The 60,820-nt window shown below is 44.4% G+C and overlaps 1 protein-coding gene across 3 annotated transcripts; it reads right to left on the bottom strand.

The window, feature by feature from the left end:
* Positions 1-15,222: 15,222 nt before the first annotated feature.
* On the bottom strand, positions 15,223-55,455 carry LOC142710703 (brefeldin A-inhibited guanine nucleotide-exchange protein 2-like). Of its 3 annotated transcripts, none has more exons than XM_075848570.1 (34): positions 55,327-55,455; positions 54,568-54,739; positions 51,749-51,910; positions 51,512-51,639; positions 51,252-51,385; positions 49,581-49,815; positions 49,398-49,497; positions 48,614-48,753; positions 47,582-47,690; positions 47,272-47,470; positions 47,074-47,185; positions 46,097-46,302; positions 45,913-45,997; positions 45,659-45,830; positions 43,249-43,400; positions 43,049-43,177; positions 40,127-40,285; positions 39,910-40,051; positions 39,734-39,833; positions 37,028-37,068; positions 36,778-36,947; positions 33,778-33,929; positions 33,529-33,701; positions 33,288-33,448; positions 33,001-33,131; positions 32,349-32,478; positions 20,377-20,512; positions 20,056-20,194; positions 19,926-19,980; positions 19,717-19,831; positions 19,319-19,458; positions 16,483-16,651; positions 15,483-15,621; positions 15,223-15,364 (listed from the first exon to the last, which is right to left on the bottom strand). In XM_075848570.1, exons 1-34 carry the CDS (start codon positions 55,363-55,365, stop codon positions 15,238-15,240), a joined length of 4,653 nt encoding a protein of 1,550 aa, XP_075704685.1. In that variant the 5' UTR covers positions 55,366-55,455; the 3' UTR covers positions 15,223-15,237. The 3 variants fall into 3 exon arrangements, with proteins under 3 accessions (XP_075704685.1, XP_075704686.1, XP_075704687.1); XM_075848571.1 differs by having other exon boundaries at positions 51,755-51,910; XM_075848572.1 differs by lacking the exon at positions 15,223-15,364 and having other exon boundaries at positions 15,499-15,621; positions 19,319-19,355.
* Positions 55,456-60,820: the final 5,365 nt, after the last annotated feature.

Below are 60,820 nucleotides of genomic sequence, written 5' to 3'. Positions count from 1 at the left end.
ACTAACACTACAGTCCACAGCTTATAATAATACAGAGATATAAGAGGAGACACTAACACTACAGTCCACAGCTTATAATAATACAGATATAAGAGGAGACACTAACACTACAGACCACAGCTTATAATAATACAGAGATATAAGAGGAGACACTAACACTACAGTCCACAGCTTATAATAATACAGAGATATAAGAGGAGACACTAACACTACAGTCCACAGCTTATAATAATACAGAGATATAAGAGGAGACATTAACACTACAGTCCACAGCTTATAATAATACAGAGATATAAGAGGAGACACTAACACTACAGACCACAGCTTATAATAATACAGATATATAAGAGGAGTCACTAACACTACAGTCCACAGCTTATAATAATACAGAGATATAAGAGGAGACACTAACACTACAGTCCACAGCTTATAATAATACAGAGATATAAGAGGAGTCACTAACACTACAGACCACAGCTTATAATAATACAGAGATATAAGAGGAGACACTAACACTACAGTCCACAGCTTATAATAATACAGAGATATAAGAGGAGTCACTAACACTACAGTCCACAGCTTATAATAATACAGAGATATAAGAGGAGACACTAACACTACAGACCACAGCTTATAATAATACAGATATAAGAGGAGTCACTAACACTACAGTTCACAGCTTATAATAATACAGATATAAGAGGAGACACTAACACTACAGTCCACAGCTTATAATAATACAGATATATAAGAGGAGTCACTAACACTACAGTCCACAGCTTATAATAATACAGATATAAGAGGAGACACTAACACTACAGTCCACAGCTTATAATAATACAGATATAAGAGGAGACACTAACACTACAGTCCACAGCTTATAATAATACAGAGATATAAGAGGAGACACTAACATTACAGTCCACAGCTTATAATAATACAGATATAAGAGGAGTCACTAACACTACAGTCCACAGCTTATAATAATACAGATATAAGAGGAGACACTAACACTACAGTCCACAGCTTATAATAATACAGATATAAGAGGAGACACTAACACTACAGTCCACAGCTTATAATAATACAGAGATATAAGAGGAGACACTAACACTACAGTCCACAGCTTATAATACAGAGATAAGAGGAGACACTAACACTACAGACCACAGCTTATAATAATACAGAGATATAAGAGGAGACACTAACACTACAGTCCACAGCTTATAATACAGAGATATAAGAGGAGTCACTAACACTACAGTCCACAGCTTATAATAATACAGATATAAGAGGAGTCACTAACACTACAGTCCACAGCTTATAATAATACAGAGATATAAGAGGAGACACTAACACTACAGTCCACAGCTTATAATAATACAGATATAAGAGGAGACACTAACACTACAGTCCACAGCCTATAATAATACAGATATAAGAGGAGTCACTAACACTACAGACCACAGCTTATAATAATACAGAGATATAAGAGGAGTCACTAACACTACAGTCCACAGCTTATTATAATACAGAGATATAAGAGGAGACACTAACACTACAGTCCACAGCTTATAATAATACAGATATAAGAGGAGTCACTAACACTACAGTCCACAGCTTATAATAATACAGATATAAGAGGAGACACTAACACTACAGTCCACAGCTTATAATAATACAGAGATATAAGAGGAGTCACTAACACTACAGTCCACAGCTTATAATAATACAGGGATATAAGAGGAGACACTAACACTACAGACCACAGCTTATAATAATACAGATATAAGAGGAGTCACTAACACTACAGTCCACAGCTTATAATAATACAGAGATATAAGAGGAGACACTAACACTACAGTCCACAGCCTATAATAATACAGATATAAGAGGAGTCACTAACACTACAGTCCACAGCTTATAATAATACAGATATAAGAGGAGACACTAACACTACAGTCCACAGCTTATAATAATACAGATATAAGAGGAGTCACTAACACTACAGTCCACAGCTTATAATAATACAGAGATATAAGAGGAGTCACTAACACTACAGTCCACAGCTTATAATAATACAGATATAAGAGGAGACACTAACACTACAGTCCACAGCTTATAATAATACAGATATAAGAGGAGACACTAACACTACAGTCCACAGCTTATAATAATACAGATATAAGAGGAGACACTAACACTACAGTCCACAGCTTATAATAATACAGAGATATAAGAGGAGTCACTAACACTACAGTCCACAGCTTATAATAATACAGAGATATAAGAGGAGACACTAACACTACAGTCCACAGCTTATAATAATACAGAGATATAAGAGGAGACACTAACACTACAGTCCACAGCCTATAATAATACAGATATAAGAGGAGTCACTAACACTACAGTCCACAGCTTATAATAATACAGATATAAGAGGAGTCACTAACACTACAGACCACAGCTTATAATAATACAGATATAAGAGGAGACACTAACACTACAGTCCACAGCTTATAATAATACAGAGATATAAGAGGAGTCACTAACACTACAGTCCACAGCTTATAATAATACAGAGATATAAGAGGAGACACTAACACTACAGTCCACAGCTTATAATAATACAGAGATATAAGAGGAGACACTAACACTACAGTCCACAGCCTATAATAATACAGATATAAGAGGAGTCACTAACACTACAGTCCACAGCCTATAATAATACAGATATAAGAGGAGACACTAACACTACAGACCACAGCTTATAATAATACAGATATAAGAGGAGACACTAACACTACAGTCCACAGCTTATAATAATACAGAGATATAAGAGGAGACACTAACACTACAGTCCACAGCTTATAATAATACAGAGATATAAGAGGAGACACTAACACTACAGTCCACAGCTTATAATAATACAGAGATATAAGAGGAGTCACTAACACTACAGACCACAGCTTATAATAATACAGATATAAGAGGAGACACTAACACTACAGTCCACAGCTTATAATAATACAGATATAAGAGGAGACACTAACACTACAGTCCACAGCTTATAATAATACAGAGATATAAGAGGAGTCACTAACACTACAGTCCACAGCTTATAATAATACAGATATAAGAGGAGACACTAACACTACAGTCCACAGCTTATAATAATACAGAGATATAAGAGGAGACACTAACACTACAGACCACAGCTTATAATAATACAGAGATATAAGAGGAGACACTAACACTACAGACCACAGCTTATAATAATACAGATATAAGAGGAGACACTAACACTACAGTCCACAGCTTATAATAATACAGATATAAGAGGAGTCACTAACACTACAGACCACAGCTTATAATAATACAGATATATAAGAGGAGTCACTAACACTACAGTCCACAGCTTATAATAATACAGATATAAGAGGAGACACTAACACTACAGTCCACAGCTTATAATAATACAGATATATAAGAGGAGACACTAACACTACAGTCCACAGCTTATAATAATACAGAGATATAAGAGGAGACACTAACACTACAGACCACAGCTTATAATAATACAGATATAAGAGGAGTCACTAACACTACAGACCACAGCTTATAATAATACAGATATAAGAGGAGTCACTAACACTACAGTCCACAGCTTATAATAATACAGATATAAGAGGAGACACTAACACTACAGTCCACAGCTTATAATAATACAGAGATATAAGAGGAGACACTAACACTACAGTCCACAGCTTATAATAATACAGATATAAGAGGAGACACTAACACTACAGTCCACAGCTTATAATAATACAGAGATAAGAGGAGACACTAACACTACAGTCCACAGCTTATAATAATACAGAGATATAAGAGGAGACACTAACACTACAGTCCACAGCTTATAATAATACAGATATAAGAGGAGACACTAACACTACAGTCCACAGCTTATAATAATACAGAGATATAAGAGGAGACACTAACACTACAGACCACAGCTTATAATAATACAGATATAAGAGGAGACATTAACACTACAGTCCACAGCTTATAATAATACAGAGATATAAGAGGAGACACTAACACTACAGTCCACAGCTTATAATAATACAGATATAAGAGGAGACACTAACACTACAGTCCACAGCTTATAATAATACAGATATAAGAGGAGACACTAACACTACAGTCCACAGCTTATAATAATACAGAGATATAAGAGGAGACACTAACACTACAGTCCACAGCTTATAATAATACAGATATAAGAGGAGTCACTAACACTACAGTCCACAGCTTATAATAATACAGATATAAGAGGAGACACTAACACTACAGTCCACAGCTTATAATAATACAGAGATATAAGAGGAGACACTAACACTACAGACCACAGCTTATAATAATACAGATATAAGAGGAGACACTAACACTACAGTCCACAGCTTATAATAATACAGAGATATAAGAGGAGACACTAACACTACAGTCCACAGCTTATAATAATACAGATATAAGAGGAGACACTAACACTACAGTCCACAGCTTATAATAATACAGAGATATAAGAGGAGACACTAACACTACAGTCCACAGCTTATAATAATACAGATATAAGAGGAGTCACTAACACTACAGTCCACAGCTTATAATAATACAGATATAAGAGGAGACACTAACACTACAGTCCACAGCTTATAATAATACAGAGATATAAGAGGAGACACTAACACTACAGACCACAGCTTATAATAATACAGATATAAGAGGAGACACTAACACTACAGTCCACAGCTTATAATAATACAGAGATATAAGAGGAGACACTAACACTACAGTCCACAGCTTATAATAATACAGATATATAAGAGGAGTCACTAACACTACAGTCCACAGCTTATAATAATACAGATATATAAGAGGAGACACTAACACTACAGACCACAGCTTATAATAATACAGATATATAAGGGGAGACACTAACACTACAGTCCACAGCTTATAATAATACAGAGATATAAGAGGAGACACTAACACTACAGTCCACAGCTTATAATAATACAGAGATATAAGAGGAGACACTAACACTACAGTCCACAGCTTATAATACAGAGATAAGAGGAGTCACTAACACTACAGTCCACAGCTTATAATAATACAGATATAAGAGGAGACACTAACACTACAGACCACAGCTTATAATAATACAGATATAAGAGGAGACACTAACACTACAGTCCACAGCTTATAATAATACAGATATAAGAGGAGACACTAACACTACAGTCCACAGCTTATAATAATACAGATATAAGAGGAGACACTAACACTACAGACCACAGCTTATAATAATACAGATATAAGAGGAGTCACTAACACTACAGTCCACAGCTTATAATAATACAGATATAAGAGGAGACACTAACACTACAGTCCACAGCTTATAATAATACAGAGATATAAGAGGAGACACTAACACTACAGACCACAGCTTATAATAATACAGATATAAGAGGAGTCACTAACACTACAGTCCACAGCTTATAATAATACAGATATAAGAGGAGACACTAACACTACAGTCCACAGCTTATAATAATACAGAGATAAGAGGAGACACTAACACTACAGTCCACAGCTTATAATAATACAGATATAAGAGGAGACACTAACACTACAGTCCACAGCTTATAATAATACAGAGATATAAGAGGAGACACTAACACTACAGACCACAGCTTATAATAATACAGATATAAGAGGAGTCACTAACACTACAGTCCACAGCTTATAATAATACAGATATAAGAGGAGACACTAACACTACAGTCCACAGCTTATAATAATACAGATATAAGAGGAGACACTAACACTACAGTCCACAGCTTATAATAATACAGAGATATAAGAGGAGTCACTAACACTACAGTCCACAGCTTATAATAATACAGATATAAGAGGAGACACTAACACTACAGTCCACAGCTTATAATAATACAGATATAAGAGGAGACACTAACACTACAGTCCACAGCTTATAATAATACAGATATATAAGAGGAGACACTAACACTACAGTCCACAGCTTATAATAATACAGATATAAGAGGAGACACTAACACTACAGACCACAGCTTATAATAATACAGATATAAGAGGAGACACTAACACTACAGTCCACAGCTTATAATAATACAGATATAAGAGGAGACACTAACACTACAGTCCACAGCTTATAATAATACAGAGATATAAGAGGAGACACTAACACTACAGTCCACAGCTTATAATAATACAGATATAAGAGGAGACACTAACACTACAGTCCACAGCTTATAATAATACAGAGATATAAGAGGAGACACTAACACTACAGACCACAGCTTATAATAATACAGATATAAGAGGAGTCACTAACACTACAGTCCACAGCTTATAATAATACAGAGATATAAGAGGAGACACTAACACTACAGTCCACAGCTTATAATAATACAGAGATATAAGAGGAGTCACTAACACTACAGTCCACAGCTTATAATAATACAGATATAAGAGGAGACACTAACACTACAGTCCACAGCTTATAATAATACAGATATAAGAGGAGACACTAACACTACAGTCCACAGCTTATAATAATACAGAGATATAAGAGGAGTCACTAACACTACAGTCCACAGCTTATAATAATACAGATATAAGAGGAGACACTAACACTACAGACCACAGCTTATAATAATACAGAGATATAAGAGGAGTCACTAACACTACAGTCCACAGCTTATAATAATACAGATATAAGAGGAGACACTAACACTACAGTCCACAGCCTATAATAATACAGATATAAGAGGAGACACTAACACTACAGTCCACAGCTTATAATAATACAGAGATATAAGAGGAGACACTAACACTACAGTCCACAGCTTATAATAATACAGAGATATAAGAGGAGACACTAACATTACAGTCCACAGCTTATAATAATACAGAGATATAAGAGGAGTCACTAACACTACAGTCCACAGCTTATAATAATACAGATATAAGAGGAGTCACTAACACTACAGTCCACAGCTTATAATAATACAGATATAAGAGGAGTCACTAACACTACAGTCCACAGCTTATAATAATACAGATATAAGAGGAGACACTAACACTACAGTCCACAGCTTATAATAATACAGAGATAAGAGGAGACACTAACACTACAGTCCACAGCTTATAATAATACAGAGATACAAGAGGAGTCACTAACACTACAGTCCACAGCTTATAATAATACAGAGATATAAGAGGAGTCACTAACACTACAGTCCACAGCTTATAATAATACAGATATATAAGAGGAGAAACTAACACTACAGTCCACAGCTTATAATAATACAGAGATATAAGAGGAGTCACTAACACTACAGTCCACAGCTTATAATAATACAGATATAAGAGACACTAACACTACAGTCCACAGCTTATAATAATACAGAGATATAAGAGGAGACACTAACACTACAGTCCACAGCTTATAATAATACAGAGATATAAGAGGAGACACTAACACTACAGTCCACAGCTTATAATAATACAGAGATATAAGAGGAGTCACTAACACTACAGTCCACAGCTTATAATAATACAGAGATAGAAGAGGAGACACTAACACTACAGTCCACAGCTTATAATAATACAGAGATATAAGAGGAGTCACTAACACTACAGTCCACAGCTTATAATAATACAGAGATAGAAGAGGAGACACTAACACTACAGACCACAGCTTATAATAATACAGATATAAGAGGAGACACTAACACTACAGTCCACAGCCTATAATAATACAGAGATATAAGAGGAGTCACTAACACTACAGTCCACAGCTTATAATAATACAGATATAAGAGGAGTCACTAACACTACAGTCCACAGCTTATAATAATACAGAGATAAGAGGAGACACTAACACTACAGTCCACAGCTTATAATAATACAGAGATATAAGAGGAGTCACTAACACTACAGACCACAGCTTATAATAATACAGAGATATAAGAGGAGACACTAACACTACAGACCACAGCTTATAATAATACAGATATAAGAGGAGACACTAACACTACAGACCACAGCTTATAATAATACAGATATAAGAGGAGACACTAACACTACAGTCCACAGCTTATAATAATACAGAGATATAAGAGGAGTCACTAACACTACAGTCCACAGCTTATAATAATACAGAGATATAAGAGGAGACACTAACACTACAGTCCACAGCTTATAATAATACAGAGATATAAGAGGAGTCACTAACACTACAGTCCACAGCTTATAATAATACAGAGATATAAGAGGAGACACTAACACTACAGTCCACAGCTTATAATAATACAGAGATATAAGAGGAGACACTAACACTACAGTCCACAGCTTATAATAATACAGATATAAGAGGAGTCACTAACACTACAGTCCACAGCCTATAATAATACAGATATAAGAGGAGACACTAACACTACAGACCACAGCTTATAATAATACAGATATAAGAGGAGACACTAACACTACAGTCCACAGCCTATAATAATACAGATATAAGAGGAGTCACTAACACTACAGTCCACAGCTTATAATAATACAGAGATATAAGAGGAGACACTAACACTACAGACCACAGCGTATAATAATACAGAGATATAAGAGGAGACACTAACACTACAGTCCACAGCTTATAATAATACAGATATAAGAGGAGTCACTAACACTACAGACCACAGCTTATAATAATACAGATATAAGAGGAGACACTAACACTACAGTCCACAGCTTATAATAATACAGATATAAGAGGAGACACTAACACTACAGTCCACAGCTTATAATAATACAGATATAAGAGGAGTCACTAACACTACAGTCCACAGCTTATAATAATACAGATATAAGAGGAGTCACTAACACTACAGACCACAGCTTATAATAATACAGATATAAGAGGAGACACTAACACTACAGACCACAGCTTATAATAATACAGATATAACAGGAGACACTAACACTACAGTCCACAGCTTATAATAATACAGATATAAGAGGAGACACTAACACTACAGTCCACAGCTTATAATAATACAGAGATATAAGAGGAGACACTAACACTACAGTCCACAGCTTATAATAATACAGATATAAGAGGAGTCACTAACACCACAGTCCACAGCTTATAATAATACAGATATAAGAGGAGACACTAACACTACAGTCCACAGCTTATAATAATACAGATATAAGAGGAGACACTAACACTACAGTCCACAGCTTATAATAATACAGATATAAGAGGAGTCACTAACACTACAGTCCACAGCTTATAATAATACAGAGATATAAGAGGAGACACTAACACTACAGACCACAGCTTATAATAATACAGAGATATAAGAGGAGACACTAACACTACAGACCACAGCTTATAATAATACAGATATAAGAGGAGTCACTAACACTACAGTCCACAGCTTATAATAATACAGATATAAGAGGAGACACTAACACTACAGTCCACAGCTTATAATAATACAGATATAAGAGGAGACACTAACACTACAGACCACAGCTTATAATAATACAGAGATATAAGAGGAGACACTAACACTACAGTCCACAGCTTATAATAATACAGAGATATAAGAGGAGACACTAACACCACAGTCCACAGCATATAATAATACAGATATAAGAGGAGACACTAACACTACAGTCCACAGCTTATAATAATACAGAGATATAAGAGGAGTCACTAACACTACAGTCCACAGCTTATAATAATACAGATATAAGAGGAGTCACTAACACTACAGTCCACAGCTTATAATAATACAGAGATATAAGAGGAGACACTAACACTACAGTCCACAGCTTCTAATAATACAGATATAAGAGGAGACACTAACACTACAGTCCACAGCTTATAATAATACAGATATAAGAGGAGACACTAACACTACAGACCACAGCTTATAATAATACAGAGATATAAGAGGAGTCACTAACACTACAGTCCACAGCTTATAATAATACAGATATAAGAGGAGTCACTAACACTACAGTCCACAGCTTATAATAATACAGAGATATAAGAGGAGACACTAACACTACAGTCCACAGCTTATAATAATACAGATATAAGAGGAGACACTAACACTACAGACCACAGCATATAATAATACAGAGATATAAGAGGAGACACTAACACTACAGTCCACAGCTTATAATAATACAGATATAAGAGGAGTCACTAACACTACAGACCACAGCCTATAATAATACAGATATAAGAGGAGACACTAACACTACAGTCCACAGCTTATAATAATACAGAGATATAAGAGGAGACACTAACACTACAGTCCACAGCTTATAATAATACAGAGATATAAGAGGAGACACTAACACTACAGTCCACAGCCTATAATAATACAGAGATATAAGAGGAGACACTAACACTACAGTCCACAGCTTATAATAATACAGAGATATAAGAGGAGACACTAACACTACAGACCACAGCTTATAATAATACAGAGATATAAGAGGAGACACTAACACTACAGTCCACAGCTTATAATAATACAGAGATATAAGAGGAGACACTAACACTACAGTCCACAGCTTATAATAATACAGATATAAGAGGAGACACTAACACTACAGTCCACAGCTTATAATAATACAGATATAAGAGGAGACACTAACACTACAGTCCACAGCTTATAATAATACAGAGATATAAGAGGAGTCACTAACACTACAGTCCACAGCTTATAATAATACAGATATATAAGGGGAGACACTAACACTACAGTCCACAGCTTATAATAATACAGATATAAGAGGAGACACTAACACTACAGTCCACAGCTTATAATAATACAGAGATATAAGAGGAGTCACTAACACTACAGTCCACAGCTTATAATAATACAGATATAAGAGGAGTCACTAACACTACAGTCCACAGCTTATAATAATACAGATATAAGAGGAGACACTAACACTACAGTCCACAGCTTATAATAATACAGATATAAGAGGAGACACTAACACTACAGTCCACAGCTTATAATAATACAGATATAAGAGGAGACACTAACACTACAGTCCACAGCTTATAATAATACAGATATAAGAGGAGACACTAACACTACAGTCCACAGCTTATAATAATACAGATATAAGAGGAGACACTAACACTACAGTCCACAGCTTATAATAATACAGAGATATAAGAGGAGACACTAACACTACAGTCCACAGCTTATTATAATACAGAGATATAAGAGGAGACACTAACACTACAGTCCACAGCTTATAATAATACAGATATAAGAGGAGTCACTAACACTACAGTCCACAGCTTATAATAATACAGATATAAGAGGAGTCACTAACACTACAGACCACAGCTTATAATAATACAGAGATATAAGAGGAGACACTAACACTACAGTCCACAGCTTATAATAATACAGATATAAGAGGAGTCACTAACACTACAGTCCACAGCTTATAATAATACAGATATAAGAGGAGACACTAACACTACAGTCCACAGCTTATAATAATACAGATATAAGAGGAGTCACTAACACTACAGTCCACAGCTTATAATAATACAGATATAAGAGGAGTCACTAACACTACAGACCACAGCTTATAATAATACAGAGATATAAGAGGAGTCACTAACACTACAGTCCACAGCTTATAATAATACAGAGATATAAGAGGAGACACTAACACTACAGTCCACAGCTTATAATAATACAGATATAAGAGGAGACACTAACACTACAGTCCACAGCTTATAATAATACAGATATAAGAGGAGACACTAACACTACAGTCCACAGCTTATAATAATACAGAGATATAAGAGGAGTCACTAACACTACAGTCCACAGCTTATAATAATACAGATATAAGAGGAGTCACTAACACTACAGTCCACAGCTTATAATAATACAGATATAAGAGGAGACACTAACACTACAGTCCACAGCTTATAATAATACAGATATAAGAGGAGACACTAACACTACAGTCCACAGCTTATAATAATACAGATATAAGAGGAGACACTAACACTACAGTCCACAGCTTATAATAATACAGATATAAGAGGAGACACTAACACTACAGTCCACAGCTTATAATAATACAGATATAAGAGGAGACACTAACACTACAGTCCACAGCTTATAATAATACAGATATAAGAGGAGACACTAACACTACAGACCACAGCTTATAATAATACAGATATAAGAGGAGTCACTAACACTACAGTCCACAGCTTATAATAATACAGATATAAGAGGAGTCACTAACACTACAGTCCACAGCTTATAATAATACAGAGATATAAGAGGAGACACTAACACTACAGTCCACAGCTTATAATAATACAGATATAAGAGGAGTCACTAACACTACAGTCCACAGCTTATAATAATACAGATATAAGAGGAGACACTAACACTACAGTCCACAGCTTATAATAATACAGAGATATAAGAGGAGTCACTAACACTACAGACCACAGCTTATAATAATACAGAGATATAAGAGGAGACACTAACACTACAGACCACAGCTTATAATAATACAGATATAAGAGGAGTCACTAACACTACAGTCCACAGCTTATAATAATACAGAGATATAAGAGGAGTCACTAACACTACAGACCACAGCTTATAATAATACAGATATAAGAGGAGACACTAACACTACAGACCACAGCTTATAATAATACAGAGATATAAGAGGAGACACTAACACTACAGTCCACAGCTTATAATAATACAGATATATAAGAGGAGACACTAACACTACAGTCCACAGCTTATAATAATACAGAGATATAAGAGGAGACACTAACACTACAGTTCACAGCTTATAATAATACAGATATAAGAGGAGTCACTAACACTACAGTCCACAGCTTATAATAATACAGATATAAGAGGAGACACTAACACTACAGTCCACAGCTTATAATAATACAGATATAAGAGGAGACACTAACACTACAGACCACAGCTTATAATAATACAGATATAAGAGGAGACACTAACACTACAGTCCACAGCTTATAATAATACAGAGATATAAGAGGAGGCACTAACACTACAGACCACAGCTTATAATAATACAGATATATAAGAGGAGACACTAACACTACAGACCACAGCTTATAATAATACAGATATAAGAGGAGACACTAACACTACAGTCCACAGCTTATAATAATACAGATATAAGAGGAGACACTAACACTACAGACCACAGCTTATAATAATACAGAGATATAAGAGGAGACACTAACACTACAGTCCACAGCTTATAATAATACAGATATAAGAGGAGACACTAACACTACAGTCCACAGCTTATAATAATACAGATATAAGAGGAGACACTAACACTACAGACCACAGCTTATAATAATACAGATATAAGAGGAGTCACTAACACTACAGTCCACAGCTTATAATAATACAGAGATATAAGAGGAGACACTAACACTACAGTTCACAGCTTATAATAATACAGATATAAGAGGAGACACTAACACTACAGTCCACAGCTTATAATAATACAGATATAAGAGGAGTCACTAACACTACAGTCCACAGCTTATAATAATACAGAGATATAAGAGGAGACACTAACACTACAGTTCACAGCTTATAATAATACAGATATAAGAGGAGTCACTAACACTACAGTCCACAGCTTATAATAATACAGAGATATAAGAGGAGTCACTAACACTACAGTCCACAGCTTATAATAATACAGAGATATAAGAGGAGACACTAACACTACAGTCCACAGCTTATAATAATACAGATATAAGAGGAGACACTAACACTACAGTCCACAGCTTATAATAATACAGAGATATAAGAGGAGTCACTAACACTACAGACCACAGCTTATAATAATACAGATATATAAGAGGAGTCACTAACACTACAGACCACAGCGTATAATAATACAGAGATATAAGAGGAGTCACTAACACTACAGACCACAGCGTATAATAATACAGAGATATAAGAGGAGTCACTAACACTACAGTCCACAGCTTATAATAATACAGATATAAGAGGAGACACTAACACTACAGACCACAGCTTATAATAATACAGAGATATAAGAGGAGACACTAACACCACAGTCCACAGCTTATAATAATACAGATATAAGAGGAGACACTAACACTACAGTCCACAGCTTATAATAATACAGAGATATAAGAGGAGACACTAACACCACAGTCCACAGCTTATAATAATACAGATATAAGAGGAGTCACTAACACTACAGACCACAGCTTATAATAATACAGATATAAGAGGAGACACTAACACTACAGACCACAGCTTATAATAATACAGAGATATAAGAGGAGACACTAACACTACAGTCCACAGCTTATAATAATACAGAGATATAAGAGGAGTCACTAACACTACAGTCCACAGCTTATAATAATACAGATATAAGAGGAGACACTAACACTACAGACCACAGCTTATAATAATACAGATATAAGAGGAGACACTAACACTACAGTCCACAGCTTATAATAATACAGATATAAGAGGAGACACTAACACTACAGTCCACAGCTTATAATAATACAGATATAAGAGGAGTCACTAACACTACAGTCCACAGCCTATAATAATACAGATATATAAGAGGAGACACTAACACTACAGTCCACAGCTTATAATAATACAGAGATATAAGAGGAGACACTAACACCACAGTCCACAGCTTATAATAATACAGATGAGTGATCGTAAACGTGGGATGAATGACCGCATTATAGACATTTAGGATTCTGACCATCAGTCTCGTGACATTTTTACATTTGTTGAACGGGTCACTCAGGCAGATTATTACAGTATAAGTGGTGGGGTCTGGAAGCGTCGCTGATCTTGACAGATTGTCAGTTATTAATTGGTTTCGTTCTGTCATCCGGCAGACAATCAGTGCTGCGTCCTCACCGCCTGTTATCTCGGGTGTATGGCTTTCTTGGTTGCTCATGTGATGGGTTTTTAGAGTTTGTATTATGAGAGGAGGATATAAAGGGGAGCTCATCACTATTGAAGGGGGTGATGACATTATAGATCAGCATACCTTCTCATCACTAACTTTAAGAGTTTTGGTCAGGAGTAACAGCAGCAGATTGGTCCAAGCCTCTCGATGGCTCTCAGAATTGACAGTTATAAAATAAGCCAGGGCCTCACTGCACACACTGTAACGACAGAGAGAGAAAGACATGAGCAGACAGAGCGACATCCACCGCGGCCTCTAGTTGGGCTTCTCCTCTGGTTGGGGACGATGGGACATTTGGGTTGTCAGAGGTCTCTTACTTTAGAAGCCGCTGCTCTATGTCCTCCCAGGAGTCTTTGCGACGCTTGTCTGTGTACATGCGGAATAGGATCCGTAAGCAGCAGGCCAGGCTGCTGGTCTCTTGCTTCAGTAGATTGGGTTTGGATTTTCCTTTGAATCCTATTGCACAGAAAGTGAACACTAATTATATTACATGGCAGAGGTCTCTACTCCGCTGCCGTGAAGCTCCACACCTCTGACCTGCCATCACCAAGAAACAGTATCTCGAGGAGTGCAAGCGGCCATTGTGACATCCGGTGTCTGCACTGACTGAACAGGGTGAAACCATTACAGCGGCTCCAGAATCTAATTTACAGGCTGCAGCTACATGCATTCCTCTGTGTGACAGAAGCTAGCTACTTCCTCCATCACTGACGACACCAATGAGCTAAGCTTCTCAGTATTCCCTGTACATAGACTGGTGAAAAACAAATAAACAAACCATGGTGGCTTTCTAGGAGATAACGGAGGTGAAGGCTTTGCTCTGCCCGACACATCGCAAATAGACATTTGGTCACCGATACCAAATCATATTTCTCCATCTACTGACAGAGAATCAAAAAAGCATGTCAGCACATGGGGTGGGATGGGAAGGTTCAACCACTGATTTAGTGCCAGGGAGAACAGAGGGAGGGAAGCACTTCGTGACAGAGAAAGCAGTCCCATAAGAGGGAATATTGCTGACCTTGGTAGGTGTCAGCCAGCTACTTCCTGTCCTAGAAACGACCAAAGCAAAATCAACTGAGAATGAGTTGGTGGTACAGCAGCCAGTGACTGCAGGAGCTCAGATACATGGCTCCATACCAGAGCTTTACCTAGGGACTAACCACAGCAACCAAGGACTAACATTCATAATCACTCATCAGTAAAACCCTTAGAACAAAAAAAACGGTTTAAAATGGCTAAATCCGGGACTATCCGATACATTCCAGACCATCAGATGCCGGAGTCACGTCCTGCCTCAGTCTTGTGCCGTCATACCTGCCCGCCACAGCGCCGTCCTCTGCTCGTTATTAGAATTAAAGGCTTTAGCAAAGGAGTGGGATTCCTGAAGACAATCCAGCAGCTTAAAAAGATGCGGCGTAGACATGAACTTATACATTCCCTGGTCCTCGCATCCGGTGCGGAAGTCCTCATCCAGTGTGTCCCTCTGTAGAGAAAACATGCTCTAAGTACAGACGGACCCCTCTAGTATAACACTTCTATATACATCCTGACCCCGGACCCCTCTAGTATAACACTTCTATATACATCCTGACCCCGGACCCCTCTAGTATAACACGTCTATATACATCCTGACCCCGGACCCCTCTAGTATAACACGTCTATATACATCCTGACCCCGGACCCCTCTAGTATAACACTTCTATACACATCCTGACCCCGGACCCCTCTAGTATAACACTTCTATATACATCCTGACCCCGGACCCCTCTAGTATAACACGTCTATATACATCCTGACCCCGGACCCCTCTAGTATAACACTTCTATATACATCCTGACCCCGGACCCCTCTAGTATAACACGTCTATATACATCCTGACCCCGGACCCCTCTAGTATAACACGTCTATATACATCCTGACCCCGGACCCCTCTAGTATAACACGTCTATATACATCCTGACCCCGGACCCCTCTAGTATAACACGTCTATATACATCCTGACCCCGGACCCCTCTAGTATAACACGTCTATATACATCCTGACCCCGGACCCCTCTAGTATAACACTTCTATATACATCCTGACCCCGGACCCCTCTAGTATAACACGTCTATATACATCCTGACCCCGGACCCCTCTAGTATAACACTTCTATACACATCCTGACCCCGGACCCCTCTAGTATAACACTTCTATACACATCCTGACCCCGGACCCCTCTAGTATAACACTTCTATATACATCCTGACCCCGGACCCCTCTAGTATAACACTTCTATATACATCCTGACCCCGGACCCCTCTAGTATAACACGTCTATACACATCCCGACCCCGGACCCCTCTAGTATAACACTTCTATATACATCCTGACCCCGGACCCCTCTAGTATAACACTTCTATATACATCCTGACCCCGGACCCCTCTAGTATAACACGTCTATATACATCCTGACCCCGGACCCCTCTAGTATAACACTTCTATATACATCCTGACCCCGGACCCCTCTAGTATAACACTTCTATATACATCCTGACTCCGGACCCCTCTAGTATAACACGTCTATATACATCCTGACCCCGGACCCCTCTAGTATAACACTTCTATATACATCCTGACTCCGGACCCCTCTAGTATAACACTTCTATATACATCCTGACCCCGGACCCCTCTAGTATAACACGTCTATACACATCCCGACCCCGGACCCCTCTAGTATAACACTTCTATATACATCCTGACCCCGGACCCCTCTAGTATAACACGTCTATATACATCCTGACCCCGGACCCCTCTAGTATAACACTTCTATATACATCCTGACCCCGGACCCCTCTAGTATAACACTTCTATATACATCCTGACCCCGGACCCCTCTAGTATAACACGTCTATATACATCCTGACCCCAGACCCCTCTAGTATAACACTTCTATATACATCCTGACCCCCGGACCCCTCTAGTATAACACGTCTATATACATCCTGACCCCGGACCCCTCTAGTATAACACTTCTATATACATCCTGACCCCGGACCCCTCTAGTATAACACTTCTATATACATCCTGACCCCGGACCCCTCTAGTATAACACTTCTATATACATCCTGACCCCCGGACCCCTCTAGTATAACACGTCTATATACATCCTGACCCCGGACCCCTCTAGTATAACACGTCTATATACATCCTGACCCCGGACCCCTCTAGTATAACACGTCTATATACATCCTGACCCCAGACCCCTCTAGTATAACACGTCTATATACATCCTGACCCCGGACCCCTCTAGTATAACACGTCTATATACATCCTGACCCCGGACCCCTCTAGTATAACACGTCTATATACATCCTGACCCCAGACCCCTCTAGTATAACACTTCTATATACATCCTGACCCCGGACCCCTCTAGTATAACACTTCTATACACATCCTGACCCCGGACCCCTCTAGTATAACACGTCTATATACATCCTGACCCCGGACCCCTCTAGTATAACACGTCTATATACATCCTGACCCCGGACCCCTCTAGTATAACATGTCTATATACATCCTGACCCCGGACCCCTCTAGTATAACACTTCTATATACATCCTGACCCCGGACCCCTCTAGTATAACACTTCTATATACATCCTGACCCCGGACCCCTCTAGTATAACACTTCTATATACATCCTGACCCCGGACCCCTCTAGTATAACACTTCTATATACATCCTGACCCCGGACCCCTCTAGTATAACACTTCTATATACATCCTGACCCCGGACCCCTCTAGTATAACACTTCTATATACATCCTGACCCCGGACCCCTCTAGTATAACACTTCTATATACATCCTGACCCCGGACCCCTCTAGTATAACACTTCTATATACATCCTGACCCCGGACCCCTCTAGTATAACACTTCTATATACATCCTGACCCCGGACCCCTCTAGTATAACACGTCTATATACATCCTGACCCCGGACCCCTCTAGTATAACACTTCTATATACATCCTGACCCCGGACCCCTCTAGTATAACACTTCTATATACATCCTGACCCCGGACCCCTCTAGTATAACACGTCTATATACATCCTGACCCCGGACCCCTCTAGTATAACACTTCTATATACATCCTATATACAGGGGTCTGACCTGTGCCGCAGCGAGGTGTTCGGCATCCTCTTTCTTGCTGGTAGTTGGAAAAAAGACAATATTATCGATGGTCTGGATGAGTTCCAGCTGCACAACACACTTCATGAGGAGCCCAGCAAATAACTTCTGGTCAGCAAGTCCTGAGCAAAGACACAAGATGACACTCAGTAGGCAGAAAAGATACTAGAGGGGGGGAAGTTCAGCGTCACACATTGCACTGCACGTTACCCCGGAGGGGAGAGGAGGACTGTGCACTGCACGTTACACTAGAGGAGAGGAGGACTGTGCACTGCACGTTACACCGGAGGAGAGGAGGACTGTGCACTGCACGTTACCCCGGAGGGGAGGAGGACTGTGCAGAGTATAGTGGAGGAAGAGGGGGACGAGGGGAGACTCACTCTCGCTGGGCTTTCCCCTCCAGTTTTCCTCAGTGGTATTGGACAGCTGGCTGTGAGCCCTCTCTGAGAGATTCCGGTCCTGACTACTCATTGATTGACGATCTAGATCAATATCCTGTGAGGTAAACAAAACAAAACAATGGAAAAAAACACCATCATAAAGTCTGACCCTCCGCAATAGGAACTGGGAGACATTGCATTACACTCACATAGCGCTTCTCCGAGGAATAGTCTTCAATCCCAGACGGTCGCCAAGTTAATAATCTGGAGAAGAAGAATGACTGATAAATGGACGTCACATCCCTCCAGCACAATGTGCAGAGACCGGGCAACACTTACACACTCGGGATGGTGGTCCTAAAGATATCCAACATGCAGTTACACGTCTGGTCCCACACCTCGGGACTGAACTTCTCTCCGTTCAGTATGACCAGGTTCTCCAGACAGTTGGTGCCAGACCTCGCCAGCTGCTCATTATCTGCATAGGACAGACAGGGAACCAATTAACATCTCCGTAAGAGACAAGCGGCACAGCCCAACCATTATCCCCCACACCCTGTACCCGGCGTGCAAGAGCAACCGACTGGCCACCTCTGCCGGTGGAGTGATCTCCCGCTATATGTACGTGCGGTATATACAAGGCACCAGAGCGGTACACACCTTGTTTTACACACCAGTGGAGCTGGGTAAAGATATCCGAAAGCAGAACACTGTTCAGGGCCTCATAGAATTGGGTGAAGACGTCGCAAATTGCGTAGAGGGCGTGGTTACAGGTTGTGGTCATCCATTCTGATTTCTAAAAAAAAACAAAACTATTTGCATGAATTACACTCATCATAAAGAACGTATTATAACAGAGCAGATACAGCGCATACACATATATCATATAGAGGAGATACAGAACACACTCAGTTATATCATATAGAGGAGATACAGCGCACACAGATATATCATATAGAGGAGATACAGCACACACTCAGATATATCATATAGAGGAGATACAGCGCACACTCAGTTATATCATATAGAGGAGATACAGCGCACACTCAGTTATATCATATAGAGGAGATACAGAACACACTCAGTTATATCATATAGAGGAGATACAGAACACACTCAGTTATATCATATAGAGGAGATACAGAACACACTCAGATATATCATATAGAGGAGATACAGCGCATACACATATATCATATAGAGGAGATACAGAGCACACTCAGTTATATCATATAGAGGAGATACAGAGCACACAGATATATCATATAGAGGAGATACAGCGCACACTCAGTTATATCATATAGAGGAGATACAGCGCACACAGTTATATCATATAGAGGAGATACAGCGCACACTCAGTTATATCATATAGAGGAGATACAGCGCACACAGTTATATCATATAGAGGAGATACAGAACACACTCCGTTATATCATATAGAGGAGATACAGCGCACACAGATATATCATATAGAGGAGATACAGCACACACTCAGTTATATCATATAGAGGAGATACAGCGCATACACATATATCATATAGAGGAGATACAGAGCACACTCAGTTATATCATATAGAGGAGATACAGCGCATACAGATATATCATATAGAGGAGATACAGCACACACTCAGTTATATCATATAGAGGAGATACAGAACACACTCAGTTATATCATATAGAGGAGATACAGCGCACACTCAGTTATATCATATAGAGGAGATACAGCGCACACTCAGTTATATCATATAGAGGAGATACAGCGCACACTCAGTTATATCATATAGAGGAGATACAGCGCACACAGATATATCATATAGAGGAGATACAGCGCACACTCAGTTATATCATATAGAGGAGATACAGCGCACACTCAGATATATCATATAGAGGAGATACAGAACACACTCAGTTATATCATATAGAGGAGATACAGAACACACTCAGTTATATCATATAGAGGAGATACAGAACACTCAGTTATATCATATAGAGGAGATACAGCGCACACTCAGTTATATCATATAGAGGAGATACAGCGCACACTCAGTTATATCATATAGAGGAGATACAGAACACACTCAGTTATATCATATAGAGGAGATACAGCGCATACACATATATCATATAGAGGAGATACAGCGCACACTCAGTTATATCATATAGAGGAGATACAGAACACACTCAGTTATATCATATAGAGGAGATACAGAGCACACTCAGTTATATCATATAGAGGAGATACAGCGCACACTCAGTTATATCATATAGAGGAGATACAGCGCACACTCAGTTATATCATATAGAGGAGATACAGCGCACACTCAGTTATATCATATAGAGGAGATACAGCGCACACTCAGTTATATCATATAGAGGAGATACAGCGCACACTCAGATATATCATATAGAGGAGATACAGCGCACACTCAGTTATATCATATAGAGGAGATACAGCGCACACTCAGTTATATCATATAGAGGAGATACAGCGCACACTCAGATATATCATATAGAGGAGATACAGCGCACACTCAGTTATATCATATAGAGGAGATACAGCGCACACTCAGTTATATCATATAGAGGAGATACAGAACACACTCCGTTATATCATATAGAGGAGATACAGCGCACACTCCGTTATATCATATAGAGGAGATACAGCGCACACTCAGTTATATCATATAGAGGAGATACAGAACACACTCAGTTATATCATATAGAGGAGATACAGAACACACTCAGTTATATCATATAGAGGAGATACAGCGCATACAGATATATCATATAGAGGAGATACAGCACACACTCAGTTATATCATATAGAGCAGATACAGCGCATACACATATATCATATAGAGGAGATACAGCGCACACTCAGTTATATCATATAGAGGAGATACAGAACACACTCAGTTATATCATATAGAGGAGATACAGAACACACTCAGTTATATCATATAGAGGAGATACAGAACACACTCAGTTATATCATATAGAGGAGATACAGAGCATACACATATATCATATAGAGGAGATACAGCGCACACTCAGTTATATCATATAGAGGAGATACAGAACACACTCAGTTATATCATATAGAGGAGATACAGCGCACACTCAGTTATATCATATAGAGGAGATACAGAGCATACACATATATCATATAGAGGAGATACAGCGCACACTCAGTTATATCATATAGAGGAGATACAGAACACACTCAGTTATATCATATAGAGGAGATACAGCGCACACTCAGTTATATCATATAGAGGAGATACAGCGCACACTCAGTTATATCATATAGAGGAGATACAGCGCACACAGATATATCATATAGAGGAGATACAGAGCACACTCAGTTATATCATATAGAGCAGATACAGAACACACAGATATATCATATAGAGGAGATACAGCGCACACTCCGTTATATCATATAGAGGAGATACAGAACACACTCAGATATATCATATAGAGGAGATACAGCGCACACAGATATATCATATAGAGGAGATACAGAGCACACTCAGTTATATCATATAGAGCAGATACAGAACACACAGATATATCATATAGAGGAGATACAGCGCACACTCCGTTATATCATATAGAGGAGATACAGAACACACTCAGTTATATCATATAGAGGAGATACAGCGCACACTCAGTTATATCATATAGAGGAGATACAGCGCACACAGATATATCATATAGAGGAGATACAGCGCACACTCAGTTATATCATATAGAGGAGATACAGCGCACACTCAGTTATATCATATAGAGGAGATACAGCGCACACTCAGTTATATCATATAGAGGAGATACAGCGCACACTCAGTTATATCATATAGAGGAGATACAGAGCACACTCAGTTATATCATATAGAGGAGATACAGAACACACTCAGTTATATCATATAGAGGGGATACAGCACACTCAGTTATATCATATAGAGGAGATACAGCGCACACTCAGTTATATCATATAGAGGAGATACAGCGCACACTCAGTTATATCATATAGAGGAGATACAGCGCACACAGATATATCATATAGAGGAGATACAGAGCACACTCAGTTATATCATATAGAGGAGATACAGAACACACTCCGTTATATCATATAGAGGAGATACAGAGCACACTCAGTTATATCATATAGAGGAGATACAGCGCACACAGATATATCATATAGAGGAGATACAGAACACTCCGTTATATCATATAGAGGAGATACAGAGCACACTCAGTTATATCATATAGAGGAGATACAGAACACTCCGTTATATCATATAGAGGAGATACAGCGCACACTCAGATATATCATATAGAGGAGATACAGAACACTCCGTTATATCATATAGAGGAGATACAGAGCACACTCAGTTATATCATATAGAGGAGATACAGCACACACTCAGTTATATCATATAGAGGAGATACAGCGCACACTCAGTTATATCATATAGAGGAGATACAGCGCACACTCAGTTATATCATATAGAGGAGATACAGCGCACACAGATATATCATATAGAGGAGATACAGAACACTCCGTTATATCATATAGAGGAGATACAGAGCACACTCAGTTATATCATATAGAGGAGATACAGAACACTCCGTTATATCATATAGAGGAGATACAGCGCACACTCAGATATATCATATAGAGGAGATACAGAACACTCCGTTATATCATATAGAGGAGATACAGAGCACACTCAGTTATATCATATAGAGGAGATACAGCGCACACTCAGTTATATCATATAGAGGAGATACAGCGCACACTCAGTTATATCATATAGAGGAGATACAGCGCACACTCAGTTATATCATATAGAGGAGATACAGCGCACACAGATATATCATATAGAGGAGATACAGAACACTCCGTTATATCATATAGAGGAGATACAGAACACACTCAGTTATATCATATAGAGGAGATACAGCGCACACTCAGTTATATCATATAGAGGAGATACAGCGCACACTCAGTTATATCATATAGAGGAGATACAGCGCACACTCAGTTATATCATATAGAGGAGATACAGAACACACTCAGTTATATCATATAGAGGAGATACAGAGCACACTCCGTTATATCATATAGAGGAGATACAGCGCACACAGTTATATCATATAGAGGAGATACAGCGCACACTCAGTTATATCATATAGAGGAGATACAGAACACACTCAGTTATATCATATAGAGGAGATACAGAACACACTCAGTTATATCATATAGAGGAGATACAGAACACACTCAGTTATATCATATAGAGGAGATACAGAACACACTCAGTTATATCATATAGAGGAGATACAGCGCATACACATATATCATATAGAGGAGATACAGCGCACACTCAGTTATATCATATAGAGGAGATACAGAGCACACTCAGTTATATCATATAGAGGAGATACAGAACACACTCAGTTATATCATATAGAGGAGATACAGAACACACTCAGTTATATCATATAGAGGAGATACAGAACACACTCAGTTATATCATATAGAGGAGATACAGCGCATACACATATATCATATAGAGGAGATACAGCGCACACTCAGTTATATCATATAGAGGAGATACAGAGCACACTCAGTTATATCATATAGAGGAGATACAGCGCACACTCAGTTATATCATATAGAGGAGATACAGAACACACTCAGTTATATCATATAGAGGAGATACAGAACACACTCAGTTATATCATATAGAGGAGATACAGAACACACTCAGTTATATCATATAGAGGAGATACAGCGCACACTCAGTTATATCATATAGAGGAGATACAGCGCACACAGTTATATCATATAGAGGAGATACAGCGCACACTCAGTTATATCATATAGAGGAGATACAGAACACACTCAGTTATATCATATAGAGGAGATACAGAACACACTCAGTTATATCATATAGAGGTGATACAGCGCACACTCCGTTATATCATATAGAGGAGATACAGAGCACACTCGGTTATATCATATAGAGGAGATACAGAACACACTCAGTTATATCATATAGAGGAGATACAGCGCACACTCAGTTATATCATATAGAGGAGATACAGCGCACACAGATATATCATATAGAGGAGATACAGCGCACACTCAGTTATATCATATAGAGGAGATACAGAGCACACTCAGTTATATCATATAGAGGAGATACAGAACACACTCAGTTATATCATATAGAGGAGATACAGAGCACACTCAGTTATATCATATAGAGGAGATACAGAGCACACTCAGTTATATCATATAGAGGAGATACAGAGCACACTCGGTTATATCATATAGAGGAGATACAGAACACACTCAGTTATATCATATAGAGGAGATACAGCGCACACTCAGTTATATCATATAGAGGAGATACAGCGCACACAGATATATCATATAGAGGAGATACAGCGCACACTCAGTTATATCATATAGAGGAGATACAGAGCACACTCAGTTATATCATATAGAGGAGATACAGCGCACACTCAGTTATATCATATAGAGGAGATACAGAACACACTCAGTTATATCATATAGAGGAGATACAGCGCACACAGATATATCATATAGAGGAGATACAGCGCACACTCAGTTATATCATATAGAGGAGATACAGAACACACTCAGTTATATCATATAGAGGAGATACAGCGCACACTCAGTTATATCATATAGAGGAGATACAGCGCACACTCAGTTATATCATATAGAGGAGATACAGAGCACACTCAGTTATATCATATAGAGGAGATACAGCGCACACTCAGTTATATCATATAGAGGAGATACAGCGCACACAGATATATCATATAGAGGAGATACAGCGCACACTCAGTTATATCATATAGAGGAGATACAGCGCACACAGATATATCATATAGAGGAGATACAGAGCACACTCAGTTATATCATATAGAGGAGATACAGAACACACTCAGTTATATCATATAGAGGAGATACAGCGCACACTCAGTTATATCATATAGAGGAGATACAGCGCATACACATATATCATATAGAGGAGATACAGCGCACACTCAGTTATATCATATAGAGGAGATACAGCGCACACTCAGTTATATCATATAGAGGAGATACAGCGCACACTCAGTTATATCATATAGAGGAGATACAGCGCACACTCAGTTATATCATATAGAGGAGATACAGAACACACTCAGTTATATCATATAGAGGAGATACAGAGCACACTCAGTTATATCATATAGAGGAGATACAGAACACACTCAGTTATATCATATAGAGGAGATACAGCGCACACTCAGTTATATCATATAGAGGAGATACAGCGCACACTCAGTTATATCATATAGAGGAGATACAGCGCACACTCAGTTATATCATATAGAGGAGATACAGCGCACACAGATATATCATATAGAGGAGATACAGCGCACACTCAGTTATATCATATAGAGGAGATACAGCGCACACTCAGATATATCATATAGAGGAGATACAGAACACACTCAGTTATATCATATAGAGGAGATACAGAGCACACTCAGTTATATCATATAGAGGAGATACAGCGCACACTCAGTTATATCATATAGAGGAGATACAGAACACACTCAGTTATATCATATAGAGGAGATACAGAACACTCAGTTATATCATATAGAGGAGATACAGCGCACACTCAGTTATATCATATAGAGGAGATACAGCGCACACTCAGTTATATCATATAGAGGAGATACAGCGCACACTCAGTTATATCATATAGAGCAGATACAGAACACACTCCGTTATATCATATAGAGGAGATACAGAACACACTCCGTTATATCATATAGAGGAGATACAGAACACACTCAGTTATATCATATAGAGGAGATACAGAACACACTCCGTTATATCATATAGAGGAGATACAGCGCACACTCAGTTATATCATATAGAGGAGATACAGCGCACACTCAGTTATATCATATAGAGCAGATACAGAACACACTCAGTTATATCATATAGAGGAGATACAGAGCACACTCAGTTATATCATATAGAGGAGATACAGCGCACACTCAGTTATATCATATAGAGGAGATACAGAACACACTCAGTTATATCATATAGAGGAGATACAGCGCACACTCAGTTATATCATATAGAGGAGATACAGCGCATACACATATATCATATAGAGGAGATACAGCGCACACTCAGTTATATCATATAGAGGAGATACAGCGCACACTCAGTTATATCATATAGAGGAGATACAGAACACACTCAGTTATATCATATAGAGGAGATACAGCGCACACTCCGTTATATCATATAGAGGAGATACAGCGCACACTCAGTTATATCATATAGAGGAGATACAGAACACACTCAGTTATATCATATAGAGGAGATACAGAACACACTCAGTTATATCATATAGAGGAGATACAGAGCATACAGATATATCATATAGAGGAGATACAGCGCACACTCAGTTATATCATATAGAGGAGATACAGAGCACACTCAGTTATATCATATAGAGGAGATACAGCGCACACTCAGTTATATCATATAGAGGAGATACAGCGCATACACATATATCATATAGAGGAGATACAGCGCACACTCAGTTATATCATATAGAGGAGATACAGCGCACACTCAGTTATATCATATAGAGGAGATACAGAACACACTCAGTTATATCATATAGAGGAGATACAGAGCATACAGATATATCATATAGAGGAGATACAGAGCACACTCCGTTATATCATATAGAGGAGATACAGCGCACACTCAGTTATATCATATAGAGGAGATACAGAACACACTCAGTTATATCATATAGAGGAGATACAGAGCATACAGATATATCATATAGAGGAGATATAGAGCACACTCAGTTATATCATATAGAGGAGATACAGAACACACTCCGTTATATCATATAGAGGAGATACAGAGCACACTCAGTTATATCATATAGAGGAGATACAGAACACACTCCGTTATATCATATAGAGGAGATACAGAGCACACTCAGTTATATCATATAGAGGAGATACAGAACACACTCAGTTATATCATATAGAGGAGATACAGCGCACACAGATATATCATATAGAGGAGATACAGCGCACACTCAGTTATATCATATAGAGGAGATACAGCGCACACTCCGTTATATCATATAGAGGAGATACAGAACACACTCAGTTATATCATATAGAGGAGATACAGAGCACACTCAGTTATATCATATAGAGGAGATACAGCGCACACTCAGTTATATCATATAGAGGAGATACAGCGCACACTCAGTTATATCATATAGAGGAGATACAGAACACACTCAGTTATATCATATAGAGGAGATACAGAGCACACTCAGTTATATCATATAGAGGAGATACAGAACACACTCAGTTATATCATATAGAGGAGATACAGCGCACACTCAGTTATATCATATAGAGGAGATACAGCGCACACTCAGTTATATCATATAGAGGAGATACAGCGCACACTCAGTTATATCATATAGAGGAGATACAGAACACTCAGTTATATCATATAGAGGAGATACAGCGCACACTCAGTTATATCATATAGAGGAGATACAGCGCACACTCAGTTATATCATATAGAGGAGATACAGAGCACACTCAGTTATATCATATAGAGGAGATACAGCGCACACTCAGTTATATCATATAGAGGAGATACAGAACACACTCAGTTATATCATATAGAGGAGATACAGAACACACTCAGTTATATCATATAGAGGAGATACAGCGCACACAGTTATATCATATAGAGGAGATACAGAACACACTCAGTTATATCATATAGAGGAGATACAGAACACACTCAGTTATATCATATAGAGGAGATACAGCGCACACAGTTATATCACATAGAGGAGATACAGCGCACACTCAGTTATATCATATAGAGGAGATACAGCGCACACTCAGTTATATCATATAGAGGAGATACAGCGCACACTCAGTTATATCATATAGAGGAGATACAGAACACACTCAGTTATATCATATAGAGGAGATACAGCGCACACTCAGTTATATCATATAGAGGAGATACAGAGCACACTCAGTTATATCATATAGAGGAGATACAGAACACACTCAGTTATATCATATAGAGCAGATACAGCGCACACTCAGTTATATCATATAGAGGAGATACAGCGCACACTCAGTTATATCATATAGAGCAGATACAGAACACACAGATATATCATATAGAGGAGATACAGCGCACACAGATATATCATATAGAGGTGATACAGCGCACACTCAGTTATATCATATAGAGGAGATACAGCGCACACTCAGTTATATCATATAGAGGAGATACAGCGCACACAGATATATCATATAGAGGAGATACAGCGCACACTCAGTTATATCATATAGAGGAGATACAGAGCACACTCAGTTATATCATATAAAACACACTCAGTTATATCATATAGAGGAGATACAGCGCACACTCAGTTATATCATATAGAGGAGATACAGAACACACTCCGTTATATCATATAGAGGAGATACAGAACACACTCAGTTATATCATATAGAGGAGATACAGAACACACTCCGTTATATCATATAGAGCAGATACAGAACACACAGATATATCATATAGAGGAGATACAGCGCACACTCAGTTATATCATATAGAGGAGATACAGAGCACACTCAGTTATATCATATAGAGGAGATACAGAGCACACTCAGTTATATCATATAGAGGAGATACAGAACACACTCAGTTATATCATATAGAGGAGATACAGAACACTCAGTTATATCATATAGAGGAGATACAGCGCACACTCAGTTATATCATATAGAGGAGATACAGCGCACACTCAGTTATATCATATAGAGGAGATACAGAACACACTCAGTTATATCATATAGAGGAGATACAGAACACTCAGTTATATCATATAGAGGAGATACAGCGCACACAGATATATCATATAGAGGAGATACAGAACACTCAGTTATATCATATAGAGGAGATACAGAACACACTCAGTTATATCATATAGAGGAGATACAGCGCACACTCAGTTATATCATATAGAGGAGATACAGAACACACTCAGTTATATCATATAGAGGAGATACAGCGCACACTCAGTTATATCATATAGAGGAGATACAGAACACACTCCGTTATATCATATAGAGGAGATACAGCGCACACAGATATATCATATAGAGGAGATACAGCGCATACACATATATCATATAGAGGAGATACAGCGCACACTCAGTTATATCATATAGAGGAGATACAGCGCACACTCCGTTATATCATATAGAGGAGATACAGAGCATACAGATATATCATATAGAGGAGATACAGCGCACACTCAGTTATATCATATAGAGGAGATACAGCGCACACAGATATATCATATAGAGGAGATACAGCGCACACTCAGTTATATCATATAGAGGAGATACAGAGCACACTCAGTTATATCATATAGAGGAGATACAGAACACACTCCGTTATATCATATAGAGGAGATACAGCGCACACTCAGTTATATCATATAGAGGAGATACAGAGCACACTCCGTTATATCATATAGAGGAGATACAGAGCACACTCCGTTATATCATATAGAGGAGATACAGCGCACACTCAGTTATATCATATAGAGGAGATACAGCACACACTCAGTTATATCATATAGAGCAGATACAGAACACACAGATATATCATATAGAGGAGATACAGCGCACACTCAGTTATATCATATAGAGGAGATACAGCGCACACTCAGTTATATCATATAGAGGAGATACAGAGCACACTCCGTTATATCATATAGAGGAGATACAGAACACACTCCGTTATATCATATAGAGGAGATACAGCGCACACTCAGTTATATCATATAGAGGAGATACAGAGCACACTCCGTTATATCATATAGAGGAGATACAGAGCACACTCCGTTATATCATATAGAGGAGATACAGCGCACACTCAGTTATATCATATAGAGGAGATACAGCACACACTCAGTTATATCATATAGAGCAGATACAGAACACACAGATATATCATATAGAGGAGATACAGCGCACACTCAGTTATATCATATAGAGGAGATACAGAGCACACTCAGTTATATCATATAGAGGAGATACAGAACACACTCAGTTATATCATATAGAGGAGATACAGAGCACACTCAGTTATATCATATAGAGGAGATACAGCGCACACTCAGTTATATCATATAGAGGAGATACAGCGCACACTCAGTTATATCATATAGAGGAGATACAGCGCACACTCAGTTATATCATATAGAGGAGATACAGAACACACTCAGTTATATCATATAGAGGGGATACAGAACACACTCAGTTATATCATATAGAGGAGATACAGCGCACACTCAGTTATATCATATAGAGGAGATACAGCGCACACTCAGTTATATCATATAGAGGAGATACAGCGCACACTCAGTTATATCATATAGAGGACACTTTTCGTGCTCCCTGTGCAGGTGATCAGATTTGGGATGTCTTTTTCTCACCTCTGTTTGCTGTTCTGGGAGTTTCATATTGTCAAATATTCGGAACACGATGCGGAACAGGTCATGCCACCAATGGTTTTCAAAGGTGTGCCCATAACTTTTCATAATCTCAAACATGACGGTGAGGCCTCTGCAAAGTATTTAAGAAAAGTAAAGACGCCTAAAGAGACAGTGCTGAGCGCTGCATGAAGAGAAAGCTTACAGCGGAGACACGACTCTGGGATTACTGCTCATCCCCCTCCACGACATGCACGATATGAAGGTCTGGACCACACAAGGGACAACTTCTGTAAGATTACTGGTCATTAACTTCCCTCACAACCAAACCATTGTGCCAAAACTGCACTTGTTCCCAGTAGCCGATTCCTCGGGAAGCAGAGATGGAGGCGGCTTATGGCCGCGGGGGCTCCCTCTGGAGAGATAATGGTCACAGCCGAGAGTCCCTCTCTGAATCGCGGTTCTGTTTGGGCTAAAGAGTTTTGTTTGTTTTTTTCACACTGACCCTGCTGCATATATCCCCGTCCTCCACTCCTGTGCAAATCATGAGGGAGAAGGAGCAAGATATTGGGGTTCACTGGCGACATTCATGCCGGGGTTTCTGGTTTGGTTTAGGGATAGAACCCCTTAGCCCTAAGAAGCCGTCACATATTACCTTGTTCGTACATCCAGTTTACATCTGTTGATGATGCAGGAAAGCTCAAATAGAATAGGAAACCAGCCACGAACCCAGACCCTGTCCCCGGGGGCCACATTCATGTCATCGCTGGTGTACTCCCTCAGTGCCTGCAACAGATCAAGTCCCAATCATCATTAACTGGATGAGGTTCTTGGCAGACTGACCAGAACGACGTACAGAAATGATCTACGAATTCAATGATAGGAATGCTGGGTATAAGTGGGCGGCCGGCGTGAGGGGGAGAACGACAGACCACCACCCACCTGAGGCTTCTCCGAGACATACTTTGCACAATAACGGATGAGTCTAATGGCCTCCATGCTGGTGTCTGGGAAAGCTGAGTTACAGGCAAACTCTGACAGGCATTTAACAGCATCCTGGAAAGAGTCAATGGCTGCCGGGAAATGGTGCTGGAACACGTTGGCTGAGGAGAGAGAAGCGGTTACCAGTCACGGCCGTGCTGCAGATCTGGATCTATACAAGACGAGCGCTCGCTCTACTCACTGACGATGTGGCTCACGGTCTGGAAGGTCAGCTCCACCAGGTTTCCATTCGTGTCAGAAGCCGCCTGATAAAAAACTGCAAATATGTTTTTCCATCCAGAGCGGATGTTGCCAGCCTGCATGTTCACCATCTGTGCCAGGCAGCGGATCACCATGTCCCGTATAGTGGGAGACCTAGAAGACGAGGAGAGTAAAGATTCCACCTACAGCACCGCCGCCGCCGTCTCAATGACGCACCTTAAGCCATTACCTGTTTTTCTTCATAATGTGCTCAAAAGGACGCAAGAAATCCTTCTGGAAGCGAAAATTGGCCAGCTCGTCCTTCTCTAGAAACTTCATGGATAACTGTCTGAGAGAATCCACAGCAAATATGGCCACATCTTCATTAGGGTTACAGCCGACCTGTCAGAGGGACACAACATGGAGCTCACCTGAGACTATTCACTGGAGTCCAACAAACCGGCACCCATAATATAATGGAAAAGGTTCCACAAATCCCATCAAGTTCTCCACTCCGTGTATGTAAACAATATGGCGTCACCAGGTATCATGTGGCTGCAACCTCCGAGACCATTGGATCTGAGCACTCAACACTATCGCCGACTCCAGACGCTCACACAGCGACATTGGGGTTACATGAGGTCTAGTGAGGTCAAATGAGGTCTAGTGAGGTCAAATGAGGTCTAGTGAGGTCAAATGAGGTCTAGTGAGGTCAAATGAGGTCTAGTGAGGTCAAATGAGGTCTAGTGAGGTCAAATGAGGTCTAGTGAGGTCAAATGAGGTCTAGTGAGGTCAAATGAGGTCTAGTGAGGTCAAATGAGGTCTAGTGAGGTCAAATGAGGTCTAGTGAGGTCAAATGAGGTCTAGTGAGGTCAAATGAGGTCTAGTGAGGTCTAGTGAGGTCTAGTGAGGTCAAATGAGGTCTAGTGAGGTCAAATGAGGTCTAGTGAGGTCAAATGAGGTCTAGTGAGGTCTAGTGAGGTCAAATGAGGTCTAGTGAGGTCAAATGAGGTCTAGTGAGGTCAAATGAGGTCTAGTGAGGTCAAATGAGGTCTAGTGAGGTCTAGTGAGGTCAAATGAGGTCTAGTGAGGTCAAATGAGGTCTAGTGAGGTCTAGTGAGGTCACATGAGGTCACATGCTCCAGATGCTCACACAGCGACATTCGGGTCACATGAGGTCTAGTGAGGTCACATGAGGTCTAGTGAGGTCACATGAGGTCTAGTGAGGTCACATGAGGTCTAGTGAGGTCACATGAGGTCTAGTGAGGTCACATGAGGTCCATTGAGGTCACATGAGGTCTAGTGAGGTCTAGGGGGGTCACGTGAGGTCTAGTGAGGTCTAGTGAGGTCACGTGAGGTCTAGTGAGGTCACATGAGGTCTAGTGAGGTCACATGAGGTCTAGTGAGGTCACATGAGGTCTAGTGAGGTCACATGAGGTCTAGTGAGGTCACATGAGGTCTAGTGAGGTCACATGAGGTCTAGTGAGGTCACATGAGGTCTAGTGAGGTCACATGAGGTCTAGTGAGGTCACATGAGGTCTAGTGAGGTCACATGAGGTCTAGTGAGGTCACATGAGGTCTAGTGAGGTCACATGAGGTCTAGTGAGGTCACATGAGGTCTAGTGAGGTCACATGAGGTCTAGTGAGGTCACATGAGGTCTAGTGAGGTCACATGAGGTCACATGAGGTCTAGTGAGGTCACATGAGGTCTAGTGAGGTCACATGAGGTCTAGTGAGGTCACATGAGGTCTAGTGAGGTCACATGAGGTCTAGTGAGGTCACATGAGGTCTAGTGAGGTCACATGAGGTCTAGTGAGGTCACATGAGGTCTAGTGAGGTCACATGCTCCTGATGCTCACACAGCGACATTCGGGTTACATGAGGTCTAGTGAGGTCACATGAGGTCACATGAGGTCACATGAGGTCACATGAGGTCACATGAGGTCACATGAGGTCACATGAGGTCACATGAGGTCACATGAGGTCACATGAGGTCTAGTGAGGTCACATGAGGTCTAGTGAGGTCACATGAGGTCTAGTGAGGTCACATGAGGTCTTGTGAGGTCACATGAGGTCTTGTGAGGTCACATGAGGTCTTGTGAGGTCACATGCTCCAGACGCTCACACAGCGACATTCGGGTTACATGAGGTCTAGTGAGGTCACATGAGGTCTAGTGAGGTCACATGAGGTCTAGTGAGGTCTAGTGAGGTCACGTGAGGTCACATGGTCTAGTGAGGTCACATGGTCTAGTGAGGTCACATGGTCTAGTGAGGTCACATGGTCTAGTGAGGTCACATGGTCTAGTGAGGTCACATGAGGTCTAGTGAGGTCACATGAGGTCTAGTGAGGTCACATGAGGTCTAGTGAGGTCACATGAGGTCTAGTGAGGTCACATGCTCCAGACGCTCACACAGCGACATTGGGGTTACATGAGGTCACATGCTCCAGAAACTCACACAGCGACATTGGGGTTACATGAGGTCACATGCTCCAGATGCACGTGCCGCCATATTGCTTAAATACGGTGGATCAAAATCATCATACACTAGAAGGGGCTTTTTCGTTAAACATTCAGGGGGGGGGGGGGACTTTAAAAATCACTTTCAGGAGACCACACGACTGACCACAACACTGAATAAAGTCTTTGAGAGACAGAGCAGGAGGTTTAGAGCTCGTCCCTCTCTTCTCCTCGGGTTTATTGGGGGACATAGCACCATTGGGTAGAGGCCGCCTCTAGTAGACAGACAGGACAGTGTTGACTATGAAGAATTGTATTTGTGTCCCCAAGATAAGAATAATGAAGATTTCATAGGAGACAAAGAACGAGTCGCATGAGAGTGGGAAGAAAACAAAATGACCCCCCCCCCCCACAGGATTAAAGGGCAAATGATCCTTTATCCACTGGTTTAGTGATCGCTGTTAGATCAGCCCGACTGCTGGGATCCGTGGCCACCATTCTCCCACAACCCCGCTGCCAAGAGGCATTGAATGGAGCACAGGACGTGCGTCAAAGCCATTGGCTCCTATTGACTGCAGGCGGGGTGGGGAGCGCGCTCATTGTTTGCCTCCTCACTGACTGGAAGGTCCTAGGTAAGACCGCAGGAGGAAGCCCGGACCTGGCTTATATCTTCATAAAGCAAGCGCAGAACGGATACTGAAAAGTGAGAGGACGGGGTCCACCAGCCATAGCCATAACCCCCTCCTCCCCCATAACACCAAAAGGTTCACAGAGCAGCAACTAAGAGTCACCTTGTTGAAATGTTCGCCAATCACTTGCCATATCCGTGACCACTGCAGCCGGATGCGGTTCATGTTGTAGTAGGAGATCTCCACGATCTTCTGCAGGCTGAACATGCGAGGCTGGTGGACGGAGGCCAGTTCATCCAGAGACACCGCACACAACCAGCGCACAAAGTCAACTGGAAAAGAAAGCGCAGGAGGGAAGTGACCGCCAACCGAGCCGGACCCCAGGAGCTTCACACGTAGGAGTCGCACCTACCTATAGCGTATCCATCCAGACGCGTGGAGCCGGTGAAGATCCTGTACAAAGAAATCCTGTTAAGGCTACAGAAACCCAGCGCATAGTCCAATAATTATACAACCGATCATCCCACAGATCCGCCAACCAGCAGCCCGGAGCGACTAAGGCTTCCCATAAATAGACCCCGGCTAACCCATAAAAGCCTGACCACTGATCATTATATATCCTCACCGATCTACAGTAACAACACCACCGCTCTGAGCTGCAGCCGGACCACTGATCATTATATATCCTCACCGATCTACAGTAACAACACCACCGCTCTGTGAGCTGCAGCCTGACCACTGATCATTATATATCCTCACCGATCTACAGTAACGACACCACCGCTCTGTGAGCTGCAGCCTGACCACTGATCATTATATATCCTCACCGATCTACAGTAACAACACCACCGCTCTGAGCTGCAGCCTGACCACTGATCATTATATATCCTCACCGATCTACAGTAACGACACCACCGCTCTGTGAGCTGCAGCCTGACCACTGATCATTATATATCCTCACCGATCTACAGTAACAACACCACCGCTCTGAGCTGCAGCCGGACCACTGATCATTATATATCCTCACCGATCTACTGCAACAACACCACCGCTCTGAGCTGCAGCCGGACCACTGATCATTATATATCCTCACCGATCTACAGTAACGACACCACTGCTCTGTGAGCTGCAGCCGGACCACTGATCATTATATATCCTCACCGATCTACAGTAACGACACCACCGCTCTGTGAGCTGCAGCCTGACCACTGATCATTATATATCCTCACCGATCTACAGTAACGACACCACCGCTCTGTGAGCTGCAGCCTGACCACTGATCATTATATATCCTCACCGATCTACAGTAACGACACCACCGCTCTGTGAGCTGCAGCCGGACCACTGATCATTATATATCCTCACCGATCTACAGTAACGACACCACCGCTCTGTGAGCTGCAGCCGGACCACTGATCATTATATATCCTCACCGATCTACTGCAACAACAACGCTCTGTGAGCTGCAGCCTGACCACTGATCATTATATATCCTCACCGATCTACAGTAACGACACCACCGCTCTGTGAGCTGCAGCCGGACCACTGATCATTATATATCCTCACCGATCTACAGTAACGACACCACCGCTCTGTGAGCTGCAGCCGGACCACTGATCATTATATATCCTCACCGATCTACAGTAACGACACCACCGCTCTGTGAGCTGCAGCCTGACCACTGATCATTATATATCCTCACCGATCTACTGTAACAACAACGCTCTGTGAGCTGCAGCCTGACCACTGATCATTATATATCCTCACCGATCTACAGTAACGACACCACCGTTCTGTGAGCTGCAGCCTGACCACTGATCATTATATATCCTCACCGATCTACTGTAACAACAACGCTCTGTGAGCTGCAGCCTGACCACTGATCATTATATATCCTCACCGATCTACAGTAACGACACCAACGCTCTATGAGCTGCAGCCGGACCACTGATCATTATATATCCTCACCGATCTACAGTAACGACACCACCGCTCTGTGAGCTGCAGCCGGACCACTGATCATTATATATCCTCACCGATCTACAGTAACGACACCACCGCTCTGTGAGCTGCAGCCTGACCACTGATCATTATATATCCTCACCGATCTACAGTAACGACACCACCGCTCTGTGAGCTGCAGCCGAACCACTGATCATTATATATCCTCACCGATCTACTGCAACAACAACGCTCTGTGAGCTGCAGCCTGACCACTGATCATTATATATCCTCACCGATCTACAGTAACGACACCACCGCTCTGTGAGCTGCAGCCGGACCACTGATCATTATATATCCTCACCGATCTACAGTAACGACACCACCGCTCTGTGAGCTGCAGCCTGACCACTGATCATTATATATCCTCACCGATCTACTGCAACAACAACGCTCTGTGAGCTGCAGCCTGACAACTGGTACTGATCATTATATATCCTCACCGATCTACAGTAACGACACCACCGCTCTGTGAGCTGCAGCCGGACCACTGATCATTATATATCCTCACCGATCTACAGTAACGACACCACCGCTCTGTGAGCTGCAGCCGGACCACTGATAATTATATATCCTCACCGATCTACAGTAACGACACCACCGCTCTGTGAGCTGCAGCCTGACCACTGATCATTATATATCCTCACCGATCTACAGTAACGACACCACCGCTCTGTGAGCTGCAGCCGGACCACTGATCATTATATATCCTCACCGATCTACTGCAACAACAACGCTCTGTGAGCTGCAGCCTGACCACTGATCATTATATATCCTCACCGATCTACAGTAACGACACCAACGCTCTGTGAGCTGCAGCCTGACCACTGATCATTATATATCCTCACCGATCTACAGTAACGACACCACCGCTCTGTGAGCTGCAGCCTGACCACTGATCATTATATATCCTCACCGATCTAGAGTAACGACACCACCGCTCTGTGAGCTGCAGCCTGACCACTGATCATTATATATCCTCACCGATCTACTGCAACAACAACGCTCTGTGAGCTGCAGCCTGACCACTGATCATTATATATCCTCACCGATCTACAGTAACGACACCACCGCTCTGTGAGCTGCAGCCTGACCACTGATCATTATATATCCTCACCGATCTACTGCAACAACAACGCTCTGTGAGCTGGTCTCTCCGACAGACTCCTGGATGCTGGCCATTTGTTTCCTGTCAACCCCTCCGCTGACCAATGTGCCTGCAGAAGAGCAAGTATGAGAATGACAGAACGTCAGGACCCCCAACCCCAGCCGGGACCCTAGAAAGAAACTCACCGAGGCCCATGGACTCCTCGCCTCCGCTGGTGGAGCTCCTGACAACGCCGTCCCGGTCCCGGCCACTTCCTGAGATGTAGCGCGTCTTGACTCCCGTACCAATGAGCTGGGCCAGTTCTAACTGACTGATGCACTTCAGAACCTACGACACAGGACGTCTCTGAACACAAGTATACAGAGGGGCAGAGCGGTGAGGGCTTCAGGGGGCACCACGTACCTCATGCCAGGAGTTGCCCAGGTAGTTGCCATCAGTGTGGGCCACGGTGATGAGAGTCTTGATGGTATCGATGTTCTTCTGCTTCATTTCCGTGATGCTGGAGCTGGCGGTCAGCAGAGAGAAGCGAGCCAGGGCCTGGACATACGCATCTCTTTCCAGCTTCCCGGAGAAAAGGTAAGAAAGTCAGTTACTGATGAACGGTCCAGTACTGGCTGCCCACCGACAGCCACCAGGCAGCGCACAGAGCCCGGCCACAACTGAACCGCGTACATGAGAAGAGAACCAGAGACTGGAGAGGGGGCATCAATACCGACAGCCACCAGGCAGCGCACAGAGCCCGGCCACAACTGAACCGCGTACATGAGAAGAGAACCAGAGACTGGAGAGGGGGCATCAATACCGACAACCACCAGGCAGCGCACAGAGCCCGGCCACAACTGAACCGCGTACAGGAGAAGAGAACCAGAGACTGGAGAGGGGTCATCAACACTGACAGCCACCAGGCAGCGCACAGAGCCCGGCCACAACTGAACCGCGTACATGAGAAGAGAACCAGAGACTGGAGAGGGGGCATCAATACCGACAACCACCAGGCAGCGCACAGAGCCCGGCCACAACTGAACCGCGTACAGGAGAAGAGAACCAGAGACTGGAGAGGGGTCATCAACACTGACAGCCACCAGGCAGCGCACAGAGCCCGGCCACAACTGAACCGCGTACATGAGAAGAGAACCAGAGACTGGAGAGGGGGCATCAATACCGACAGCCACCAGGCAGCGCACAGAGCCCGGCCACAACTGAACCGCGTACAGGAGAAGAGAACCAGAGACTGGAGAGGGGGCATCAATACCGACAGCCACCAGGCAGCGCACAGAGCCCGGCCACAACTGAACCGCGTACATGAGAAGAGAACCAGAGACTGGAGAGGGGGCATCAATACCGACAGCCACCAGGCAGCGCACAGAGCCCGGCCACAACTGAACCGCGTACAGGAGAAGAGAACCAGAGACTGGAGAGGGGGCATCAATACCGACAGCCACCAGGCAGCGCACAGAGCCCGGCCACAACTGAACCGCGTACATGAGAAGAGAACCAGAGACTGGAGAGGGGGCATCAATACCGACAGCCACCAGGCAGCGCACAGAGCCCGGCCACAACTGAACCGCGTACAGGAGAAGAGAACCAGAGACTGGAGAGGGGGCATCAATACCGACAGCCACCAGGCAGCGCACAGAGCCCGGCCACAACTGAACCGCGTACATGAGAAGAGAACCAGAGACTGGAGAGGGGGCATCAATACCGACAACCACCAGGCAGCGCACAGAGCCCGGCCACAACTGAACCGCGTACAGGAGAAGAGAACCAGAGACTGGAGAGGGGGCATCAACACTGACAGCCACCAGGCAGCGCACAGAGCCCGGCCACAACTGAACCGTGTACATGAGAAGAGAACCAGAGACTGGAGAGGGGGCATCAATACCGACAGCCACCAGGCAGCGCACAGAGCCCGGCCACAACTGAACCGCGTACAGGAGAAGAGAACCAGAGACTGGAGAGGGGGCATCAATACCGACAGCCACCAGGCAGCGCACAGAGCCCGGCCACAACTGAACCGCGTACATGAGAAGAGAACCAGAGACTGGAGAGGGGGCATCAATACCGACAGCCACCAGGCAGCGCACAGAGCCCGGCCACAACTGAACCGCGTACAGGAGAAGAGAACCAGAGACTGGAGAGGGGGCATCAATACCGACAGCCACCAGGCAGCGCACAGAGCCCGGCCACAACTGAACCGCGTACATGAGAAGAGAACCAGAGACTGGAGAGGGGGCATCAATACCGACAGCCACCAGGCAGCGCACAGAGCCCGGCCACAACTGAACCGCGTACAGGAGAAGAGAACCAGAGACTGGAGAGGGGGCATCAATACCGACAGCCACCAGGCAGCGCACAGAGCCCGGCCACAACTGAACCGCGTACATGAGAAGAGAACCAGAGACTGGAGAGGGGGCATCAATACCGACAGCCACCAGGCAGCGCACAGAGCCCGGCCACAACTGAACCGCGTACATGAGAAGAGAACCAGAGACTGGAGAGGGGGCATCAATACCGACAGCCACCAGGCAGCGCACAGAGCCCGGCCACAACTGAACCGCGTACATGAGAAGAGAACCAGAGACTGGAGAGGGGGCATCAATACCGACAGCCACCAGGCAGCGCACAGAGCCCGGCCACAACTGAACCGCGTACATGAGAAGAGAACCAGAGACTGGAGAGGGGGCATCAATACCGACAGCCACCAGGCAGCGCACAGAGCCCGGCCACAACTGAACCGCGTACATGAGAAGAGAACCAGAGACTGGAGAGGGGGCATCAATACCGACAGCCACCAGGCAGCGCACAGAGCCCGGCCACAACTGAACCGCGTACATGAGAAGAGAACCAGAGACTGGAGAGGGGGCATCAATACCGACAGCCACCAGGCAGCGCACAGAGCCCGGCCACAACTGAACCGCGTACATGAGAAGAGAACCAGAGACTGGAGAGGGGGCATCAATACCGACAGCCACCAGGCAGCGCACAGAGCCCGGCCACAACTGAACCGCGTACATGAGAAGAGAACCAGAGACTGGAGAGGGGGCATCAATACCGACAGCCACCATCAGCGCACAGAGCCCGGCCACAACTGAACCGCGTACATGAGAAGAGAACCAGAGACTGGAGAGGGGGCATCAATACCGACAGCCACCATCAGCGCACAGAGCCCGGCCACAACTGAAACGCGTACATGAGAAGAGAACCAGAGACTGGAGAGGGGGCATCAATACCGACAGCCACCAGGCAGCGCACAGAGCCCGGCCACAACTGAACCGCGTACATGAGAAGAGAACCAGAGACTGGAGAGGGGGCATCAATACTGACCTGCATGCCAAAGATACAGGAGATCCTGATGGCACAGCGGATGCCCTCCAGACACAGATTAGTCACCTCATTATCATCGCAGTCCTGGAGGCCGATGCTGTACGCAGCCAGGAGGGGGGTCCACACCAGCTGTAGAGACACCCACAGATCAGGCCGAGAAGTCTCCCCCTGCTCAGCACTCACTCAGGACACCCACTTACCTTAAACATGGGCCGCACATGCTCCAGGTGGGTGGCACTGGTGAATGGCGCCTTGGCATGGCTCACAGCTTCCATAAGAGCCTTGGCGGTTTTTGCCATCTGTTCCATTTCCATGTTATATAACAACCGACGCTCCTTCTCACTAGCCACACCTGAGCATCAACACAGACAACGGGGCAAAGTGACGTCATCGTGATCCCAATCACAGCCCCACCCCCATATATGTGAGAGGTTGTCACAGCCCCGCCCCGTTACTGACATCACTGATATATAATATAATTACACTGTGATCAGACATGAGATCCACACATCTTATATACAGTAACAGCTATTCATCTATTACTACTGACAACCAGCCTGTATATCATGTGTGAGAGGTTGTCACAGCCCCGCCCCCTGTTACTGACATCACTGATATATAATATAATTACACTGTGATCAGACATGAGATCCACACATCTTATATACAGTCACAGCTATTCATCTATTACTACTGACAACCAGCCTGTATATCATGTGTGAGAGGTTGTCACAGCCCCGCCCCCTGTTACTGACATCACTGATATATAATATAATTACACTGTGATCAGACATGAGATCCACACATCTTATATACAGTCACAGCTATTCATCTATTACTACTGACAACCAGCCTGTATATCATGTGTGAGAGGTTGTCACAGCCCCGCCCCCTGTTACTGACATCACTGATATATAATATAATTACACTGTGATCAGACATGAGATCCACACATCTTATATACAGTAACAGCTATTCATCTATTACTACTGACAACCGGCCTGTATATCATGAGAGGTTGTCACAGCCCCGCCCCCTGTTACTGACATCACTGATATATAATTACATTGTGATCAGACATGAGATCCACACATCTTATACACAGTAACAGCTATTCATCTATTACTACTGACAACCAGCCTGTATATCATGTGTGATAGGTTGTCACAGCCCCGCCCCCTGTTACTGACATCACTGATATATAATATAATTACATGTGATCAGACATGAGATCCACACATCTTATATACAGTAACAGCTATTCATCTATTACTACTGACAACCAGCCCGTATATCATGTGTGAGAGGTTGTCACAGCCCCGCCCCCTGTTACTGACATCACTGATATATAATATAATTACACTGTGATCAGACATGAGATCCGCACATCTTATATACAGTAACAGCTATTCATCTATTACTACTGACAACCAGCCGGTACATCATGTGTGAGAGGTTGTCACAGCCCCGCCCCCTGTTACTGACATCACTGATATATAATATAATTACATGTGATCAGACATGAGATCCACACATCTTATATACAGTCACAGCTATTCATCTATTACTACTGACAACCAGCCTGTATATCATGTGTGAGAGGTTGTCACAGCCCCGCCCCCTGTTACTGACATCACTGATATATAATATAATTACACTGTGATCAGACATGAGATCCACACATCTTATATACAGTCACAGCTATTCATCTATTACTACTGACAACCGGCCTGTATATCATGTGTGAGAGGTTGTCACAGCTCCGCCCCCTGTTACTGACATCACTGATATATAATATAATTACACTGTGATCAGACATGAGATCCACACATCTTATATACAGTAACAGCTATTCATCTATTACTACTGACAACCAGCCTGTATATCATGTGTGAGAGGTTGTCACAGCCCCGCCCCCTGTTACTGACATCACTGATATATAATATAATTACATGTGATCAGACATGAGATCCACACATCTTATATAGTCACAGCTATTCATCTATTATACTGACAACCAGCCTGTATATCATATGTGAGAGGTTGTCACAGCCCCGCCCACTGTTACTGACATCACTGATATATAATATAATTACATTGTGATCAGACATGAGATCCACACATCTTATATACAGTAACAGCTATTCATCTATTACTACTGACAACCAGCCTGTATATCATGTGTGAGAGGTTGTCACAGCCCCGCCCCCTGTTACTGACATCACTGATATATAATATAATTACACTGTGATCAGACATGAGATCCACACATCTTATATACAGTCACAGCTATTCATCTATTACTACTGACAACCAGCCTGTATATCATGTGTGAGAGGTTGTCACAGCCCCGCCCCCTGTTACTGACATCACTGATATATAATATAATTACACTGTGATCAGACATGAGATCCACACATCTTATATACAGTCACAGCTATTCATCCATCACTACTGACAACCAGCCTGTATATCATGTGAGAGAGGTTGTCACAGCCCCGCCCCCTGTTACTGACATCACTGATATAGAATATAATTACATGTGATCAGACATGACCGAGGTTGTCACAGCTCCGCCCCCTGTTACGGATATATGTATTAATCACTAACTTGGTTTGGTAGATTTGTTTGCTATCGTATGTTCCTTTGTCTCCTTCATCGCAATCTTCTTATCTTCAATCTTATCAAAAATGGCAGAGAGATATTCCTCTGGCAGGTCCTTGCTATCGTTTATACCTCGGTTCATTTTAATATATTGCTCCTTCGTCATTTTATTCTTCACCTGTAACAGTAAACAAACGATTGTCAGCTCAGTGGTCAAACCAGTGACACGGCGTCCACAGAGTCCTGCACATGAACCTCACCTGGGGACTGTGCAGATCTGTGGTCAGCATTATAATGGAATAGGCCAGGACATAGGCCGTGTCAGCACTGGCGAACAGCGTCTGCCTGCAAGGAGAAAACGTGCATGAAAGTGCCGAACAGCAGCAGAGCTCTCACAGCAGTACAGCACGTAACTGTGTCTTCTGTACATTCATGAGACTCTACCCCTGATTACACTCCAGGTATCTTGCTGCAAATTTCTCCATGAGTCGGTCAATTTTCTGGGCCTCTCCCGGCAGACGGAAGCCTTCCAGGAAGAGGCGCAGCGCAGACACAAAGTCCTTGTCGCAGAAGTCCAGCTGGTCCACGTACGCGTACATCACCTCCCGATTGAAGCGGTTGTTTTCTCCCAGAAACTCCCCAATCATCGTCTAAATCAGAAAAGAGAGAGAGCCCGATCAGTCTGCGCGCCCTACTGACAACCAGCCTGACATGAAGGGCAGTCCTGAGTCCGCGTCGCCCCTCAGGCATCCGGCACATTTAGTTTTTTATTGAAATCAATAGGATGGATTAAGAATGGAGAGAAGTGACAGCCATGACCTGGACCCACCGTCCAATGGAAACCGCTGACCTTGTGATCTGCCACGACATTGTGTATCATGTCATTTTGTAATTTGAGGCCTGTTCACATGTTGCAGATTCGCTGCAGAGTTTACAAAGCCAGCAACGGAAGGATTGGCCATTGTCCCTAGGTAGGCCTTACAGGTCGGCTCACCTACATCCAATTCTGGTTTTCACGTAAAACAATGCATGCAAAATCTGCAGCAAATCTGCATGGTGTGAACTGGGCCTAAGAAGCTCTGCCTATAATAGTGATGGCGTAGAGCCGGGATTGGAGGGGCTGCAGCGTTCTCCATTTTAGACAGTCGTTGACCACAGCAGACCATTCATGTCTGTGGGATCGGATTTGACGTGGGAGTAAAGTGCAGTAACCCCCACGAGCCTCTGTATACACGGGGTCCTGAGAAGGTGGGAAATGTCTCCTAAAGATCAGCTCTAATCATACAACGTACAGTGAACGGCCCCCTCCTCAATGCTGGGGGACCGCTATTCTACATGACCCCCCAGGTGTAGTTGCTGAACCTCTTTACCGACGACACCATTTCTTAAAACCTCGAATGAAAGAAACAAACGCCACATACAAAATCAAGTCGATCTTCCTGGTGCAGGAACTGCGCGATGTCCTGCGGGGTCGCTCCCAGCATGCCCTGCTCCTGCAGATACTGCACTCCTCTTTTTGGTTTCTTGTTGAATCTGTTAATAATGAAACAACGTGCTCAGTATGGGGGATGGGCGCGTTACACATGATACACCTGCAGGGGTCAGCGGCGTCCACTCACAGCTCGATCCCATGCTCTATGATCTCCTTCTGCTGTTTGATCACTTCAAACTGTTCAGGGTCATCCGGGACGGAGGACTGGGCGCTCCCGATGCCGGAGGAGGCTGTGGAGTCCAGGGAGCTCGGGCTGCTCCGGTGCCCCAGGATTTCTGGGGTTTTATTATTTTCTCCACCCTCAAAATCAGATGATTTCTCTTGACCTGTAATAAAACAATGAACAAAATCAGTGAAGAATCTTCCACCGGGACGACAATGAGGGGGTGCAAGTCCTCACGGTGCGTCCACCCCTGGGGTCAGGACAGGCATCTCACCTAGGTTGGACAGGTGGTTGGGGTTGACATAGAGGTCCTTGCTCCACTCCACCATACATTTCAGTATGGACACCAGGCAGTCTAAACCTTTCTTCCTGAGACTGAGCTCCTGCCGAGGACAAAAACAACCCCAAACAATCAAATATCAAGGCCCAGTCCTCCCCCCGACACTGAACACACCACAGACGTCACAGCGGAGACCCCACCCCTCCTGCCCAGAGCCTCCAGTCTAGAATATTCCACAGGATCCTACACCTGCAGTCTGTCTCCTCGTCGTGCGCTGTGCAGGTGAATACACTCTAGTGCTCCCTGTTATCAGCCATTCCGGGCAGAGGTGGCTTAGGGTCCCCTTACACGGCCTGACATGGGTCGTTGATCGGCGCTCGTTTACTCCTTTCACAAGGAGCTGTAATCAGTGAAGTATTGGGACATGTGTGACCCCCCCCCCCATCACGTCGGGGGCACATAGATGTTCTGCCGACAATGATAATATTTCTTGCAGCATTTATGAGCGGATCAGCTGATGAACTAGCGTTTGCCCAATAATTAGTCTGTGTAAAAGGACCTTTACTGTCGTGTCCCTTAATGTGAAGAGTGACAGGAAGTGCAGACCCCCTCCCCTCCCCCATGATCACTACTTTATGTCACATCTTCAGTGCAGAGAACCTTTATATCTATATACGCGACTGCTCTTCTAACGCTCCAGCACTATTACACACTGTGGACTGCGAGGTGTACTGGCCCTTTAAATCGGACATAAAACCAGTAAATGAAGCCTGGTCCTGTGCTGCAGCGTTACTATAGCAGACCCTGATATATACCAATAGTACATCGTGCGGATCACACTAAAGGTGGAGTCACATGTTGCGGGTGAATGACTGCTTTTGCCAGGGTACCGCACCATGAGAATAGCGTATAATAATGAGATCATCATCATCTTCACCGCCAGACAGAGGTAGAGCGGGTGGGCTCTGCTGCATGACCCCTGCCCCCTGGAGTTCCCATAATCAAACCCCCCACCTGCATTCTCACCTGTAATGGGGTCATTCCGAGTTCATGGCCACTCCTTCCCTGAGCGATTTTAGACAAATCGTTTACAAGTCGTTCAAATATATTTGCAGCATTTAAGTCACAGTCGTAGTTCACGTAAATGTCCACCACGCACTGAGCATCTGAAGCAGAAAGACCCATTAATGGACACACTGGCTCTGAAGACATCACCCTGGGGTGTAGGCGGATCTCAGGGGTCCCACCCTGGAGTGTAGGCGGATCTCAGGGGTCCCGCCCCGGCCCCACCTCATGGGTACGTCCCGCCCCGGCCCCACCTCATGGGTACGTCCCGCCCCGGCCCCACCTCATGGGTACGTCCCGCCCCGGCCCCACCTCATGGGTACGTCCCGCCCCGGCCCCACCTCATGGGTACGTCCCGCCCCGGCCCCACCTCATGGGTACGTCCCGCCCCGGCCCCACCTCATGGGTACGTCCCACCCCGGCCCCACCTCATGGGTACGTCCCGCCCCGGCCCCACCTCATGGGTACGTCCCGCCCCGGCCCCACCTCATGAGTACGTCCCGCCCCGGCCCCACCTCATGGGTACGTCCCGCCCCGGCCCCACCTCATGGGTACGTCCCGCCCCGGCCCCACCTCATGGGTACGTCCCGCCCCGGCCCCACCTCATGAGTACGTCCTCCCCCACCCCCAGTGATGCAGGTGGAGAGAAGAGATCACTAATTCAGGGATAGTGCAAGGACCATCGGATCTAATTCCATTTAGATCCATCGTATCCGCAGGGCGATGACCACCATCTACCTCTTACCTGCGCAAATTCTGGTCAGAGTCTGTATTACCATCCACTTGTGCTCAAATGAACTTGATGAAGTCTCTAATATATTTAAAAATATTTCTTTGAAAAACACCTTACAAAGAGAAAAGAAGAATCAAAGACAGATGACAGAATCCCCCACGGCTGGCCGGGACCGTACCTTGCGCTGCCGCTTACCTCCACCTGCATTTTTAGATGCATCTTGAAATTGGACAGAAGGCTGAGGAATATGGCCAAGGAAAGTTCAAAGACGTCGGGTACGGAGGACACCCCATTTTTCGATAAGGCTACACAGAGGTATTGCTTGATTGCATTGATAAACATTTCATGGGTCCTAAAGACGGGGCCGGCATTCTGCAATACTGACAGCAGGAGCTGGAGGGAGAGGATCTTAGAGCGGAGCTCATGGGACCTGCAAAAGAAGGAGTCATAGGTTCATTCTCTAAGTCACACAGTCATTACATAAGATAAATGGACTATAATACAATACAGGGGGTCAACAAGATGCGTGTTAGTGGGGGCCATAGAACAGACAGAAGGTACAGACATGTGACAGCTGCTGACAGGCGACACAGAACGTATAGACATGTGACAGCTGCTGACAGGCGACACAGAACGTATAGACATGTGACAGCTGCTGACAGACAGAACGTATAGACATGTGACAGCTGCTGACAGGCGACACAGGCAGAACGTATAGACATGTGACAGCTGCTGACAGGCGACACAGACAGAACGTATAGACATGTGACAGCTGCTGACAGGCGACACAGACAGAACGTATAGACATGTGACAGCTGCTGACAGGCGACACAGACAGAACGTATAGACATGTGACAGCTGCTGACAGGCGAGACAGAACGTATAGACATGTGACAGCTGCTGACAGGCGAGACAGAACGTATAGACATGTGACAGCTGCTGACAGGCGACACAGACAGAACGTATAGACATGTGACAGCTGCTGACAGGCGACACAGACAGAACGTATAGACATGTGACAGCTGCTGACAGGCGACACAGACAGAACGTATAGACATGTGACAGCTGCTGACAGGCGACACAGACAGAACGTATAGACATGTGACAGCTGCTGACAGGCGACACAGACAGAACGTATAGACATGTGACAGCTGCTGACAGGCGACACAGACAGAACGTATAGACATGTGACAGCTGCTGACAGGCGAGACAGAACGTATAGACATGTGACAGCTGCTGACAGGCGAGACAGAACGTATAGACATGTGACAGCTGCTGACAGGCGACACAGACAGAACGTATAGACATGTGACAGCTGCTGACAGGCGACACAGACAGAACGTCTAGACATGTGACAGCTGCTGACAGGCGACACAGACAGAACGTCTAGACATGTGACAGCTGCTGACAGGCGACACAGACAGAACGTCTAGACATGTGACAGCTGCTGACAGGCGACACAGACAGAACGTATAGACATGTGACAGCTGCTGACAGGCGACAGACAGAACGTATAGACATGTGACAGCTGCTGATAGGCGACACAACGTATAGACATGTGACAACTGCTGACAGGCGACACAACGTATAGACATGTGACAGCTGCTGACAGGCGACACAGACACGATGCGTCATACAGGACATGCGACAGCTGCTGACAGGCGACACAGACACGATGCGTCATACAGGACACGGACTCTCCCACTATTCACATGCGTCTACATGAAACTTGTGTCCTTGACGTCCCTTGTAAGCTCCACACCATGCACTTCCACTGTCTACTAAAAACCATTCATATAAAGCATAGAACGAACCCAGGAGCACGCTATGGGACACAGGATCAAGCCTGGCCAGCCGTGCACTTACTTAGGGTCTGGAGGTCCGTCCCCCAGGGGCTTCATGGACAGTTTACAAAGTGAGCGAAATACCAGAAAAGCATCTTTCTGCAGGACATGGGTGAATCTAGCACCAGAATGTTGGCCGGGAAAGGAATCCGAATCCTGGATGGTAGAAAAACATTCATCACATTACACTGAGTCCTAGACGCCAAGCCAACGCGAGCCGGCACAGGGCAGATCCACCCAACATCATGTGCTGCGCTGCAAGGTGGTCAGACATCACCGTACCAGATTATCCATGGACGACACCGACTGACCGTCATCTGCTATTCCGTTTGTGTGGCTGTTCTCAGGTGGTGGGAGATTAGCGGCTTCAGAGTCACAGGGAACACATTCTGGAACTTTCTCTTCAGGCTCTGTGAAAAGAAGAAAAAAAGATCAGACAAACCGTAATCCATCATCTGCGTGGTTTATCTCTTCTATGCAGACAATACAGCAGCGGAAAGATATTAACGACCCTCATACCTTTACCTTCAAATGGTTCCTGCTCCCCGTCCACCTGCGCTGGCAACTCCTCCACCTGCGCTGGCAACTCCTCCACCTGCGCTGGCAACTCCTCCACCTGCGCTGGCAACTCCTCCACCTGCGCTGGCAACTCCTCCACCTGCGCTGGCGCCTCTTTTAAAGCTAAATGAAAAAAATCCACTTCATGATTGCAGCCGTCAATATCTTACACAATATACACTCAGAATATCTCCTATAGAATTGCCTAGACTGGATACAATTGTAGCCACTTCTCACCTGTGTGAGCAGGACTAGGCATAAATGGATTTGCAGCTTGTGAATGGAAACAAGAATGTTTTCATCCACTGACAGCAAGCAAACATCTTGTAATGATAAGAAATTCAAATAAAGTCTATTATACAGCTTTAGAATATTTATAAGTACTGTGACAAAATGGAAAAATAGGACGCAGCCTAGATTATGCCTGAACTGATGACGATCTCTTTCTAACAAAGACAGCGCCAGCCCTGTATCTTACATGGATCCGGAGATCTCCCCTTTCATTGCTCTTCTAGATTTTCTTCAGGATGGCAGCTCAGGGGGTGTGTCCTTTCTGTTACAGCCCCTCCCCCTGTCATAGCTTGTAGAGGTAGCTCGTTCTGTTTCACGGCCTTTGCCTCCTCTTCAGGAGAAACTTTACAAATGCCCCACATTACATGTCATTTTAGAGGGAGAGCCCAGCCCTATATACCTGAAGAAGAGGGAGAGCCGGCAGCTTACACACAGCGAGAGGATGAGCAAGAGAGGGGAGAGCCCAGCCCTATATACCTAAAGAAGAGGGAGAGCCAGCAGCTTACACACAACGAGAGGATGAGCAGGAGAGGGGAGAGCGCAGCCCTATATACCTGAAGAGGGAGAGCCGGCAGCTTACACACAGCGAGAGGATGAGCAGGAGAGGGGAGAGCCCAGCCCTATATACCTGAAGAGAGAGCCAGCAGCTTACACACAGCAAGAGGATGAGCAAGAGAGGGGAGAGCCCAGCCCTATATACCTAAAGAAGAGGGAGAGCCAGCAGCTTACACACAGCGAGAGGATGAGCAGGAGAGGGGAGAGCGCAGCCCTATATACCTGAAGAGGGAGAGCCGGCAGCTTACACACAGCGAGAGGATGAGCAAGAGAGGGGAGAGCCCAGCCCTATATACCTAAAGAAGAGGGAGAGCCAGCAGCTTACACACAGCGAGAGGATGAGCAAGAGAGGGGAGAGCCCAGCCCTATATACCTGAAGAAGAGGGAGAGCCAGCAGCTTACACACAGCGAGAGGATGAGCAAGAGAGGGGAGAGCCCAGCCCTATATACCTGAAGAAGAGGGAGAGCCGGCAGCTTACACACAGCGAGAGGATGAGCAAGAGAGGGGAGAGCCCAGCCCTATATACCTGAAGAAGAGGGAGAGCCGGCAGCTTACACACAGCGAGAGGATGAGCAAGAGAGGGGAGAGCCCAGCCCTATATACCTGAAGAAGAGGGAGAGCCGGCAGCTTACACACAGCGAGAGGATGAGCAAGAGAGGGGAGAGCCCAGCCCTATATACCTGAAGAAGAGGGAGAGCCGTCAGCTTACATAAGACGAATGGATAAGCAGAAGAGGGGAGAGTGCAGCCCTATATAACTGAAGAAGAGGGAAAGCCAGAAGCGTACACACAGGACGTGCAGGAGAAGGAAGAGCCCAGCCCTACATAACTGAAGAAGAGGGAAAGCCAGAAGCGTACACACAGGAGGTGCAGGAGAGCCCAGTCCTATATAACCGAAGAAGAGGGTGAGCAAGCAACTTACACACAGCGAGAGGAGGTGCAGAAGGGAGAGCCCAGCCCTATATAACAGACGAGAGAGAGACGTCAGCTTACACAGGGAGAGAGGATAAGCAGGAGAGGGGAGAACGCAGCCCTACATAACTGAAGAAGAGGGAAAGCCAGAAGCGTACTCACAGGAGGTGCAGGAGAGGGGAGAGCCCAGCCCTATATAACTGAAAAAGAGGGTGAGCAAGCAACTTACACAAAGTGAGAGGAGGTGCAGGAGAGGGGAGAGCTCCCCGCTGTATGTAAGTATTGCTGTATGCAGGCTCGCTCTTCATCTGCTGGTTCTCCTGTGTAGCCCACACTACACGTTGGGTTTCTGAATAAATGCTTCTTCTCTACTTCTTTACTGACAAGCCGAGAAAGCATTTTCTATTGGCTGGTGGAAATTCTTTGAGATTTCCAGCAAGGGAAACGAAATCTCGTTTACCTCCGTAATCTCGCGAGATTACGCGTGGCTTGCGGGAATCTCACAGAAAACAGTCAGAAGGGTCAGGATTGTGATTACACGTCACGTCCAGGCTGTATTTCATGTGTATTCATTATCAGGACACTTGATTAACGTTAATCTCTGTGTATGCGGCTGCACATCACTGCTGTGTAAATGGAGAGGAGTGTATGACGCTGACTGGTCACTGATTGGTCAGCGTCATACACGTAAACACGGCCAGTTAAAAACACAATACACGCCCAGTTGGACAGAACGAAAAAAAAACGCCCAATTGTCCATTTCAAAGCTCATTTGCATATATATAAAATAGCTCCTAACTTGGCCAAAAATGAACGTTTTAAAAACGTTTCCTGTTCTCTACATTGCAGCGCCGATCACATGCAATAGGAGACAGGGGTGTGAGAATCTGGTGACAGCCTCTTTAATGTATGATATCATTTGTATTCATTTTTTTGTGGGGGGGGGGGTAGAAAAAAAAGAAAGGCTTTTCTGGCTCTAGTGGAACAGACCTTAAACACATAAGAGTGCAGATTATTCTCACCTCCGTCATCTCTGTGCCGGCTGCCATTGGTGACGCTGCCACTCGTGGGTGTGGGTGGAGCGCTCTGAGCATTGCTGCCTCTCCTCGATGCAGTAAAAGGAGAACTTATTAGTCTGTGAGCTGCAGGAGACTGAAGCTGTGGCTGCTTTGTATAATCTCGATGTTCTTGGACCTGAGAAAACATCAAATAAATCGGGAACTCCCAAACTTTCCAAGAAAACGATAGAATGAATACAATGCGCGGTTGTGAAGACTCGTCCACAATGGACGAGTGAGAACCCAACCAGATCACGACAAGAGCAGAGAAACCTCGGCCACTGTCACGGGTCTGAAATAATGGGAAACCCAAAGAAAATACAAGACTGCAAGGTGAACGGCGTGAAAGAAAGACACCCCCTGTAAACCCGTGACCAGAACGTGAGCGTCTAACCCAACAGCCCCCACCACAAGTTCAAATTCTATCTATTAGTGAGTGACCGCAGATATAGGGTCAGCCCCACCTCTCCCAGACGCCGGATCACCCACTGAAGAATTATTACAAAGCTTTCACATAGTCTAGAAGAAATCCAGTACAGGTCATGTCCCCCCAGACAACCTCTTCATATAAGGGGGGTGGTCTTCTGCTCAGAACCCCCATCTACCAGCTAAAGAGGAGAGAGAATTCATGGGAAAGGACAGCATGTAATACTACATTGTGTGGCCCCCCCAGACATCCATGAATAGATATTCTGCAGGTTTCGGAGCTCGTCCCCCTCTTACTGCCTGAGCTTCCATGCGGGTGAAGATGACGTTCAGCATCTGAGTCAGCGTGGCCTTGGCCGTGGTCTGGTTCACCAAATTTTTGCTGGCCAGGTAGATGTTGTAACATGTTCGCACAGTCTGGAGGACGGTGGCCTCGTGTATCTCAACATACGGAGAGGTGACAATAGTCAGGAGAGCCTGGACAAGAAGCAACAACAATCGTTACCAAGTGCAATGTCATCCTTCATCAGCCCAGATCACGATTCCCAGCCCTCCAGTATCTGCTGCAGCCACTGGATAACAAGGTTAGAAAAAGACCCCACCTCAAAACACAGATCACTCACTGCGGGGGATCCATCAAAACGGACAAAAGTGGCACCAAAGCAACCAATCCAGTCGCTGCTTTCATTCTATTAAAAGCCCTGAGAGCCGCAACCTGACTGTTTTGAGAGTCTCACCTTAATTATCTGGAGCTGCACCCCCTCATCTGTCTGGGGGCCCAGGAAACAATTGCAGATGGTGTCCACTATGCGATCGATGAGGCGTTTCCCAGCAATGCCTTTATCTGGAGCGTTGCCAGTAATATGACCGTATGCAATTAATTTCTGCAAAAAAATGAATGAATAGACGGACGTGTCACACACACAACAGGAAAGCATCCGTCCCACCGCCGACCTAGCACAGGGGTGTGACCCGTGCCCCCGCCAGGCTGCTACCTGTGGTCGCATGTCCATTACAGAAGGTCCCCCTGTCCTCGTTTTGTTACCCCCCCCAGACAATGTCACAATCAGAAATGACGGGTACCTGCAAGCAGTCCAGGGAGGTGCTGACCACTCGAGGGGACTTTAACTGACAAGCCAACTCAAATGGGAGGAAATACTTGTCAGCTTCAATGAATTTAGGTTTGGAGGGTGGAGCGGATCCATCCCTAAAACGAAAGGAAAGAAAATGTTAAGAGGTTTGGTTCCTGATAAAGGTGGGAGACGCTGCGCGGTCATGGCACTTACTTCTGCTGAGACAGTTCAGCTTTAATTTCATCTGCAAAACAGAAAAACACAAGAGACGGTTAACAGGAGCAACATGGACGCAGACCTGACCTCATGCCGTAACGGAGAAAGTCACAAGGAAGCCGAACCCTGACCCAAATCTATATACAGTCCGTGACACAGCCGTGCTGCACCCCGGGGGAAGAGGAGACATTATACAGCCACACGTGTCCTCCACCCCAGGACGCCTCAATCCGCTCACTACAGAGTCACATACAGTGCACCGACTATCCTCAACGGAGGCAACTACAGCCAGGGGCCAAACACATGAGCGGCCGCTACTCTGCAGGACAAAGCCCCACACCGCAAGAAGATATCACTGCACCACAGAGGAACCACCCACCAACACCGCAACACGATATCACCGCACCACAGGAGAACCAACACCACAACACGATATCACCGCACCACAGAGCAACCACCACAACACGATATCACCACACCACAGAGGAACCACCACCAACACAACATCACCACACCACAGAGGAACCACAACACGATATCACCGCACCACAGAGGAACCACCACAACACGATATCACCACACCACAGAGGAACCACCACCAACACCACAATACGATATCACCGCACCATAGAGGAACCACCACCGCAACACGATATCACCACACCACAGGGGAACCAACACCGCAACACAATATCACCACACCACAGAGGAACCACCACAACACGATATCACCACACCGGAACCACAACACGATATCACCGCACCACAGAGGAACCACCACAAACACGATATCACCACACCACAGAGGAACCACCACCAACACCACAACACGATATCACCGCACCACAGAGGAACCACCACCGCAACACGATATCACCACACCACAGGGGAACCACCACCGCAACACCATATCACCGCACCACAGAGGAACCACCGCAACACGATATCACCACACCACAGAGGAACCACCACCAACACCACAATACGATATCACCGCACCATAGAGGAACCACCACCGCAACACGATATCACCGCACCACAGGAGAACCAACACCACAACACGATATCACCGCACCACAGAGGAACCACCACAACACGATATCACCACACCACAGAGGAACCACCACCAACACAACATCACCACACCACAGAGGAACCACAACACGATATCACCGCACCACAGAGGAACCACCACAACACGATATCACCACACCACAGAGGAACCACCACCAACACCACAACACGATATCACCGCACCACAGAGGAACCACCGCAACACCATATCACCACACCACAGAGGAACCAACACCACAACACGATATTACCGCACCACAGAGGAACCAACACCGCAACACGATATCACCACACCACAGGAGAACCAACACCGCAACAAAATATCACCACACCACAGGAGAACCAACACCACAACACGATATCACCGCACCACAGAGGAACCACCACCAACACCGCAACACGATATCACCACACCACAGAGGAACCACCACAACACAATATCACCGCACCACAGAGGAACCACCACAACACGATATCACCGCACCACAGAGGAACCACCACCAACACAACATCACCACACCACAGAGGAACCACCACCAACACCGCAACACCATATCACCGCACCACAGAGGAACCACCACCGCAACACAATATCACCGCACCACAGAGGAACCAACACCGCAACACGATATCACCACACCACAGGAGAACCAACACCGCAACAAAATATCACCACAACACGATATCACCGCACCACAGAGGAACCACCACCAACACCGCAACACGATATCACCACACCACAGAGGAACCACCACAACACAATATCACCGCACCACAGAGGAACCACCACAACACGATATCACCGCACCACAGAGGAACCACCACCAACACCACAACACGATATCACCGCACCACAGAGGAACCACCACAACACAATATCACCGCACCACAGAGGAACCACCACAACACGATATCACCGCACCACAGAGGAACCACCACCAACACCACAATACGATATCACCGCACCATAGAGGAACCACCACCGCAACACGATATCACCGCACCACAAAGGAACCACCACCAACACCGCAACACAATATCACCGCACCACAGAGGAACCACCACAACACGATATCACCGCACCACAGAGGAACCACCACCAACACCACAACACGATATCACCGCACCACAGAGGAACCACCACAACACAATATCACCGCACCACAGAGGAACCACCACCAACACCACAATATCACCGCACCACAGAGGAACCACCACCAACACCACAATACGATATCACCGCACCATAGAGGAACCACCACCGCAACACGATATCACCACACCACAAAGGAACCACCACCAACACCGCAACACAATATCACCACACCACAGAGGAATCACCGCACCACAGAGGAACCACCACCACAACACAATATCACCACACCACAGAGGAACCACCACCAACACCACAACACGATATCACCGCACCACAGAGGAACCACCACCAACACCACAACACAGAGGAACCACCACCAACACCGCAACACAATATCACCACACCACAGAGGAACTACCACCAACACCACGATAATCACCGCACCACAGAGGAACCACCACAACACGATATCACCGCCCCACAGAGAAACCACCACCAACACCACGATATCACCGCACCACAGAGGAACTACCACCGCAACACAATATCACCACACCACAGAGGAACCACCACCAACACCGCAACACAATATCACCACAACACAGAGGAACCACCACCACAACATGATATCACCGCACCAGAGGAACCACCACCAAAACCGCAACACGATATCACCGCACCACAGAGGAACCACCACATCACGATATCACCGCCCCACAGAGGAACCACCACCAACACCACGATATCACCGCACCACAGACGAACCACCACCAACACTGCAACACGATATCACCGACCCACAGAGGAACCAACACCGCAACACGATATCACCACACAACAGAGGAACCACCACAACACGATCTCACCGCACCACAGTAGAACACCACCAACACCGCAACACGATCTCACCGCACCACAGAGGAACCACCACACACGATCTCACCGCACCACAGAGGAACCACCACAACACGATCTCACCGCACCACAGAGGAACCACCATCAACACGAAATCACTGCACCAATTGAACCACCACCAACACCACAACACGATCTCACCGCACCACAGAGGAACCACCACCAACACTGCAACACGATCTCACCGCACCACAGAGGAACCACCACCAACAACTACATCATGGTCATATTTTAGAAGAAAAGGATGTAGAAGCGAAGCAGAAGCCTCCAGCGGGCGCAGCAGGGCGGGGAGGTCTCCTCCATATGTAGACCTGTATTTAGAGGATTCCAACACTAAGCTACAAGCAGTTTCAGCACGCTGTGGCAGGTCACGCAGAAGTTCATTTGTGCGGCACTGTGTAAATGACCGAGCTGCCGATGTAGACTCAGCCGAGGATTAGGGATATTACACACATTATACCACAGCACCTAGAGCCACCATGATGACTGGAGCATCCACTGAATGGGACTCATCCCTCTCATATACAGACGACATCTATTCTGGTGACCATCGCCTCCGATATCAATTCCTCTGTCCATCTATTCATTAAGATTGCAAGCTTCCTAGACAAGAGCTCACATTCCTATGGCATAATTGACGGTGATTGATATGAGGGGCATGAGTAACCCTGAGGGAGGGGGGAGTCACCTGCTGATAAAAAAAACTTACGAGACTTTCCTGCCTGATAGATAAATGCTGATAAACCCGTCTGACGGGCCGCTGCCCGTCCTGTTACTCTATGAGGGGCTAAGAGGACTGAGAACCGAGGGGGTGAGCGCCGAGCGAAACACCAACCCCTCCTCCACCGGTCAGCAGCCGATATGGTCACATCACTGCGGATGGCACAGACTGGGCATCATCACTGCTCTGCATGTCTCTCCACTATAATAACCACCTAAAGCCTCCCGTAACGGATAAAACACGGCGGAACGTCGACGTTGGCCATTTACTACTGTTGGAAGGTGCAGTGACCTGTGACCTGGACGAGGCACTGCAGATCTGTCACCCCACCACTCCAGCGCAGCTCATACGATGTGCTGCCACCGGCTGGCGTCAGGAGGTTGCATACGTCACACGTCCCCTCCTCCCCCCTCATACATACGTCCACCACTCCTGCATACGTCACACGTCCCCCCCTCCTACATGCGTCACACGTCCCCCCCCCTCCTACATGCGTCACACGTCCCCCCCCTCCTACATGCGTCACACGTCCCCCCCCCTCCTACATGCGTCACACATCCCCTCCCCCTCCTACATGCGTCACACGTCCCCCCTCCTACATGCGTCACACGTCCCCCCCTCCTACATGCGTCACACGTCCCCCCCTCCTACATGCGTCACACGTCCCCCCTACCTCATACATGCGTCACACGCCCC

This window comes from Rhinoderma darwinii, unplaced genomic scaffold, assembly GCF_050947455.1.
Source record: "Rhinoderma darwinii isolate aRhiDar2 unplaced genomic scaffold, aRhiDar2.hap1 Scaffold_4276, whole genome shotgun sequence".
Taxonomy (NCBI): Eukaryota; Metazoa; Chordata; class Amphibia; order Anura; family Rhinodermatidae; genus Rhinoderma; species Rhinoderma darwinii.
The sequence above is the reverse complement of the archived record's forward strand: the minus strand, read 5'-3'. Positions and strand labels throughout refer to the sequence as shown.

Bases quoted from the DNA above. Each gene is read 5' to 3' on its own strand.
- LOC142710703 (XM_075848570.1), bottom strand. From the start codon at position 55,365: ATGCTGAACGTCATCTTCACCCGCATGGAAGCTCAGGCA. The intron at 46,303-47,073 runs GTATGTGGCGTT...TTTCTGATTTAG, and splicing joins AGGAAGATCGACTTGATTTT to ACGATGATTGGGGAGTTTCT. The intron at 33,449-33,528 runs GTGAGTAGAGCG...CTCTCTCCTCAG, and splicing joins GACCGTGAGCCACATCGTCA to CCAACGTGTTCCAGCACCAT.